Source organism: Vidua chalybeata, chromosome 2 (genome assembly GCF_026979565.1).
Source record: "Vidua chalybeata isolate OUT-0048 chromosome 2, bVidCha1 merged haplotype, whole genome shotgun sequence".
NCBI classification, from domain to species: Eukaryota; Metazoa; Chordata; class Aves; order Passeriformes; family Viduidae; genus Vidua; species Vidua chalybeata.
The window spans coordinates 63,538,372-63,610,460 of record NC_071531.1 but is presented as its reverse complement, the minus strand read 5'-3'; the positions used below and the strand labels follow the sequence as shown (position 1 = coordinate 63,610,460).

Below are 72,089 nucleotides of genomic sequence, written 5' to 3'. Positions count from 1 at the left end.
TTTATAATTCTTTTTCAAGAATGTAAATATTTAGTGATCATTTTAAATTTTCTCTCATGTCATTCATCATAGCTCTCTACTTTTAAATGTGTTTAATCCTTTGTCAGGCACTTCTTATTAAAAATTCCATTGTATTGTTCTTAATTATTTTGCCTGTTGAGATTTCACAGAGTTTTTAAATTACCGTGCATTGCTCACATGACTTAACTGCTTCTCCAATTTTTCCTTTCTTTAAGTATTCATTTCCTCTATATTCTTGCAACTAGGTCTCCTTATCAGTAGGATTTTTTTTTTTTTTACTGCTAATTTTTTCGGGTAGTTTTTCTTTTTTCTTTATATATAAAGTGGTGGAGCATGGAGGTTTCTAGTAGCATATCAGTAATTCCAAGTTTATAGCTCTTGAAGTTTTTTAATGGTTCTGGTAACAACTATTCTAAGCAAGGAAGAAATGGCTTTCAAAGTTTTTCACAGGGTATATATATAGTATGATTGACTGTATATTCTGGATGCACAGTGTAGATATATTTTGACTATGATTTTCTTCCATGGATGAAGACCTGTATTAAATTACAAGTCCTCCAGGCTTCACCCAGGTGCCCAGCCAGTCCAGGGGAAAACCCTCGGATGACCGGTCCGCGGGGAGGATGTGGCGGGAACCCGGATAGCTCCACTGTAAAGACGAGAGGGCTCCGGAGTAGCTGTATTCCTAGAGGCTTTATTTCAGGAGAGTCACAGGAACAGGAGGAGAAGACAAGGGGACACAAGCTCTCTGGAAGGGAGCCAACCCCAGGAGCCGCGAGGGAAGGCAGGGCTGGGTATTAAGGGCAAAGAAGTGGGAGTAGTTAGGGTACAAAACAGCCAATAGGCAACAGGTAAAGGGGGGGAGACAGAGTGGGGTGACATACAGAGAACTAATCGGGGTACAGAGGAGGAGTGGTATTCTAACAGGAGCCAATGGGGATAACAGAATAACTGAACTTTCTGGAACTGGGGAGAGTACCAAGCATTGATGGACAGCTCTTCTGGGGTGGAGGGCAGCAGTTGATTGGCAACCTTTTCTAAACTGTTGCTGCCTCCCAAGGGAGAGTAGGAACCCCTCCCACAAAGACCAATTTTGGTTAATGCTTATTTCCTTTTTGCCCCTTAAGGAGAACTTCAGATTTGAGTCAACTTACATTGAACAAAACAGTTCCCTTTAGTATGAAATTCCTCTATTCCTTTTTTCTTTTCCTTTTTTACAAACACAAATACTGAATTCCTTCTTTTTGAGATGTGCAATACAACCTTTCAGCTTAAAATCAGCTATGATTTCTTCATTCTGCACATTGTAATTGCAAGTTTAAGGAATAGTTCGTTTTCCAGTGTGATTTTTCTCATCTTGGATAAAGCTCATCCATGTTTTAATTTTACTCTAATCAGTTACAAATTTAAACCTCAAATGTTTTAAATTTATTAATCTGATTCAAATCAAACAGATAAGGGTTAAGTATGGTGGGCCCCAGCTTGCAATGTTGCATTGGAAAATAGATATACCATGTGCAAACTTAGTAATATGAATTGTTGGTTTATTTTAAAGTGTGTGGTCTTTGTGGAAACACAGCATCTTAATGATAGTGGTTTCCTTGACATATTTATAAATTGTAATCAGGCTATGAAAAATGCAACAACGAAAGTCATGGTGCCAGGGACAAGGAAAAACAGACAAATTCCAGCTCAGTTCTCTCTCCATTGTAGCGTGAGAAATCAGTATGTCAAGTTTTTGCGTAATCCTCAGACAGGCCTGAGAAACATTTTTGTTTACATAGTCACAGGCTCACCACAACTGGTATTATATTCCCTTAAATTAAATAGCAAGGGGAATTTGCTTGAAAATTATTTTATATGTGTTGATATTCTGGTCATACTCAGATGATGCTAGAGAAAAGGTCCCTTTAGCCTGACCCCAGACTGATTTGGAGGTCTGTATCTCACAGCTGCCTCTGTGGCGCCAGTCTCAGCTGCCTTCAGCATGCCACAGCTCTCTAAGCCTTGGTAGCAGACAGGGGTTAAAGATAGCCTAGTAATTTGTGCTTTCCTGACTTTTTTTTTTTTTAGTTTGTGTGTAACTATTTCAGCATAACCCCTTTGTTTTGCTGAGATTAATTTGTTTTGCATTTTTAAGCGTCTCAAAATGAAGCCTAATAGGCACTAGGGCCCCCTATTTTCTTCAAAACAATAGATTTGAATAAATTAGTGTTCCAAACAAACCCATCAGGGTGTCAGCAGATGAATCTGGGCATCCCAGAAGCTGGAATGTGTTTCCTTGACACGTTTCAAGAGCCAGGGGAAGGCTCGTAGCATGACAAGTCAAAGGTCTGTGGGGGTGAAGTTGCAGAGTTCATTCACTGGCACACAACAGAGCATGGCAACTGCAAAAATAATCTCCTTACTGTGGCAAGCAATTAGAAGTAATCAGGATGCTCTAACAGGTAAAACACCAAGACTCTTCCTTCTCATTGCATGGTATGGGTGAGCTATTCATTTCAATCTTCCCACCATTCCAGCAATTTTTTCTTAAATCTGATCAAATTTTTTCCCTCATATATGAATACTGCTAGCCCCTTTTGTTTACTGTCTGGCCTCAAGCCTATGTGTACATTTGTGTGTATATGTGTGTGTATATATATATATATACATACACACAGTTAAGCATATATATGTACATGCACACACATATTAGAAAAACATGTTCCTTTGTGCTTAAAGTTACTGAATATGTAATATTGTAAGTCTGACATGTTTTGTGTAGCTGGACCAATGCTACTTCCTTTTATTTTAATGAAATTAAACAAATACTTCTAGGTCTAGGCAGCCATATGTCCCTTACAGTCCCTCTAACAGCTGTGCCACCTTACCACCTTCCTAGATTTGTGTCAGTTGTTCTCACATGTTAGATGACTACTTATAAACTATGGCAAAAGTGTGCAAAAATATTGCTTTCCTTCTCATTGCAATCAGATCCCAACAGCCTTCTGAGGATCAAGCTGTATGTGAGTTAATTTTTTCCTGTGTAATGCCAAGGAAGTGAAGCAATTTTCATTTATGCTTTAGGGAAGGGTTTCATTTATGCTTTAGGGAAGTGTCTATCCAAGATTTTTCCACAGTTTGCAGGGTCAGAGATAAGGTTGAAATAAAATCAGAGTATGGATATTCCTTTGTTGCTCTCCCAGTCCTAGAAAAGCTCTTAGGGAGGGAAAATAGTTTTAAAAGAGTCTGTTTCTGAGACCAGATAATGATCTATTGGTTTAAGCTTCTGCTTCTGGAAAAAAAAGAAGCAAACTTTGAGGGTTTAGCAGTTTTACAGATGGTAGCCAAGATCCTGTCCTTGCACCCTCAGTGGCAGACAAGGTCTTGATGTTTGTTTTAGTGTTCATATTGCACCCTGCTCTGGAAGCACAGAGTTCTTTTATTGAAGATGAGAGATACTAACAAATGGTTTTCTGAAAGGGCTGACAACACCTGCTGATGCTAAACTGAATCTCTTCCCTTTTGGACAGTGAGGTTGGAGGTGTGTTAGTAGTGGCAGCTTGATGTTAAAACACAGTTGTATGCCTGTGCAATCACTTTAATGTCCAAGCATGGTTTGGCACAGGCTCCTGCTCATTCTCAGTGCTGAGGAGGCAGTGAATACCAGCAAGGCAAAAAGCAGAACTCTATGCATTTAAATCTGTCCAGCCAGCGTATTTGCCTGGCCCTGCATAGTGGAGCTGCTGGTGCATGGATGGTGAACCGCTTTCCAGAGCTGTTCCTCTTCTCTCATCTACACATGTCCTACGTGTGCACCCACTAAGCCAGGAGATGGAGGAGGTGTTTGATTTCCTTGTGAGAAATTAAAGAATACATTCAGCTGAATCTGATCAGTCCCCACTGAGGAAGTATTTTTTTCACAGAACTGTCAGCAGAAAGCAAGAGTGTTACATTCAGTTTATGAGCAGTGAGCCTGTTGTATCAATTATCCAATGTTTTTGGTGGTGGTGTGCCAAGATTATGCATCTTGGTTTGCATGGGCGTGACCAACCTTCCTGTCTGTGCCACCCTGAGCTTTGGACTCATTTTGCTCTAAAATTTGAGCTTGCTTTAGGCCACCACCACCATGAGCAAGAAAGGTGGCAGGTGCATCAGTGTCTGTCATTAAAATCTGAGAAGCTGAGTAGTGTGTTGATGGCAGCAGGGTTATTTTCTATTTTTCAACAATGTGAAAGAAAAGTCAGATCAATTATGCATATCACTCCTACACTACTAATGGATGGAGAGACAAGGGTTTTTTTCTGCTGACACCTAGTGTGCTAAGAGATTATTCCTCTCAGTTTGATTCCTTCATGTAATGAATGATAAGTAGATTAATCAGTGGGGTAAAATGTGTGACAGAAAACAAATAAGTTACACACTCTAATTTTGCATAGATGCCCTACACATGAAAGTAGGCATGTGCTGGTGTGCAGACTTGCAGTCACTTCTGATTGTGCCTTGATGTTTAAATAAGTTGTGCTTCCAACTGATTTCCCAGATGCTCTTAAAATTTTAGGATCTTTTCAAGGCACAGAAAAACCTTGATAAATCTTCTTGATGAGCCTTAGAACTGAATTTAGTGGTTTGTTGTTTTGGCTTTTTTCCCAACTAATAACATTCTGTTACAAATTGTAATATTTGTAGTTTTCTCCTAAACTCCCAAGCACTGCATTGGCTTGTGGGGAACTAATCTCAGGTCCTCTCAGTCTCACAGAGGACGGGCAGGTGTCATGCCAACCATCCTCTTGATAACTGGCTCTAACAGCAAGACAACAGCAGAGGAAAGGCTTTGCTTCACTTCAAATCAATATTGCACTCATATTAATAAATCACTTGGCTTTTTATTTACACCATGAGTGGTGAGGAGGAAAGGTAATAATTTTAATTATGGACTCTTATGGAGTCCATGAGCCACTGATGCTCTGTGATATGGATTCATAGCCATGGATTATCAAAACTCTATTTAGTTCTTTCTTTGTAAATGGCCCCTTCTCAAAGCATTGGTAGATTGATTCTGACCAGTACAATATCTTTTCTTCCATTTCCTTATTCTCTTAAATTGTTCTCTGATAGGATGGTGAACAACTCTGCTGTTTAGTCCTTCCACTGACTCTCTTTAGGGGTACAAAAGTAACACAAATTTTTTTTTTAATCACTTTATATACAGTATCTATTTTTTTTTTTTTTTTTGCGAATCCAAAAAAGAATAGTTTATAGTCATGGGATGTAATTTTTTTTAAGTCTATGGGTTTCAAAGAATTCTTTAAAAATGTAAATAATGTTTACAAGTAACTGCTGTCTTTAAAAATAAATATTTGTCTGATAGCAAAAAACAGTGCTAAACATTTTCAAATTTCCCATTTGACTGTGCTGTCCAGGTAATCTAAAGCTGACTTCCTGAATTCATAAATTGTAATTTATAACATACATAGCTTCTGGTGTTCACTTTCTATGAATAACTCCTGAAGGATACAAAAAAAATGGCACAGCAAAAATAATACTTGCAGCAAAGGATGGACTTAAATTTAAAATGGAAGTATCTTCCACTGGTAACTTTAATGTTTTGAATTCTGGAAATATTATCAAAGTTGGCTCAAAGCCTTATTTTATCATAACCATGTCATAATGTACTATAAGATATGTGTTATTTTTCATATAGTAAATTGTAGAATGAATGAAATGATGAAATGTATGAAAGGATACTGTGGGGACCCTAGGGGGCATCCCCTAGGTTAGGGAGACACAAGAAGCTTCCCTCAAAGCTGTTTGACCCCATTGGCTCTTTCCCTTGTTCCTATGTCCCTCAGCTACTCCCTCCCTATTCCCTGATTGGCCCTTATCTTTGTACTGCCCGGAGACCAGGTTCACCCCCGGGGCCCCTCGGCAAGGAGAAACCTGGACCCTCCACGTGTGGGTGTGCCTTGGACACTCAACATCTTACCGGGTGGCTGAATAAAACATCTGTGGGTACCATGCAAAGGCCCTTTTTGCTTCTTTATCATGGACTTTACTAGCAGCTATTCAGGCTGCAACAGATACTGTCCATCAAAACAAAATTTATGGGATTGTTATATATTATTCTTTTATTTTCCATTTGTGTTATTTTTGCAAATGTTCACTTGTTTTGAAAGATAAAAATTATAGCAGAAGTTCCTCATGATTGTAGTGAAAGCCTGTTAATGAAGTTTAAGGGAATAATTTTTTATTACTGTTTAATTGAAACAATTAGTAAGAGGAAAAAATAAGTATTTGTTCTTAAAAAAATAAATGAAAATATCTCACAAGCTCTAAGTCCCACCTTTGATATTGGAAAGGATTTTTAGGTCAGATGAATGTTTGCTTTTGTCCCCATTCTAGCAGATAATGTAATTTTCTGCATTTATTTTTATTGTCTCACTTGCTTTCATCATTTTTTTGATCCTGTTAGGTCAGCAAAGAGGGGAATTTGAAGCCTAACATCCAGGTCCTACTGGAAGCGCCAATCCTTTATGCCACTGCTGTCTTTAGAACTGAGAAGTGGGGTGGTACTCTCAATTTGAGAGTGCACACTCCTGTCTTGGGCACTTTGTGCTCAGGTAGCATTTGTTTAGAATAAATTTTGACTTTTTTTCTGTGTCCAAGCAAGGAGGAGACTGACAGAGCCCTTCCCTACATACAGCCTTCCTAGGTTAGATTGAATTTTCTTAACATTGAGTGCTTTTTCGGTTGCCCCCAGGCTTCCAAGACAACCAAAAAATGTGTGATGTGACACATCAGAGATGACCCTTGCTTTCATGAATCAACAGGTGGAACAGCCACAGGGTTTAGACATAGGCCATTAGTGTTTTCCATATTGATTATGCATGATTCCACCACCACATGACAATCCACTTGCTGTTTAGTTGAATAGGGTCTCATCATGTAAATCAGTAAATAAAGCACGACAAATTAAGTAAAATACTTAACTTGGCATGCTTTATTTACTGTATTCTCTTAACCTGCCAACTTCAGAAATATTTATAAAGGAGATGCAGCTGTGGGTTTTTTAGCAACAGTTTTCTAAAGACAGCAGGTAGAACCAGATGTGTGCATGTGCACATGCATCTTTTATTTAAAGATTTGTTTTCAGGCACAACAGCCTTTCTCAGGCATGAAATAAAGTTAGCAGACTTCAAAGCTAAGGACAAAATGAAAGCAATTGCTCAGGTACATACCAAGGAAACCACCCCTGAAAGAAAATCTTGTTAGTATGTGCAGAGTTGATAAGGCAGTTACCTTGCTAAGGGAAAGAAAGAAAAAATAATTTCTAGTCTATAGAACATGGAAAGGTTAGTGGAAGGGAAAGGAAATTATACTATGTCATGAAATCAATATCTCTGTTTAATCCCTGTTTTCTGGTGACTAGAAGTTCAAACTGTTAGTTCTAGGCTCTCCTTTGGAAGGCATTTTGGAGATCTTTAAAGATCAGGACTATGAGATCAAAGGTGGTATGGTTGTGAAAAGTGCTCTTTATATAAAATGAGGGTATTAAATCTGTGTCAAGAGTCTTTACATGGCTGAATCTCAGAAATATTTCATTCAGCACCTCTAGTCCTTTGAGTGTGCCATGCTGAGTCCCAGAGGATGAACTTTTGAGATTGGAAAGGGTCTTTTAGGTCAGATGTATATTTACTTTTGTCTGCACTCTAGCAGATAGTGTAATGTATCTTGTTAAATGGGATTTACTTTGGCTAAGTCTATTGACATCTCCTTTTCATCTGCAAGACAGCTGTACCTAAGTGCTAGTGCTGCTGTGCTCAAATCCTCAAGTCTATACTAAGTTTTTATTGACTCGTTTCTTAAACTCCATGTTGTTCTTAAAACTGAAGTCAATCTCCTTCACTGTGACAGTACATCACAAGTGGGAAGAGGAGTCCTAGAGCACACACTGCTGCCCCAGACATGAGATCTGCCCTGGTGTGCTGTCCCCACTCTGGAAATAATATTTTGATTAGAATAAGGACTTCTCAACCCCCTGGACGGATGCTGCAGTTGCAACCATGCAACCTGGCATTTTCTCATTCTGTGAGGTTCCCTGCTCTTTCTGCATCTCTTTCGCTAATCTTGGTTCCTTAGGCCTGGAGAAATGCCATGGTCAGAAAGATGCTCTGATTGCTGAGGTTGCTCACTAGTTTAGGCTGCTCAGAGCCCCATCCAACCTGGCCTTGAACACTTCCAGGGATGGGGTTGTCCACATCTTCTCTGTGCAAAGAGTCTCACCACCTGTGCCAGAGCCTTACTCATCCTGTGCCAGAACCTCACCACTGTCACAGTAAAGAATCTTTTCCCCACTTGTCCTTTCACAACCTGTCTTAGCAAAATGTCCCTCTCTAGCTCACTTGCAGGCCTCTTTAGGTAGTGGAAGATGCTATAAGGTTTCTTTGGATCCTTCTCTTCTCCAGGCGGAAAAACCCTGTCTCTCTGTCAGTCCTTGTAAGAGAGGTGCTGCACCCTCTGATCATCTTCATGACCCTCATCTGAAGTCACTCCAACAGGTACACTTCTTTCTTATGCTGGGAATCCCAGACCTGGATGCACCAGTCCAGATGGGTTCTCACAGGAGTAGAGGAGATGAATCATTTCCCTTAGCCCTGCTGGCCACACTGCTTTGGATGCACCCCAGGATACATTGGCTTTGCTGGGTCATGTAGAGCTTCTTGTCAAGCAGCACCTCCAGATTCTTCTCAGTGGGAATGCTCTCAACCCATTCTCCTCCAGCCTGTATCAGAGCTTGATGGGACCTTCTTGTTGCTCAGCTGAGTCCTGAGCTCTTCTCCCTTCCAGAAGCGCCATGGCAGATCTGTTGTCACTACACCTTTCCTGGCTCCATACATGTAATGAATACTGAGGGAAACAGCCATAGCATCTGTGCCACCAGATAAATGATTTTAGTTTGTCATTACAATTGCCAGTTAGTGGAAGATCTGGATACCTTTTATTCACCAACACTCATTCAGGAGTTAGCTGTCAGGAAGGTGGGATGACAATTCATTTATTTCTTATTTCCATCTCCTTAAGAATCTTCCTGGTCTGTGCCATTATTCAAGGTGTGCTCACCTTTAACACCTTCTCTTTGACAGCAGCCACTGTGGGGTGTTTCAGAGGGATGCATGGAGCTCCAAGGGTTGATATCTCAGTGCAGTTCTGTCACTGCCCTGTGGGACAAGTGTTTTACTGAGACACAACACCCAAGGGGCTGTGTCAGGCTGTTTCTCCAAGCAGTGGTGAAATGAGACTACTGAAGTAATCAAGAAGTTGTTTTAGCACTCAGGCGATCCCTAGAGAATCTACTGCAATTTTCACATTAAATAAAGCACTGTTAGATCTGACATATTGTCTTTCTTCAGAATTCCTATCTGAGATGGTGACAGGGAACAAATTAATCCCAGTTTCATCCAGTTTAATTAAACCATCTCAAAGGCGTTGCATTGGCTTGGATGTTCTGATCTTGTTATTATTTTTATTTATTGCAACAATAAATAAAGGTAGACCTTGGTCTACCTTTTGCTAGAAATACAGTAATTTAGTTAAACTTTATATTCATAAGTAAGAGTCTGGGATACATTAATTGAATACTATTACTGAGCATAGATGGTAACAGAGACTGATAGAGATATTTCCAATATAGGTTTGCAAACATTTTCAATCGGGCTCTTACTGTTCTGTTCCTTGGAAAACTATGATTGTGATAAAAATGTCACACCTGGAGCATTTCTTGTTCCTTTTTTCCAGATTTTTTGAGCATACCTGATTATTCTTTCATTACTGCATAACTGCTGTCATTGCCTATTCTTTAATGAGTTTGATTGAAAGTACAAAATTATTTTACTGAAATATTTTATTACAGTTTTGGAAAGATGGAAACCTTAATAATGAACTAATCACTTTGGCACAGTTATGCAGGTTAATAATTCAACAGTGCATTAGTTATACCCATGTTAAAATAATTCCTTTTATTTAGCAGAAAAGGTCTACTCCGGCCAACTTGGTAGCTTTATATTTATTCACATGGTTATTATAGAGCCTGTTGTTATTATAGTGCCTGAAGAGGTTATTATAGTGCCTTTGAGTGCCTTGAAATCAATACTGCATATTTATTTCAATAAAACTCAATTGGTTTTATTTCCATTCTATAGACAGAAAAGTGAAAAATGTCAAACCTGTAATTCTGAGGTGGCCCAGCCTCTGTCCACGGGTTTTTACCAATCTTTATCTGTGACTTTGGATCACTCTTGATGATACAGGATAGAGAAGTTGAAACAGCTTTTTGTTTTGTTTTAATCCTACTTACATGTTGGACAGTGCACAGCAAGAGTGCTCCCTGTGTATCGGTAAGTTACCCACTTGCCATTGGAGCCAGGGGTGGAACTCAGTCATCTCTGAAGACACTGGTTCCTTTAGCATGCTAAAGAAGGTGCAGGGAGAAAAGCTAACACCAAGGGTTATCCCTGTACCTCAGTTCTGGACAGGTAGAGAAGAGGTTTCCTTAATCCAGCTTGTAGAGTTTTTCCAGGGGCTGCTGGAACTCTGTAGTCTGCCTTTGCTCCCTCAGAGCAATGCAAGAGCTATGACTCATTCCAGTTAGACCTATTACAGTTATTTTAAATCACTGTATTTCACAGCTAAATTTGGGTTCCAAGGCTGAATTAATAAATCAAGTCCAAATATATTGTTTTACTAGAAACCAAGTATTCTCTATAGTAAAATTCTACAGTTAATATTATTTATCCTATTTTTTAATATTATTTGTCCTCAGCCACTAAACTGAAAAATCTGATTTCTAAACACAAAATTGCCAATCATAACATTTGATTCAAAACAATAATTTTTAAATGAACATTTTTATTTAAGTTGGGGGTTTTTGCCCCCAGTTATTTTGTTTCAAAAATATTCCTTGGAATTTAGTTAATCTCAGGCAATGTTTTGGTCTGCTTAAAAGTGCATGTTTCAAAAGACTTTATTTACCAGAAGAACTTCACTCAGCTCAAATTATTTGAGTTATCTTCTTCTTTGGCCCAGTCTGAACCCAATAAGTGAATTATTTTGCCTCTTTTGGTACCAGTGATGTAAAAAGTGAAACAATAGATACCTCTATGGTGGGAGGGCAATGGCTAATTTCTATAGCCAGTGTACCACCTTCTGCTGAAACTGTCATCTGCAGGCAAGTGATTTCTAGATCCATCTGTGCTATCTGTTTCAAGCTGTTCAGTAGCTTCTTCACAGTCCTGTGCTGGCTTTTTTATGGTACTGTCACAGTAACCTAATCCTCTCTGCCTGCACAAAATCAGAGGTTGCTTGAGTTTTAGATGTTGCAACCGACTTACATGTTTTCTCATAGCTTTCAATTTTTTTTTTTTTTTTTTTGCTTTTCTGAATTTGACAGATTTTCAGCTCCAGTAGGAGGTAAGTATTCACTGAGAGCTCTATCTTCATAGCTCTATCTCCATTTTTCTGCACTTTCCTACTTCTCATCCTCTGTTCTGTTCTGATTTTCTGTTTCAAAAATCAAGTCACTTTTGCAATTTCTTTGTAATGAATTCTGTGCAACCCTTGTTCTCCAGCATTTTTAGGAATTCATGTTGCCTTCGTAATTGACTTGTCATTTATGGACTGTATCTGTAATTCTTGGGCGATACTTGGTAACCACTCAGAATTCTGATGAACAAAGCAGAAAATTTAAAATCTGCAATACTTTGGAGACAATGAGCTGTCTGCAGGAAGATGCAATTATTATTATTCAGACTGGTTACTGAACTGTCCTTGCTCATCAACCATGCACACATAACTATGTATTTTGAGTGTGAGTTTGATTTGGTCAGCTCAATCTATTAATCAATGCTAGAGTTAAATTAATCTTTTGACATAGACAACTGCAATTTGAGATAAACTGCAACTGTGTTAGTGAAAGGCAAAATACTAGTATAAAATCCTGGCTTGCCTCATTGCTTAGTTTTATAAATATGTATTTTTACAAAATTGAGACAATGGTTTTGAAGATCTTAGTTCTTTTTTGCTCTATGAAGTTGTAATTCAAGCTTATCTCTCTTTTCCTTCCTTTTTCTCATGAAGAAGGTTTATAAGCAGATCATTCTAAGTGACTGGACTTTAAAACCAGATATGTAGGTAGGAGTAATTGCTTCTCAGAAGCTAAGATGATTTACTAAAACACGTGTTTTAGTTTGCTTTTTTTACTATGTGTGTTCTTGACATGAGCCATTTCTGTTTGATACACAACTGTGGTTAGTCTTCTGCCAAACTTTGTATCTTAATGTTGCCTATAGCATCCATAGTTATAGTATACCTTGCCTGACTGAAGTTTTTAAGAGTAAATAGGGCTGAAAGAGTTAACATGTTAGGTTACAGGCCCAGTTATATTACTAAAACCAAAACTGCATGAAGAATCAACACTTCCCTGACATTCCTTCTCCTTAGTCACTGCACATGATCTGTTAATAATAGCCCTTGCTAGAGCAATCTCTAGCAGAATTCTCATTATTTGTCCTTCTTTCTGGCCTTAAAAAGAATATAGTAATATCTGTGCAAAGAACAGCCTGTAGAAGGTTATGGGAGGCACAGTTAGATCTCCCTTGGAAGCTCTCAAGAAAGGGTTTTCTTGCTAGTGTTCAGATATTCCCATTTAAAATATCATCACAATGCTACAAGGTGTCTTGCTGTTAAACAAAACCCCAGGAACTGTCCTTAAGCCAGATCAAGTCCAGATGAATGAGTTTTTTTACAATGTTCAGAATAGAGGGCATAATTTAAAATACTGACAAAAGATGCATATGTAGTAAAAAGGAAGCTGTTCTGTTAATCTGTCAACCAAAAAGAAAACATCCTTGTTGGGGAAGATGAAATAAGAAGGCCCTATAAATATGATGGCCTGGCAAAAGAATCAGAGAATACAGATATCGAGATGAAAACAAGGTTTGAAATACCAAACCTTCATTACTGAGCATCCCAAAAACAATAATACAGCCAAGCTGAAAGCAATCCCCCCTTCTGATAGATCCAAAGGTCAAATGGAATGTTCTGTATCACCCCCCAGTGTATGGTTCATCCCATACCTGTAACCCTCCCCTGAAGTATCAGGTATCTGCAACCCCATTGGCCCAAGTCCTGTCCCAGCCCACCTTGAAGCCCCCTGATAAGGTGTGGCCGAGGGACCGGACGCTCTCTCTTGGACCCTCCTGCTGGGACGCCCACCTGGCTCTCTCTCTCTCTCTCTCTCTCTCCCCCCCGCTCTCCCCGGGCCTGCCACGAGTTGCAGCTAGCAACTCTAAGCAGGGCCCTTCATCCTTTACAATAAACCATATGCTCTAAAGACCGGGCCTCAGAGATCCTTCGTTACCACCATCCAAACCGTCCTGGAGCCCAGCAGTCCCCGCAGACTGGCGCCCAACGAGGAAGACCGACCCCCACAGACCGGCAACCCCAGGTGTCTGAAGACCTCTTCAGCTTTTCTACCTGTGGGAGACTTCTCCATGGACGGTAACTAAATAACCAGTTGTAGCCTCCTAATCGGTGTCGTGAGCACGGCGTATCGTTGCTGGGCAGCATGAAAGCCGGAGCTCTATAATTTGGCCGAGGCAATCCTCGAGCAAGAGAATTCGTTACAAGGTAGCGAGTACCTGCAGCTCTCAGAGGAATTCGCCTGGCAATCCTCGAGCTTTGGCGGCCGCTGCTGCGCGGCAGCTACCTAGAGCTCTCTGAGGAACCTCGCCGTGGCACCCCGCCACGTGCACCGAGCACAGGCGAGCACTGCTCTGCACTGCCCGCACTGCAGCTCTGAGTGGAGTCTGGAGGCCCCGAGCATGGAAAGATGTTCCTGAGCGATGCCTGAAACTGGAGCTCTGAGGGGGACCTCAAGCAGAGTCCTGAGCACCGACTGGAGTGCCTGGCCAGCCCCCCATGTCGGAGTTCTGAGTGAGGACCCTGCCCCTGTGATATCGAGGCGAGCTACACTGGTGTAAAAATGGGACAATCCCACTCTGCCCCTGATCGGGATCTCTATAAGGAACTTAAGCATTCTTTACGCTGCAGTAACAGTACTTTACCTAAGCAAGAGCTAAAAAACCTTTTAGAATGGACTCTAGTCAATTTCCCTAATGCGGACCGTTCAGCCGTCTTTACCAGAGACTTTTGAGACTCAGTTGGAAATAGACTCTTTAATGATATTTCATGCCGGGATTTGACTGGCGTTCACCTCCTCCCGGCGTGCAGAGCCTTGGTTGAGCTGTTTGCTGCACAGCAGAAGCCCGCGGCAGCCGCTCAGCCTGGCCATGCTGTCCCTGCGAGTCCGCAGCGGGGCACGCCCCCCGCCTCCCCCCCCCGCCACGCGGCTGCGGCACCCGCGGCCCCTCCCCCCACCCTCATGATTGGGGCGTCCGTTGCCCCAGCCCCCCCACCAGACCCCGCGGCCCCTCCCTCCATCCTCGCACCCCCCACTCCATTCACCCCTGCTGTTCCAGTTGCCGCGATTCGCCCCCCCTGCTCCAGAGCCGTCGTGTCGGGCCCCTCCCCCGCCTCCGCCCCAGCGAGCCCGCCTAGTAATGTAATCACGGTAACACCTCCCGCTGCTGGTGCTGCACCGGCCCCGCCCCCCACTTCCCCCACGGCCCCGGCCATGCCCCCCCTCCCCACCGTGAGTCCTGCTGCTCCCCCAGCCATGTGCTGTGCGTCTGTGGCTGCCGCCATCGCCGGCCTCCTGCAGAGTCACGCGGCCATGTTTCTGCAAGCAGCGCAGGTTCCCCTCACTGCCGCGGCGCTGGCGCTGCCTAACATCCCGCAGGCATCCGCCGCTTCTTTGCCGCCGGTGCCTTTTGCCAATTCCGGATCTACCGTGCTGACCACGACAGCGTCCTTTGTGCCGCGGGACGGAGCGGTCCCGCCCACCAAGCCGCTCCGTGCCTCCTGCGCTGTGGCTCCCCCACCGTTGTCACCGCCCCCCTCAGACATGCCCACTGCTGTGGTCCCGTGCCTCCCCGACCGCCCGGTCCCTGCCCCAGCCCAGCTTGCGAGCTGCCAGCGGCTGAGCTCCGCGGCACAGACACCGCCTGGCCCTCCGCGCCCTGTCCCCGCTCCGCGGCGATCCCTAGCCAGCCCTCCCGTTCCTGCCACTGCTGCAGCTACACCGGGGACCATGGCCACCACCGGAATCGCGGTAGCGGCCCAGCCCTCTGCCCCTGCATCCCCCAGTGCACCCCTGTCTGCGGCGCCGCTGCCGGCTCGGAGCACCGCGGCACTGCCGTGGCCCGACCCACCCCCATCGCGCAGTGCCGCTCCAGGGCTTCACGCCGCGGCGCTGCCACCCCCTGCGGGCGGCCCTGGCGTTCCCTTCTGTGGCCACAGACGCGGTCCCTGCTGCGCTCCCCGAGGCGGCCGCCATGATGCCTCACCATGCGGACCCCGTGACACGCCCCCCGCATGCGCAGTCCCTGAGACCCTCGGAAGTCCTGCCTCACACTGCGACACCGCCGCCCCCCCATGCATCCTCCACCACACCTTTGATCCAGCCTCCCAGTTCCCACACGCTCCATGCTGCAGTCTACCCCCAGCCAACATCACTGCGCCCTCCCACGCCAGCACCACCGCTCCCAATTCCAGCCGCAGGACACCAGCCCGCGCCGCCAGAACTTCCGGGATCACCGCATCTACAAGTGTCTCCGCCCACACCACCAGCCCAGCCGGAGTCTGCTACAGCCTCATCACAAGTAGCCCCCACTGCAGCGCGCCTCACACAGCCTCTGGAAACCCCAACACTGCAGCCATCAGCAGCTCCTGCGCAGCCACAGCCTCCAGCCGCCCTTCACCTGCCTCCATCGCCACTGGGTACCATGCCTCCTCCCCCTGCGTCCCTGCCACTGCCACCGCATCCTGCACCTGACCCAAGCAGGACTGGACTACAACCAAGCACACAAACCATGCAACGAGAAGGGGGAGGGTTGAATGTGACAGCCACTTTGACAAATACAGGACAGACAGAGAACTGTATTGCATTTCCAAATGCCAACCCTCTTAATGCTAAAAAGTCACCAGCATCAATCACAAATTCAGAAAATCCCCAGAAAAGTTTTGATAATCTTCAACTGACAGACTGGCATCAAATCACACGTGACATTTGCAAAGAGGAAAGCCTAAACCCTATAGCACTGCCTGTGATATTCAGCCAGCAAGCCGGTGGTCCCAGAACTTGGACAGCTATCCCATCTCATGAGGTGAAAGAATTGTGAAAAGCAATAAAGGACAATGGTATCTCCTCTCCATATTTTAGACAACTGCTGAAAAGTACCCTGGAAGGACATACACTCACACCAAATGACTGTAAAAATCTTGCTGGTATAATTCTTACAGACTCACAGTATATACTATGGGAACTTAAATGGAAGAGACTGCTTACAGGGGTACTAAACACTTATAGACAATGTACTGATGCAGACCTTCGTGCCCTCACCCTGTCTAAGCTAATAGGTGACCCACCGGATGACCAGAATGAAAATCAAGTGAATTTACCCAGAATGGTGTTAGATGACATCAAAAAGATGGCTCGCAAAGCTTTTTTGCAAGTTCAGCCTGCAGGAACTTTTGAAAAAGCCTACAATCTAATTAGTCAAGAGTCATCTGAACCATTCATCTCATTTGTGCACCGGGTGATCCAAGCAGCAGAAAGACAATGCGGTGATGATATAGCCCGTTCAATAGTGGTACGGGACATCATTGAAAATAATGCAAACATGGAATGCAAGAGAGTCATCAAAGCCCTGGGAAAAGAAAGACCTACAGTGCCTGAAATGATTGATGCCTGCAGCAAAATTGGGAGCCCACAGCATGTAGCAACAGTTCGAGTAAATGAACTTGGAGAAACTCTAGGAGAGAAAATTGAAAGGGTTCTTACAGCACAGGTAGCGCAAGCAAAAGCACAGGCAGCACGAGCAGAAGCATGAGACCAAAAAATTACTGAAATCCTAACTGCCTTGCATCTAAGGTCCCAGCAAAGAACGTGAAGCCTGCTGACACCCTCACATCAGCCAGTACTTCCACAAGTACAAACCAAGAAGCAAGCACCCAGACCTGAGCTGCGCAGAATCATCAGGAGAAAGTGATCTGCCAGGAACAGCTCAAGAAAAGAATGAAGTTTTATCGTTTGCGCGCGTGCATGTTGCTTTTGTTCTTTTGTTTTAGTTCTTGTAGTGAAGCTTTACCTGTAAGTCAACCAAAGACGAATGTCTGGGTTGCTTTAGCCAAGTCTTCAGGCTCTGATACCATCTGTCTATCCATCCTGGTTAGACAATTTGTTTGATGGTCGGAGCTTTGCACCCTGGCTAAAGGAACTCTGTAAAGTAGGTTTGATTATTCTAATAGTGATAATTGTAGTTTTAGTAGCAGTACCCTGTATACTTCAGTGTGTGCAGAACATAATGAGTAAGACAGTATCTAACATCTTAGTTGTTCATCAGAACGGGGGAGATGTTGGGGAAGATGAAATAGCAAGGCCCTATAAATATGATGGCCTGGCAAAAGAATCAGAGAATACAGATATCGAGATGAAAACAAGGTTTGAAATACCAAACCTTCATTACTGAGCATCCCAAAAACAATAATACAGCCAAGCTGAAAGCAATCCCCCCCTTCTGATAGATCCTAAGGTCAAATGGAATGTTCTGTATCACCCCCCAATGTATGGTTCATCCCATACCTGTAACCCTCCCCTGAAGTATCAGGTATCTGCAACCCCATTGGCCCAGCCCACCTTGAAGCCCCCTGATAAGGTGTGGCCGAGGGACCGGACGCTCTCTCTTGGACCCTCCTGCTGGGACACCCACCTGGCACTCTCTCTCTCTCTCTCTCCCTCTCTCTCTCTCTCTCCACCCCGCTCTCCCCGGGCCTGCCACGAGTTGCAGCTAGCAACTCTAAGCAGGGCCCTTCATCCTTTACAATAAACCATATGCTCTAAAGACCGGGCTTCAGAGATCCTTCGTTACCACCCATCCAAACCGTCCTGGAGTCCAGCAGTCCCCGCACATCCTCTTCTCTATTAGCCAACCTGTTCACATTGGGAGATTTTTGGCTCAAGTTCTCAGGAAGGCATTATTTCCCCATGTGCTTATGAGTATCACTAGATGCAGAATGTTCCAAGTCAATTCCATTAGACTTTGAACCAATTTCCTTGGAGTCTCTATGTATATTCAAATCTTGATTTCCACATATATTCAGATCTGCCTCTCCTTTCCTTCCCCATTAAATCTACACTAATGCAATAAAGAAAGAATGTAGCCCTTTTTCCAGGAAACTATTACTGAACATTTACCCCCTTTAGAAAGACTAAAGCAACTTCTGACAGATCAGGTGCTATCTTCTGAACATTACTGCCTATATTAAACTTATTAAGAGCAAAATACCTTTCCCTGGCTCCCCAGCTCTCACAGCCTCCCAGCAAGCACATTTCACTGTGAAATGCCTCAGTCACTTTATTGTCAAGTACTAAATGGACAGATATACTCCAGGCAAATTATACCCATTAAATGAGCACATGCCTTCCATTACTGGTTGTTTATTTAGAACAGATACTCTGTAAATCAGCTACTTTGGAATGATACTCAGCGGGTTTCAGGCAAGCAGTCTTACAGCTGAGGGAAGCTATAGCTGAGGCTTTGGGGCAGGAAGAGTTATAGCGCCAAAAGAGAGCTATTGAGAGAACTTTGGTGCACTTAAATTGCTCTGTCTTCCCTTAATTTGGAGATTGATCAACATACAGAATTGGAGCATAGCAGCAAACAATTCATATTTATGCATTGCAGAGGCTCTAAGTGCAACACCCTATTTGATGGTTGAGGCAGAAATGCCTGTGACTTTAGTTCCCCTTCACTCCACAAAAGTGAAATCATATTAATTCACAGAACAAAAACAAAAGGATCATTCCAGCAAGTCAAACTCTTGAAAAGGTCAACAAAATTAAATAAGTCTCGTCTTCATGCTAAACCCTGAAAGATTTCCAGGTTCTCCTGTCTGTGAATTGAAGTCTTGCTTCTGTCTGTGACTCTGCATTTGTAGACAAATGCTTCTAACAGATGATTTCACTGTAATTCCTAAATCAAAACAAACTGGAAAATCCATTGCTGTTTGTGTCAATATCTAACACTACACAGCATGTGTGAGTGTATAACATTACTTTGCATGCTGGCACGAGCAATGGATCAGACTACAAAACAATTACCTTTACTCTAAAATTGTTCCTTCTATTATAGTGTCTTCAGTTTCAATGAAGATCAACTGTGACAAAGCTACGTGGAGTAATGGAAGTACCAGATTGAAATTGCTTTTTGAAAACAAAAAGCTATTTTAAAAGTCACAAAAGGACTGGGGGAGTCATGAGTGAATTTTCTTCCCTAACATTTTGGCATTACTCTGTGGAACTTTGTGCTATCAGCAAGGAATGAAAAATTGCAGTTGACATCTACACCTGGCATTTGTCTCCATTAACAATTAATGTAGGGACTCTGTTCTCTTGGCTTAGTCTTCACCTGTCAGGTACTCTTTAGGAGAAAAGAGAGCAGGGGAAAACCAAATAGATTTAGGCTTCCTTATTTTTAACCAGATTTTCCAGTGAAATATATATACTCACATTCTTAAGGAAACAATTTCATTGTGGCCCTGCCTGTTTCCTCTCCTTCAGAGCTGCTGTTTCATTCACTCATCTACTGTGGGAATTTTCTGCCTCTCTTTTCATATCAGGAGCTCTAAATCAGTTGTTATACTTGGCCCATCTTTCAAAGATGATGGAAAGCCTACGGCATGGCTGTGTTTTGATAGAGAGAGCCCACTTCTGTGTCTCTGACACAGGAGGTAAAACGCTGCTGGAAGACAGAGCCTGAGGAGTCCTTCTATCTGCTATGGGAACAGCAGCTCCTTGGTGATTCAGTGAAGCAGGAAAGCTGGAAGGTGGTTCCTCTGCATGTCTCAAACAAACATCCCACAAACTGCCAGGAGTGATCCTGGTATGGTTGTAAATGGTTCCAGATTCCCCATCTCCTCCTAACTCAGAGGATAATGTCCAAGAGCTTTGTACTGAAAGCTGGCTGGTTTTTTTTTTGCATTGAGCAGGAATGGCTGCAACTTAAGAAGGCAAAGCAGAAGTATTACACCCCTAGCTTTTAAACACATTGATTTTAGAGGTTATCTTTATTTTTCTGGCATGTTAGGTGCACAGACTTGATGTCTGCTTGTTGTAGCTCCCAGGAGCACTCCTCAACTCCTAGGATTGGAGGCACACTACAGCAGTAACCCAGCTCTGTAGTATTTTTGGGCAATTATCCCCACAATGTAAACCTGGGCCAAATTTTTCCAAGTGTGCTGGGGCATGCTATGTTCTATTCCATGGCTGAGTTATAATAGTCCAATGAAAGGTGATAGTTTGCTATTTCACCATGGTCATTGGAAATATCTTTGAAAGACAGCATAGAATGCAATAAAAGAAATAACAAGACTTAAGTCAGGGTCATCGTTATTGCTGAATAGAAAACCTGGAGTTGTTATAGCAACAGATGAAAGAGATTTTTTTTTTAACAAATTCATGTACCTGAACCTTAAAAACTGCAAGAGTTGGATAGTGGGTGCTGCTGCCTATTATCTGTTCCCAATAAAGCTCTCCTGTAGAAAAGCAGGTTAGGTTATCATTCAGGCAATGCAGTCAGAACCACACACAACACTCACCACAGCTGGCTCAATGAGAGAGGCAGAAGGATCCTTCTGCAGGATTTTATTTCAGCAAATTATATCACATGTGAATGTGATGTGGTGGCTGAAGGGAACCCAGGCAAGAAAAAGGGCAACCAGGTGCTGCAGACAGCTTAAAAAGGGGAAGGGGTAGGGGAGAGAGCTAAGGCCAGGGCAAAGGTGACTGGTCTTGAGGTGAGAGGGCGCAGCCACCTGGGGTATCCAACCAAAGAGGGAAAGGAGAATCCAGCGTATGTTGCAAAATACAGGGATCAGTGAGACAGAAGTCCATGGGCGATGGGGCAGGTCTTGTCTTTTCCCCCAGGAGGAATGAAATCTATGGTCGGTCTTTCCAGGGCAATGTGCTTGGGAATTGGCTGAGGAGAGAGAGTTCATGGGATGCTACAAACCTTAGAACCCTAACATAGTTGTAACTGTAAGTCTAAATGGCACCTCTTAGTCTTATGTGTGTTTGCTGTACTTGCACTTCAGGCTGACCAAAGCTGAGTGCCTGTACTGCTGCCATCGTAAGCCCAAGCTTTCAAGACTCAAGGATCCAAGTCTTGGATATATTAGCCCAGCCCATCATCTGCTGTAATCGGGACATGGGTTTTGGAACACAGTCATTTGCACTGGAGTCCACGTGGACCAGGCTTCCATCTGCCCATGAAGTAATGTGCAGGCACAGTCTAGCTGAGTTTGCCTTGTTTTGTTGTCAGCAGCAGCATTCTGAAGATCACAGAGATTTAAAGCAGAGTGGCAGCTGCTGTGCTATCTCTCACCTGGCACAGGGCAGGTATAATCCACTCACTAATAATCAAATGTCAGCTGCACGAGCCTGGATTTGAACAAGCATTCCTGTCCCTTGTAATGCTAAAATAGTAGCTACTACAAGAGTAGGAGTTTTCCTCACACACAAAAGTAGGAGAAGGGATTAGAAACAGCCACAAACAAGGCGTAGATGAATACATGTTCCACTAGGAGCCAACCAGATATTTGACCTCAGGTTCATATTTCTGTAAACATGTATCTTGTCAACATATGATTCAGTTTCTCAATATGATGCAATAAAAGCCATTTCTCATTCATCTCGGCTGTCTTGTTACAAATGATTACTGTTAATTCTGTGTTTAATTGTGCTTAACATTATTTATTTGCTATCCAGTGATTTTAACTGTTGGACATAGCAAAATATGTTTGTTTTCTCTTCTGCTTCCTTCTGATTCTCATTTGTGGATGCTGAAAGCAGCTGGACCTGTTCCATGTGAATGGAAATAATTATGGGCATGTACAACAAATTCATTAATCTCAAGAAGGTATCTCATGTTCTATGCTTGGTGTATTCTTCATGAATTGTCTTCATCTTTCCTTTCCTTACAAAATTCCTTTCTTTTAGTTTTCCATCCCAAACCTATTCTCTGAGAATCTACTCCTTCCTCTTGCTAATGGGGTTTGCAAACAAAATGCGTTTCAGCTAAAATTGGCAATGATGACATGTTTCCTAAACCAAAACTCCTGTCCCAGATATTCTGAGAAGGGAATATTCCCTTCCAGATATTCTGGAAAGGGAAGCCTTGAATCTTTGAAATGCAATTGGAGCAGTAGGACTATTTTGTACAATGTGAGCCCAAAAGAGAGCAATTTTGCTCAATGTCATTATACCTTACTTGTTAAATATATTTTTCCTGTGTTCCAAATACAGAACACTCAGGACACAAATACTTTATTCTGTAAAATTTAATACTCTGAAAATAATCCATGTGTTTTCTCTTAGACTCACTTTTATTTTCCTCTTGGTTTTGCTTTTTTAATCCTCGTGTGCCATTTGTCAGTCTTTTATCAGACTAGGAGTAAACCTTGTTCCATTGGTGCCTAGAGGTTCTGCTTGCCCTTGAAGCCACTGCTGGATGACTCTGTTCAAATCTTACCCTCCAAGGCTCCCAAAGTGCTTGAGTAGGAATCCACATGAAAAACCAAGCACAAGTCAGGATGCTGAAGTGAGGTAGCAACTATGAAGTGCACCATGATGACTTTCAAAGAGGGTAAGAGCTGTGCATCCAGCACAGCAGCAGATGTGCTCGTGTTTCAGTACATACACATTAGTGTATGTATTTCCATGCCCTTTCAAGTCTGAGCACAGGGACTTGTGTGCATAACCCTGTGGTACAGCTAATGAACTTCCTGAGGTATGCAGATGGAAGTTGCTCCTCCATCTCAAAATCAAATCTGATAATGCCCTCATCATTGCCTTTTAAATATACTGGGTTTGATCATATCAGGGAATGATATGATCCATATTCAATTTATGTTACTTTTCTTTCTTATTTACCAAAAATACATTCCTCTATGAAAAAATGAAATCAGCACTTAATGGAAGGAAGCTTTTGAGGATGTCTTAGCTATTGTTCACTGTCAAAACAGAATAATGACAAAATAGAAGGGAGTGCACACATTGCATCTAATGTGATTAGTCTTCTGATGCAGAGGATGTAGGGAAGAGCACTGTCAGCAGGTAAAATGGACCCCTGGGTAAATATTTAAAGAGTGCAAGGCTACTCTGAAATACAAAAAAACATACAAAATTAGCAATTTTTTTTCACTGTAGATTCTGGTTTTATGTATATATAGTACTTAATTACCTTGAAGAGAAACTGTGGTGAGACTGCATGGAGATGGAGTGTTGGGAGAAGCAACATGCATTTAGTATGGTAGATTATGATTAAATCCTTACACCAATTAGATTTTGCAGAGGTGCACTGCAGGCAGCAATCAGAATTATGCCAGGTGAATGGCAGTAGAAACTCAAGAATCTATTTATCTTATAATGCAATGTAAACCTCTCTGCACAATTGTTGTGGTTCAAATCCAGCCGGAAATTAAGCACTACACAGCTGCTCTGGTTGGCAAAAAAATACAGCCACAACAAAAGTGATCTCAGTTAAGAATTGAGTTGTATCTTCTACCCAGTGATGAAGGAGGGTCTAGTATTTTATCTGATTTCTGAGCTCTTTCCCACTTTTCTATGAAGGGTTTGATGATGGGACAGAGCTTTCTGTTTGCTTTTGTGAATGAGCCTCCAATCTATGCACTGAACCTCATTAGATGGATAGTGCTTTCACAGGCATGCCTGGGTATGGCTTCGTTGGCCCCACGTTGGGCTTCTCCCTGGGTGCTTCCCTGATGGGGGAAGCCCTACTGGAGCGGTTCTGTGTCAGGAACGAGAGACACATTGGACTTTTTCGATCTTCAGCTTCTTGTTTATTGTTATCTTATCAAAACTTCAGCACGCCGTCTGCACCAGACTCTGCATGCAGGAAAAACAGCACAAAAATGGCCCCAGATGTACAGTTTCAAGGTCTTTTAGGCTGAACTAAAACTAAACTACCCAATTAAGAAATGACACCTAGATTATTTTCCCTTTTAACCCAATAACTGATCCCTCATGTCCTGCAACGTGGACTTTTCTATCCAAGTGCAAGATACCACCCAAACCCATGAAGAAGGAAGAAGAAGGTAAAAAAGAACAACTTGCTTCTGCCCTAAGACCTCCATCTTGCTTCATATTTATTTCTACATTCTAAAACCCCAAACTCTAAGTTTTCCACCCTGTGATATTACACACTTCTAACCAGCTACATACCCAGTAATCCCATTACTGTAAATCAATTTTTAAAGTCTTCTCCACAGCCTCAGGTCAAATGCAGTGTTCTCTTGTGAGTTAGTGCCTTTCAGCACAGAAAGTCTAAAATTCTCAGCATCCAGGATTCCAACATCTCCCCCTCTTGTTCGAAGCATGAACACTGCATTGGCAACCTTGTCAATCATCTGTTGGACACACATTTGACCAAACACCATGTTTCACTTAAGTTATCATCTAACAAAAATTCTACAACACCACTGATTCCCACACCCATGAAGAAACCCAAAGTCCACAATCTTCTGTGGGTGAAGCACAAGGGTTGGATTCTTTTGCAGTCCGCATCTGTGTGTCTTCTTCTCTGCTTGTGGACAGGTCAGCGCTTTCTTGCATTGGGTAGAGTTTCACATTCTTCACTGAAATCCACCTGGACTTTGCACCTGCTAAAACACAAACAAATTCACATCCCCACAGGGACTGAAGGATCTTCTCAAAATCCTGAAAGTGAAGAATGGGCCCTGATGTGAAAATAAAACTGATCAGTTTTGCTTTGCAAAATCGCATACAGAAATGTAAGATAATGACATAAGTTGCTATTGCTAACATTCTTTGGTTATGAACATGAGAAAACATCAAGAGCAAAACAATGCATGTAGTAAAGAAGAAACTAACAGCAATTAGGAATCAATCAGATAATACACATAATCAATATCACATATGAAATCACACAATTACCAAGCACTACAACACTGAATTGTCATTCCAGAGTCTGTGGCAGCTGATAAACCTTAAAACAACAGAGAATTGGAGAAATCATGTCCGGATTCATGTTTCTCCAAAGTCCCCTTGAAAATAGGCGCAGCTGTCATATATGGTCAAATTGCCAAGCCAAATGGACTCGAATACTTTTTGATGCAGAAAACATCTGGGTTGATTGTGAATCACTCCATTCAAGTAGAGCTAGAGCTTGGCCAGAGCCCGAACTCTAATTGGTGGATGTCACTTAACGCATTTTAAAACAAAGCTCTTAAAAATAGCAGTTATGAATAAGAAACTTTAGGGTTAAAAAACAATCAAACCATCAAGTAATTGAATCCCTCTGAAGGAGTATAGACATTCTTCAAGAAGAGCAAACCTCTTCTTCAGAGATCTGAAAGTGGTCACAGTCAGGATTGGGAACCTTGATCTGGAAACTGAGTGTGAAGGTGGAGGAAATGCAGTTGAATGAGAGACTGATTACTTAGTACAAAACTGAAACCCAAAAAAAAGGTTTATGTTACAGCTGAACTCTCTGCTGCAGTACTTCTGTAATAATAATTGAAGAAAGCCATGAGACTAGCAGTCTGGATAAAGAAAAAAATATGTGTAGTTAAAAACAAAAAGGAAGGATCCTGAAGAGCCACATGTCTTGTAGGTGATCACAGAAAAAGATAGCAAAATACATGAAAGCCGGCTGTAAACACTACAAGAATACCTTAATAATAATTCTTATCACAAAAATTAGAGAATTCACATTATATAATCATTTTATCAACAGAGAGTGTTTGAAGGGATTAAGACAACCTTTTTTAAGCATTCATATAACATTAACAACAATCACTATTTATCAGTATTATCTGTAGAAAACAAAAATAACAAAGGTTACAAACTCAATACCAACAATCCCTAAAACTCTGAACCATTGTGGAATCAGCTGATGACCCTGCAGATAGGATCTGATTGACATTTCCCAAATGCTCTGTTGTCAGAGACATTTTGGGTAGTTAAATCATTACTAATACTTTTATCTTTGCACGGTGGTTTCCCTCCCTGGGAAGCATTTTTCACAGGAAAAGATTTCCATCTATATCATATTTGGAAGAACACTGATTTACATAGTGTTCCCCTTTTCTGCATCTTGGGCAACACTGCATTTTCTGTGGAGTTGCCCTGTTGAAAATTTGAAAAAAGCGCTATGAGAGTTTTTGAGAAATCTTCGCTCTGCTCTTGAAAAAATTTCCCAACCTGTTCCGTCCAAACATCTGCTTGAATTGCTGTGATGTGCTGAGGCGTGCCCACCTTGCTGCATGCCTCTATCATCTCACATTCATGGTTGGTTGACCAGGCAGAGCACTGATGATACCTTTGCATTCTGCATTGGCGTTTGCAAATACGAGGCTTCAAAGCAAATGTGGCTTTGCTGCTTCATCACTCACTTGTCAGTCCACTGCCTGTATGAGACGATCAATGAATGAAGTGAAAGTCTCAGAGAGACCTTGCTTTACTTCTGTAAACACCTTCTGGAGCTCCAATTGGCTGAATTTGCAAAATTGCCTTTTGGGCTGCCTCTCTGATGTCTGCAGTCACATCTTGAGGCAATTCCACTGATTGGTTTTCTGGCCTTTTGTGAGGCTCATCTCCTGCCAACTGAGCCAATGTGAGACCTGCATGTGGCCCTCCTGCATGTCTGTTTCTCAGCTGAGTGAGAGCCCTTCGCCATCTCGCATCCCACAGCAATTGTGAGTCTGTAAAAATTGTCAAGGCAATGTATCTACAGTTGAAAGGCACCAAGTCGTAACCTCTCAAAAGCTGTTTGAAATATGGTGAACCAAGTCCTTCTTTTATTGCAGCTTCTAATAAGTTTTTCAAGACTTGATGATCCAAAGGTTCCCATCTGGGGTTTTAATTTCTTCTTCCGTACCTCACTGGCATTGCAATGCTGTCTGTATCTAGTATATCATAATCTATGTCTTGCAATGCTGTCCAATTCGTCAATGAGGCATCTCTTGGGATATTTCTGGGAAGTGGAACCTAATTCACACCTGTATCTGGTAGGATTGTAATTCGCCTGGATGTACCTTCTGGCCTGAAGGGTGCATGCATCCCAGGTACCCCTCCTCCTTCTGTTTGGATTTTATGATCCAGAAGGTCCATCTGAGGTCTATAAAAGCAAAAAAACCCAAACCCTAATCTGCTATTTTCATATGCAGATTTATCTTCCTATCTTCTGTTTCCCAGAGGATATTTCTTGTATTTTCGCTATAAATATTTCTTATATGGTCACTATAATTAGGGCTGGTCAGAATAATCTCAATTTTTAAATTGTTATAAATTGCTGATTAGAGTTGTTTTTAAAACATCCCCTAATTTTTTTTTTTTGTGAAATACTCCAGTAGTAGTGCTATCGATAATTATCAGCCCATAGTGGAATTTTCACTTGAAAGAGAGACAGGCAAAATATTAGATGTAGCCTGGAAAATCAGCAGAATTGAAGTGTGGTGGAAAAGGACCTTACACTGTATGCTATGTATTGCTAGCGATTGGCCCAGGTACCTGAATGCAGACTATTTTGAGCTGTGGGTACACATAATCTCTATTCCTCTTAGTGGCCCCTATCAAACTGAAAAGCTGTACAAAGTCTTAGGCTCATATGAATTAAAAACTGTCCCCAGCTTACAAACATTTGACAATGTAAAAATTCTTGTTTGATAACAAATTTCAGCTGCCCTTTCCTGATCTGTAATCCTACCACTGCTTACATGTCAGTGCAAAGTTATTTTGATTTGAAAAACTTGTTTAGGAATTGAGGAGTTTTTTTGGTGTCACAGTTCCAAATCTGGGGTATATTAAAGGAGTGTGTCAAAACCACATGGATAAAATTTCATAGTTGCGTTCTCAACATTTTGAACTATTTTGGTGTCTTTTGTGAGTGGAGCTCACTAGAAGGTCATAAATAAATTTCATAGAAACATTTGAGTTCTTTTCAGCTTAATCCAAAGAAGAGATTTGATTCACAGAGAAGAGAGTGGTGTTGGCATTAATTTCTAAATTAAACCTGAGGATGGCAAACTTTGTGTGTGTGCATAGATTCACAGTAGGAACTGGGGTAATAGACTACTCTGTAAATGGTCCCTGGTTAAACAAAATTTTCTTTAAAATGTCCCATTTTCTCCATAACCGGTATCATTGGATAGATAATATTTTCCAAGCAAGGAAAAAAATCAGCTGTTTCAGTAGGGACATACATTAATTTAATTGCTGTTATTGCATATTTCCATATCAGCAAAATACAATCTGCATTATTTTTCTAGTGTCATAATATTCTTTACAGTTCAATAGCATTCTTCAAAGTGAAAATTTCAGCTGTTTTCTGTCAGTCTTCCACCTAGGAGGAAGATTTAAAATCAGATGTATCAGCAGCTTGTTCTTGTTGGCATTGAAATTATATTTTCTTCCCCCTCCCTAAGTATCTTAATGCCTTTTTCTGTTCCCTGCCACAGCTCCACTCATGAACTAGCCACGCAAAATTAAAGATTCAAGGCTTTCTTGCAACAGGAGTGTCCTAGAAGAAGAAGATTGGGTATCCAAACAGCTGTGTGTTAGCAACAAAAAATATTCCACTCTGATTATGGAAATCTTTGCACAAATTTGGTTATGGCAGGATTTTGCACTAACTGACATGGAGTGAAAAAGTTGTATGGGGACAAAAAAGAGTAAGTAATTGTTGATGTGAATGTAGCAGACTTTGTTCAATTTCTTCACTGACTTCAGGACTTGAGAGCATAGAACTTCATACTGTCCTAATTAGGATGCCAGGAGAAAGAAACTATTTAGATCTCTGTTTAGTATTCTGTAGAAGTGGTAAGTCCTACAAGAGTGTCAGATCCATGGACCTCTCCAGGGAAGGAGGAGAGCTAGGGAAGCATGATGACTATTTAATGCATACAAATGCAGGATAAGAATAGTTATATGTAATGAAAATGCTGTGGAGATGATATCCACTGTTTTCATTTGTCTCCAGCTGCAGATGATATGTCCTGTATTTTTCCTCTTTGTGCGTGTCTTCTTTGGAGTTGTAAATGTACAATTAATGCAGCATAGAAATGTGCACTATCCATATTATTGAAAGTTATCATGGCATTAATTTTCAAAAATGAGTAGCAACTTGAAGCTGTATTAAAGACTTTCCTGTGAGGAACTCCATCATACAAAGCATTGAAATTTATTTTAATATTATTTTATTAGAGCTTTTTAATTACTATGGAGAGATAAGCAGGTCTGTCCATTATCTTTGCAGAATATTTGTGTTAATAATGTCACTCAATTTCCAATGATTGCCACAGAATATTCTGTCCCTTTTAGAAGCTTAGTTTAAGCTTATATGCAAAAACCAATCTTCTACAGGGCCCATTCTCTTCCACTAGGTTCCCAAGTCACAGCTGTTTTGCTCAGCTGGCTGACAGCCCTCCCTTAAGCAATACAGCCAAAGGAAACAGAAAAAAATCCCTCCTGGGGCACATCCGTAATAGCAAGTTCTGAATGAACACATGGCAGACAGAACATTAGTCACCTTGTTTGTTTTAAGTTAATCCTGCTGTTTATAAAATTTGAGACAAGGTCCTTTTGTAATGCAAAACAGTACTTTTGATTATTTAACAGTACTTTTGTGGGTTAGTTTTTTGTTGAGTTTTTTTTTTAAGATCCATTACACGAAGCCCAGCAATTTATTTCAAAGTATAACTTTGCTTCTAAGTGGGATATTTATAGCTATGATAAGGGACGAAAGAAGATATATTCTAGTTTACCCGTCAACTCCTAAAAAATTAAGTATCAAGTTCTAACACTGAATTTGAAGTAGCAACAGTTTCTTGTAATGTACAGAACTCACCGAAACCTGACGTGTAATGTTCCTGCTTTGGAGTGATACCCAGCTTTATATATTTCAAGCAGGAGTGATATTTTTAGTGGATAAGCTAAGCAAAAAATTTATGCTACACTGTTCTGAGTTTTACCTGTGGGAGAGCCCATCTCTGTATTCAGAACACACATAATGAAACAATGAAGAATTTCGGGATTTGCTGTAGTACCACAAGAAATACCCATTTCAGCTCATAATGGTATTTTTAAAGCACTACTGAGAATATTTCAAATATCTATATTGGCTGCAAACAAGTTTTTGTCCTTGAATTATCTTGACTTCATTTAATTCAGGACAGTTCAGTGTTTGTATTATACCTCCACAGCTCTCAGAGTCTTACATTTTTCTGTGTAAGATCCATTGCACTCCCTTTTCTTTGCAGGTCAAGACAGTATTGTTCCTTAAATTGCATTTTTCTGGCATTTGCCTGGCCTTGGTAAAGCTTTGTTAGGCTGATTTTAAGAAAGGACAGCTACAGGAAATGAGCCACACAGAAAGAAGATGAGAAGGCTTCCAGTTTTGGAAACTGATAAAATTGGGTTGTGGTATTCATGCCAAAATGTGGCAGGAGAGTCTTGAAAAGTGCACTGGGGATGACTCCTGCTGATAAGTGTAGAATTGCAACTAAGGATGTCCACTTGTGGCTTCAGGGCATGAAAACACAAGTACTTTATGAAAATCAAGTTTATGACCTTAAGGTTCTGCAGCAGTGCACTGTGAGGAATGAAAAACCTTTTAGGATGCTGGTACAAAAGTGAGAGAATACTAGATTGAACTCTTAGAAGCATCTGTTCAGGTTTTTTCTCTTGAACTCTGAGTCTTAGATACTATTCATACAGTTGAAAAAAATGCAAGATATTATTCTAATTTTAAAAGTAGCACAGATTTTAGGTTTTACATGGAAACTTGTAAGATTTAGTTTTTGTCTGCTGACTAAAAGGAAGTGCTTTATCTGAGGAAAAAGTTAGGAATTGCACAGCCAACAGTAGAATGGTGGAAAATTTGATTTATGCAACTGAAGATACCTTTACTTTCTAATTCTAGTGCAATTATTAACAAAATATTAAAAATGAAGATAATTTAGAATTTACCAGAAATAACTAATATGATACGTGTTCTGCTCAAATATCTGTTTTTAAAAGCTTTTCTACAGCTTTTTCTGGCTGCAGTCTGTGGTCTTATAAATAGGTTGCAGTTCAATGTTAACATTACACAACTGTTAAAAATAAAGAGGTAACAAATGTAAGAGTTTATGTAAGTGACATTAGATGGTTTACCATTATATATGACTCAAACAGATTGGATAGTTGCTGGTAAGACTGTCTTTACCTAAAATTCCCTTCTTTCAGTATGTTTTTTTTAATTATCATAATTTTAAATTTTATGAGCTAGTTTTGAAATATTAGCCATACTCTCCATGCTGCCCTCAAACTTTTAAAGCCACAGCTCCTTCACTGAAATGTTAACTATTGTCATCTTTCATGTGAGCCTTTTATTTTACATCCTGTCTCATCCTGTCTTTAAAAACTTTTTCTCCTAGATTTATACATCCTTTGTCTTCATCTTCTGTGTAAATCAAGTGCCCCTCTAGATCTTCATGGTCAACTTTTAGTTCTTTGATAAGCACTAGGAATGGGAAAAACACCTAAAATACCTTATGGCATGTGAGGTAGTGTTTCTCAAAATGAGCAGGGCTGTTCATGGTTGAGAGCTCCAGTCTCCCCAGAAAACCCCAAGGAACGCTCTCCACAGCTTGGCATCTGAAGCAGTTACAGACAGTGGGTTCCTCATGCTGAGGTAACTGTCTTTATGCTTACACACAGCATATGTGAAGTAGTGTCACTTACTTTGAGTTTCTGTCATCTGGAGAATCCTGGATGCATGTTTGCCGAGTTCTTTGTTTTGCCTTTTTTCTCGACAGAGGGATTGGCTTCTGAGAACAGCATTCACACCAGTCTGTTAGCACAGCACAACATTCCATATGGCCACACATTCCTCCTCACTGTTTACAAAAGGGTGCTACAAATGACTTGATATGCTCATCCACCTACTCTGAAACACTGGGAAAAGAAGCCCTCACTAAGGTAGGATAGGCAGGAGATACAGCTCCATGATGTGCAGCTTCTGGGAAATGGGTTGGAATAGGGGCTAAGAGTGAAATGAGAACTTGAAATAGAGATATTGTCACAAATCCAAACCTCAGCACTGTATAGGCTGCTAGGAAGGAAATTAACTCTATCCCAGCTAGACAGAGTACACACACCAGGAATGTTCAGTTCACAAAGAAAATAAATACCTCATTCCCCAGACCTTGAGGCTATCTGCAGCCAGCTCCACAAACATCCCTGTGAGATCCCAAACCAACTCGTTAGTGTTCTCCAGCATGTAGGGTTGGACATTTTCTACAGGACAAATTCTTCCCTAATTGATGATGCCTATACAAACTCACTTGACATGGGGTTTGGGTGGGACTGATTTCCTCCTGATGTTCACTTAGGTCATGAATGAGCAAACAGCAATAGCATCTTTCCTTTTGTAGTGTGGTCTCAGTTAATTGGCAAGCTAGGAAAAAAATAGGGAGAAATTTCTAGTCATGGCAGTCTGCTACTATGATGGTTAACAGTGTATGGATCTGTACAGTAAAAAGAAAGATCTTGAAGCAGCTCTTCAGAGAGGCAATCTACTTGGAATGTTTTTTTCTCTGTCTACACCAGATGCCTTATGTGAAGAAGCACAAAAATACTAAACACATGTAAGCTTGTGAACTGGAATTTGCTGGCTGCAGTTAGACATAGAAGTCAGACTTGAAAATAAACCATTTAAAAAATAATCCTGTGCAGAAGACAAAAAAAAAAAAAAAAAGTAGAGTGACCTCTATCAGAGCCAATAATTTTCCTATTGTTCATATACCTGAACACCTGCTATATCCTGTGAGTTTCCTGGGTTTCCATCAGGCCTGCCTTCCATGTGGGCTTTCTCTCCAATAGACTTCAATGTAAGGGACCAGAAACAGGGGCTGCTTAACATGAGTGCTGCTGGCTGTGTGTAGAAGGGTGCTCTGTATTTTTTCTTCCCCATTATTTGAGAGAGAGCAAGCACTAGCTAGATTCTGGAGCTCTTCCTTCAATTAATTACTACTCATTTTAATAAAAGAACATCCTTGAGCAGAAAAGAGAACAGGGTTGTGAAAACCCCATTTTTTCCAGTAATTTACAATGAGCTTTTTTTCCTTCTTGTTTTGATTTTTGAAGTTATCAATACCGCACCAGTAGCTTCATTATATCTCAATTCCAAGCTGCTCTCAATTCCACTGTTTTCTCTAACTATTGAGGTGATGTTTGTACAGGGCAGGATGAAGATGTTAGTCATATGGTTAATTCTCTTTTTGCATGCTTCAGTGTGTCCACTGCAGAGGAATCAGGCAAGGCTGGAAGGACTGCAAACCAAAACCAAGTGCTGATTGATCTCTGTTGACTCTTCTGCTTTTGTCTCATGCTCTACAGGTATTCAGTTGTGTCTCAGCATCTCCTTAACTTCTCCAAAGCCAAAGGTAAGCCTGCATCAAGCATAGTATTGCTTTACTTTCCTCACCTGTAGCTGTATTACACAGGTCTGTCTAAATACATTCTGTTGAAGTAATAGCCCTGATATCACAGAATCACAGAATAATGAGGTTGGAAGAGACCTCTAAGATCATCAAGTCCAACCTATGCCCTAACACCTCAATTAGACTATAGCACCAAGTGCCATGTCCAGTCTTTTTTTAAACACATCCAGAGATGGTGATTCTACCACCTCCCTGGGAAGACAATTCCAGTACTTTATTATTCTTTTGGTGAAAAATTTCTTCCTAATACCCAACCTGTACCTTCCCTGACGTAGCTTGAGACTGTGTCCTCTTGTTCTGTCAGTTACTGCCCGGTGGAAGAGACTGACCTCCACCTGTCTACAACCTCCCTTCAGGAAGCTGTTGAGAGCAATAAGGTCACCTTTAAGTCTCCTCCAGGCTAAACAACCCCAGCTCCTTCAGACGTTCCTTATAGGGCTTGTGTTCCAAGCCCCTCACCAACCTTGTTGCCCTCCACTGGACACGCTCAAGCATTTCAATGTCCTTCCTAAACTGAGGGCCCCAGAACTGGACACAGTACTCAAGATGTGGTCTCACCAGCGCCAAGTAAAGGGGAAGGTACCCTTCGTAAACCCATGCTGACTGGGTCTGATACCCTGGCCATCCTGTAAGTGTTGTGTGATAGCACTCAGTATGAACTGTTCCATTATCTTACCTGGTACTGAGGTCAGGCTAACTGGCCTGTAATTACCAGGATCCTCCTTCCTACCTTTTTTGTAAATGGGTGTCACATTGGCCGGTTTCCAATCATCTGGGACTTCACCAGTGAGCCATGAGCTCACTGAGCCAGTGAGCCATATGTTATGGTTTAGGGAAATTCCTCCTCCAGCTGGCAGTGGACTTGTGTCTATTGCTGCAAAGATCCTCAGAGCTGGGAAAAAAAATGTAAGGGCTGGATGGGAGTTCAAAGGTGATTTGACTTTTCAGAAGAAGCAGAATACTATCATTACAGTCTGGAAAGCGAATAATTTGAGGTTAGTTCTCTGTATATTCTTCTTATGGTGCTTGAGACCATCTTTGAGGAGGTGCGAAGAACAATTGCAGTTTCTCTGGGATGGAAATATGGTTTATTGAGGGAATTACATGTCAGAAGTTTCCATTGTAACAGCACCAATATAGGGTGGAGTGAAGAGGTTCTTTGACTTTAGTGGGGGTTTTGTTTTCCTTTTGATCCCTTCAAAACAGTATGGGATGATTTATTTGTCCAAACTGATATCAGTGATATTCTATTTATCTACAGAAAAAGTGCAGCTGAAGCTGGCACAGGTATAAAATAAGTATTACTATTTTAAGCACCTGTCCATCTTATGTCTTACCATAAATTCATTTCAACTAAGTGACACCTTTTCATCAGTATCAAATTAGATTTAGACAAAAGACATTGACATAAAACTCAGTGACTTTGCCGTCACTTGTGAAGCACAGACCTTTACTATCTCTGCACATAATTTAAGACCACAGTTATGGTCTGAAATAGAAAATATTTTGCTTTTATAAAAAAATCATCTGAAGGTTGGGATGTCAGCTGCTCTTCTGTCTGTGAGAAATCTGCTTATGACCTGGAGGAGATAGTTAAAATTGCTCTTGCAGAATGCTGGTACTGATCTATGGTGTTTTTTACAAGTGCTTTTTAAAAAGGCTGGTAAGCCTGACTAGTCTATTGATGAGCAATTAGTACTGTGGATTCTTTCTTCACCTCAGACAGGTTTTTTGACAAAATTAGGATGGGACTGTACATAATAACACTTGAACTACAGAAGAAACTATAATTTCCTAAATAGAACATGGGGATTACAAATGGCAGTCCAGAATAATGAGCAAGGATTAACTAATTAGATTTTACCTGTGCACGCTACATTCTGTCTCTTGTTCCTGCTTTAGTTAGAAGACTCAGACATGGGTGAGTTGCTTTAGATTAAAACAAAAACTATAGTTCTCTCATCTTCAAACTCAATTAAAACTAATTACCATTTTTTGAAAACTTTTTCAAGGCAGGGAATTGCAGGATTACACTTTTGCATGTTCTCACAAGTTCCTTTCTCTTGGCATGCAAGTAAGTTGCCAGTCATTGTAGAAAATGTTTTGGCAGTACCTTCCTGACACTTCTGTGTGGGAGGTGTAAGAAGAAATAGGGAATTCACTCTTTGCTGCAACCTTTCTTTCAAGAAGTGAGATTTTTGAGCTGGAATTGCTTCCTAAGAGCTAAGCAATGGGGGTTGTCAACGATTTCCAAAGAGAGAATAGCAAGAGTTATAAAATGACCTTTAAAAATAATATTTGTTTAAAACTTTTACTACATGAGCAATAGCCTGTTGTGAACAAACTTATGTGCTGTGTATGATCCCTCTTCCACCCAACTCCAGCCTCCTATAATCCAAATTCTGTGCCTCAGATGCTTTCAGGGAGGCTTTCCTGACTTATGCTTAGAGCCCTTTGGGTGGGGGACATCAGAGAAGCCAGGAGCAGAAAGGAGGAGACAGCCCCAATCACAGCTGTCTCCTCCTCAATGGCATCTACAAGCCTTGGTAAAACAGGTTTCTTTGGACTCTGCACAAATTCTGCAAGGTCAAATGAAGAGTGGATGGTCTCCACTTCCTCTGACCTTGTGGGGCCTCTCAGCTGTGTCTGAACTGCCTCTCCAGAGCCCCATCTGGCTCCATCCTCTCCTGTCCAGGCCAGTGGTGACATACACCAGGTGATCACAAACACACTGCCCCTTGTTTAAAAAACGCAACCCCCAATTTGACCCTACCCCAGTCTCCTCTGTCCAAGCTGGTGTGATGCCTGTTTCTGCTCCATGTCAGGCCTGCAAATAAGCAAAACCTCACAGCCCTTTTCCATATATATGATGGTTCCACCATCAAGTACAGCTTGGGATTATGCCACTTCCCATTTTTGGAGTTATTCTTTGCAGGGCCAGAAGCTGGACTTGATTATCTTTGTGGATACCTTCCAGATCAGGATATCCTGTGATTCTATGATTTCTTCTTGCTTCTTCCTGCCAGGAAGGGAGATATTTACAGTAATGGCCACGGCCATGTGTTTAATCCCAGAGCACGACCTGAGACCTTTTTGGATAAAAGCTGGAGTCTCCCATGTGGTCTCTTTTCAGCAGGCTTGCCACCTTACATTAACCTTAGCTAAGGAAGGAAGCAGCACAGTGACACACTGTTATCATGGCTTGTGTAATGGTAAATACTCTGCTGTGTGACTAAATCACTTGGTCTTCCCCATGATAGCCTTAAGCCAAAAAAAAACAAGTCTCATGAGGGAGGAGAAAAGATGTCTTTTAGAGGAACAGTATACAAAACTTAACTTATTTCTGGAGAAAAATGTTCTGTGTACAAGATCTTTAAACTGTGAAGGTTTTAAAGGCACAGGGATAAAAAAGGTAGTAATCCAAAATCCAGACACTTTATTTTTTGAAAGAAAAATATTTCCAGTCTTTTTCATTCATTAATTTTTTTCCTACTTAGTTTCTTCTGTGTCTTGAGGCCACATAAGTTTCCAATTCCCAGACAACAGGATCAGACTCACAGTGTTTTCTGTGACCTCCATTCCTCTCCACCTGTACATGGCACATTTCATCTTTTCTCCTTGCTGCCCTCCTGCCCACTGCACTTTTTTGCATGAGCTGCCTGGACACTTGGCTGTTATCTCACAATCACTTGCCCCACAAACCACTGAATGAAAGGGTTCACAGGCAGCATCCAAAAACAGAAACGTTGGCACAAATATTCATAAAAGTCAGTTCCAAGGAAATGCAAGGAAATTACTGCAGTTCTGTTGAAACTAAATCTAAAAGATCACCCTGTGCTTCCACTTCACTATTTCCAGCTGCCTCATGCAGACACTTCCCCTCTTTGCCTGTTCTGTGCTTCTTTGTGCCCCAGCTCCAGGCTGCATCTGCCAGACGTGAGCTCTTCCCAGCCAAACTCACTCACTCCTATGAATGCTCTGCTCTCCTGGAAGGAGGCAAGCTTATTTTTCGATTCAGTTTTTACTTTCCCAAGCCAAATTTCTTTCCAATGTGTTCAGGATGATGTGTTTCCACTAAATAAAGATTTGCTCTCCTTTTTGGAGGAGAAGCTCAGGGAATATTTTTGTTGCAAATTATGATCCATATTTGGGGTTTAACTATGTTATTTAACTGTTTCTACACTTACCAAGGAGTTACACCCTCATTTTCCTCTGTTCTTCTCCCAGACATATCAACATTAACTTCTTAATGTGAAAGGTGTTTATCTGCCAAATTTTCTAGTGGATACCAGCTCAAAAATTGACTAAAACACTTATCCGAACTGCTAAATCAGAAAAGTACATGCAGTTCATTACTAGGTCACTAGGCATGATGGTAATCAACTGATTTAGGCTGATTATTGGCTGATTTGAGAGGCGTTTTGGGCTTTACAGAAGGTGTTAATATTGACACCTGAGCTTTATTCGATGATGTGTTGAATGACTTCCAGGACTGATCATCTTGCATGTCATCTTGCAAGAAGAAATTCTTGAGTCATCCCATGTAGTTCTAAAAATTTGAGGCTCTTTTTGGAAGAATCTCTTTCTTTCATCATTATGATAGTAATATGCAGAGGAAGAAAAAGTCAGTGAATTTAATTCAAACAATCTGGAGCTTTATGGGACAAAATGAAACTCTGTCCAGAAGCTGTAACCTATAGAATCACTGGTAGTAGCTATAGTTTCAATAAGCCATTTTGCAGATTTAAATTAATTTCTTATCCTTTTGACTGACCAGATCTCCTTTGAATGTGCTTAAAGAAAGTATGTCCTCTGTAAGTGTGCCAAGGCCACAAGGCTGAAGGTTAGTGCTAAAAATCATCTCTACTAGAACATGGAAGGGAATTCAGGTAGTTCAGATGGCTATCTATGCACAAGTAAATAAAAATACAAGTAGCCTCTCTTCCTTCAATTTTCAGCTGGAGTTCAAGTGACATGTATATCCATGCATGAATATTTGTGGGCTGAAGATTTTGTTTTAATTCTTTATTATTAATTGCTGGTCAATAAGGTGCGTGCCCAGTAGGACCTGTGCTCATTCCTCCTAAAAGCAAAGAAAAGACAACACGATCTGCTGTAAAAATTGCAGCTTGTTATTCAAGATAAAATAAGATTTTGTAATTTCTAAAAAACGTAATATTAAAAAATGTATAAAATGTGTAAAATTAAAATAAATACATAAATCCAACTGAAAAAAATCACAACTCTTATTTTCTTGAAATTACTCAAACATTCTTCAGTGACATTGAGCCCAGGTAAGAGATGAAACTGAAAAACTGAACTTCACTCTCAAAGGAGACATTGCTAGTTTATTATTGTATCTGTCTATAGTAGCAATTGTTCTATTCTACCTCTGCAATCTTTGCATGGATTCATCATCCTCCAATGCTTCTGCTGATGAAGTACCTGTACAACTGCTATCATTAATTATTTCTGGAGGCACAGTCTGGCACTGCCATACCAAATTAGCAGGACATCCATGCATGCTGGAAAAGCCTCAGGCCTCATTATCACCTTGTAATTCAATGGCACTTTCCAACCTTTTTTGGAAATCCATGTTCTTACTGTGAACTGTTATGCCATCTTAAGAGCCAACTTTTCTGGGTTTGAAAAAAATCTCTGGTATATATTGACTTGTATTAATGCAAGCTTGGAGATTGAAGTCCACAGTTCAGCAATCTCTTATTGGTCCATTCCATCTAGCTTGCTATGCAATCTAGGCAGTGGGGAAAAGAAGAAAATGAATCAGGCATATATATGTGTGTGTGTGTGTGTGTGTGTGTGTGTGTGTGTGTGTGTATATATATGTATGTATATAGCCTGTCCTTGAGGAGACTTTCTACAAAACTGTTGTTTAGTCACAAGTTAATAACAATCCTGTCACAAGATAATGAGACAGAAACACAATCCATTATTTGCATTGGACATAATGATTGGTAGGGCTGTTGCACACTGAGTGATCTTGTACTAGAAAGGTAATGAATTAACTTCTGTCCTCTTCAGTGCTGTGAGCCATTTTCTGTGATCCTGAAACATACGTTTCAGGATTTCCAATTTTAGGGGATGGTAAGATCAACTCTAAATTGATTGATTCCTGATGCTGCAGGACTTGTACAAGAAGATATATCACTTGTACCAGGTCAAATGCAAAGGACAGATCCAGTCTTTGCCAGCAATTTATTGACACAGATGAGCTACTTTCAATCCTTGCTCAGACCCAGAACTGACAATTTCAAAACATTTCTCTGAGTTCCCATTCTGGACTAATATTAATAGCAGTCTCAAGCTAGCAGATTTCAGGACAGATTAGTTCAATTTGAAAAAGATTCAGAGAAAACTTGGCTTGCCCAGGCTGTTTAGTGGGCTTCTGAGACAAATACAGTTATCTGTTCCTGGTTCTCCTGAGACTCATTTCTTCTAATCAGCTGGCTACAATGCAGGTGATGCAGTCTTCTTCCATGTTAATCTCTACTAACTCATTAGTAGCTCTTTCAGAAGCTGATTTTAGGAGGGTGTGAATAAATTTTCAACATGCATTGGTAACTGCCCCTCCATTTCCTGCATTCGATTTTACATGTTAGTTAAGAACTGAAAAGGAAGATTCTGTCAAATAAGATCCTGTCCTCAGTTGTCACTGCTCCCACTAATAACATAACTTCAAAGCTTTCACTGTGGGAAAGAGGGATCCATCTGATGAGCAATTCTCTCAAAATCCTTCAGCTTCCTTTTCTGGTTTCAAACTAGCATGACTGAATTACAAAATCTATAATTTCAAGAGAAGAGACTTTTTTGTAATTCTCTAATTTTGTAATTGCTGCTGCACATGCTATTCCTGATACAGTTGACTTGACAGATCAAGGTAGCCTGGACATTTTAGTGAGGCACAGAGTAATCTTTGGTTGCTATAAACAATACCTGTAGTTGTACTTGGGCTAGATGTAATCCTCTGGCAATTATTAAGAGAATGAAAATAAACTTTAGCTTGGGGCAGAGAGGATGAGAAAGGAGTAGGAAACTGTGTAATCCTAAATAATGAAAAGGAAGGTTATTTTCTTTTTTGTAGAAAAATTATTTCTGTTATCCACAAAGTATAGTATTGAATTGTTTGTACACTTAGCAAAAGGTAATTGTTTCAAACTATTTATGAGTAAAAGCATGGGTTTTGTTTTTTTTTTTTTTCTTTTGTTCCTCTTAAGTTCACTATTTAAATGTTTTAAATAAGCTCTTCCTCATTACTGCAAGTCCTCTAAATTAAAAACCAAAAGTCAGCACATGTAACTTTACTATAATGGAGTTGCTTTATGAGGTACCACAGGAAAATTCAGACTGCATCCTGCCCACAGTTTAATGTGGGGATGTATAGGTCCCAGGCCATCAGGAAGCTTGTGGTAGATTTTTCGTCAGTAAGCCTCCTGCCTGAACTTCACAGCAAGGGTAGCACCATAAATATTTCAACCCCAAGAGGAAGCAGCACTTTATAGTTCTCAGTGCTGTGTTCAACTAAAACTGTTTGAAGCAGTTTGAAGTTACAAATAAGATCTTTTAAATAGTTCTTCTAAATAACTATGAAATCAGTTGTTTTTCAGTGCTAAGCAGCCACCACCACCATTCATGGTTTTCTTTGTAGTCACTTTCTTTCTGTGGTTGTTTTCTTGCCCTTAGATGGTCCTACCTTCATTTTTAAGTAGTCACAATAGCTGCTTCCTCATTGCACCTTGCACAGTCCAGCCTTGGATTTATGATAATAGTATTGACAGCAGTTGTAAGGATGTTTTTTTAAGCCTTCCTTGAGCGAGCTCCCCGCTGCACAGCAGCTTTCAATCACAAGCAGGACATAGTTGAATTCAGATAGGATTGCACTTATTTGGTTCTGCCACGGAGGCAGTGACTGGCATGAAATCACCTTAGCAGTGGCTACTATGACCAGGAATAAGGAGCTGAATAGGAAGTGTCACTCCAAGCTGACTATCCTGTAACGCCTCATACAGAAAGAAGCTTTTAGCAGTTGACCCCAGAGGGCTGAAATTCATCTGTCTGTCCCTTCTTCCCTCCCTATCCCTATCTGGATTGACATTGGCACAGGGAAAGCTTGCTCCCCTTGGGAAGTGGTGGTTAAATTTGCATTACGAGTCTCAGTGACTACTTGTTCTATCTCTAAGGCAGTCAGCTGCAGCTCCCAGCCTGCCTATTGCTGCAGTGGGATGTGGCTTGGGCTCAAAGGGAACAGATGTTTGCTGTGTTGCTTTATCTTGATCACCTTTACAGATATCCAGCTTGATACCACTCATCTCTCATAGAAGGAATTGCTCCTCTTTTTAGCAGCTGGTAGAAAGTAGGCTCTGCAGGTTTGATATAATATTGTTTGAAATTCATATCTCTTCAACAGCCTTTGAGGCAGAATAGTAATTATTGATGTTTGTTTACTTAACATAATAGTCACATACAAAGACTGCTTCTTTCCTGGCTGAACTTTTTGGGTTTTGGATAACTTTCTATGTTTACATTTTAACTACTGAGCTCATGTTTTCCTATGGATGGTGCAAAACACTAACAATTTATTTCACACTCTACATGAAGTGGTTATGGCAATGCACCTGCCTCAGGTGGGTGGTTTATATACTTAATCAGCCAACTTAAATTGCTTTGAATGCAGCTTGCTCTTGCTGGCAGCCAGCAGCAGGTGTAGATTAGATGAGCATTTTGTCTCAGCTGTTCTGGTTTAAATTAAGACAACAGAAGAGCAAATGTAAAGCAAGGCATAACATTAGTGTGATGCAAGTTCAAAAGGTTTATGCATTAACATTTTCTGGGACCAGCTTCAACCACATGAACTACAGTAGCGATGAAGTAGTGTGTAAAACTTTCATTGAATACCAGTTGCCACTGTTCTGTTTGAAGAAACCATTGCAGGTCATAAAATAAGTGGTTCTTTCTCATTACCTCTGTATACTCACCTGCTGAGTTTATAGAAAACTGTACTTATCCCATACTCAACATTTGTAAAGTAGGTTATGTATAGGTTATTTGGATTCTACAGCTTTCTTTATTCGCTGTGTTCAGAATGACTTGCTTTTCTCATTAAAAGAAAACCATGGAGTATTAATCTTTTTCTTCAATTATTACTGAAATGACAGATTTTCTTACTTCTCCCGTCATGTCTGACTACAGTGATTCCCTTCTCTGTTTCCCTAACAAAGCAAGGCTCCTATAACCATGCTGTCTCCATAGGTATGTGATTTTCCCTTATGTCTAGCCACAGTCATTTCATAACTTGTGGGCTGTTTTCAATTCAACTTGTCAGAGCAGGAGAGATTGCAAAGGCAGTTTGATTCTTCTTAGACTGGGATAATTAGGGATACAAGAAGCTGGGGAAATAGGCAAGTGCTCAGAGGAAGGATTTGCAGCAGGACTTGCCACTCCCATGGGAGGGATACCTTATAAGGACCTTGCCTGGCAAAAAGCTACTGCTGGAGATAGATATCAACCATGACATACCTGGAAATTCTGATTTCTGTTGATTTTAGTCACCATGCTCACATAAGTCAGAAAGAGTTGGAAAATCAGGCTGCTTGGTGGATGTTCTGCATCCATCCAGTTAACATCTACACAGAGACAAACCTGACTCTAGCTTCCTGTGACTCCTCTTCCTCTCTGCCTGTTCCCCCTCTCTCAGAGGAACTCTGTTCTCTCTAGCCTCAGGGAGCTCTGGTATTTGTGTGTCTTAGGGGTTTTTTTCCCTCAAAAAACTTGCAATACTCAGAAAATAGTAATAAATACTGCTCTCCATTGCACCAGAAGCAAAATGCCCTGACACCTGTAATTCCACTCCCATGACCAGCACAGATATATTTGAAATTCTCTTTAGTTTAACATTATTCTTTGGTTTTGTCATTGCTAAGGTATTGCATGTGTATCTGTGTTGTGTAGAAAAAGCAAGGAGATAAAACTTGTAGGTGGAAACATAAAGATGTGTTGGAGAAGTCAGCAAGAAAGGGTCCAGCTTTACTTGCATTAAAGTGCTGAAACAATATGTGAAGGTAAACTGGGGGAGCAAATTCACAGGGTAAATATTTTCCCCAGTTATTAATAAATGCAGATGAAGGTGCTTAATATTCAAATACTGTGAAAGCCATTTGCTCACTGTCATGAGTGGCATGTATTTGATAACACAAAATAAGTACCTCATCCTCCACCACTACTCATGCATGCACAATTCTTCCCATTTAATTCAGCAAGACTAATTATCTGAATTATTGACATTGTCTTGAAGCTATGGATTTGCAGATTGAGTGTCTGGCTTTCAGAACAACTCCTTTAAAGGAATTAGTCATGTCTAAGTACAATAGATCTGTCAAATTGCATCCCCTGGCATTGTCTGACGTTTTGGTTGAAAGCTAGCCTTATGCTAGACAGTCCTCATGGCAGGACAGTGGTTATCCTAATTTTATGGCTCTTACAACCCTAAAATATCTCATAACAGTTGGGCAGCTACCTCACTAGTTGATAGTAGATGGTAGCTGATAGCACTTCACTTTGCCTTCCACCTCACTGATGGCCTTTGTCATCCCCACTCCAGGGATATCTACTGTCTATCTGCAAACCAACTTCTGAACTACCCGCATTTTTGTTTAACTTGACATGCAGGCATGAAAACTGCAGGTAATGCACAGATAGTCACAAACCCCTGCCTTGAAAGAAACTACATCAATTAGAGAGATGGGCAGAAGAGACCAGTACTTCAGGAACAAGTGCTGTGGGCATCAATGCCTGCAGAGTTGCAACTTCTCTGGGACCAGCAAGATGCTCAGCTGGGGCAGGTGCATCCTTGGAGTTTTAATGCATATCCACTTGAAATAAAAGGTGATGCTTATCCTTACAGTCCTGCATTTTGCTATAAATTGAAGAGTTTCAGTAACTCTGCCATGTCTGTGCTGCTATTGAGGAAAATACTGGAAATACTGGAATTTTTAGGGTCTGTAGCCCTAGCTTATCCAAGGCTGACCAGTGCAGAGAAAGCAGGCAGCAGGGACTGTGTTTAACCAGTGAGGTCTTTAGTCTATACATCACTTGTCACCCTTATCTTTGAATGAACTGTTCATAATTAAGTAGCGTGACTAAAGATGTCAAATCCTACATGGCAAATACTGAACTTGCACCTCATTTATCTCTTTCAAGTGTTTAACAAATTTTCAGCTTCAGCTAATGAATAATGGCAATTTCAGGCCCATTGTCCTATGCAAGGAAATGAGTAATGGCCTAAGGATTGTTTCATACCTAGAAGCATGGTAGAGATTGCCAAAAAGCCAGAATGTGGATTTCTTTCTAGAAGATCCAACATTATCTTCAAATTTGTTCCAGTTAGTGTACAGTCCATATTCACAAAGAATTCTGAAAGCACAACATGCAGAAACTGCTCTTTGAGGATAAAAAGCAAGCAAAAATTTCCTTCCTTCACCTACCCTGCCATTAGGTTGCAATACATTTTGTTTTCCTCAACAGGTCATCTTTATTCATGCAGAAATTTTGACCAAGTTTGAAAAAGCTTTTAATTGTTAGCATTATATTAATAACATATAAAAGTAACATGGAAGCCTCATCCTCTCTTCAAAGATGTTCTGAAATAAGGTACATTAATTAATAGGGACCAGGAAACTTCCAAGCTCAAGAACATAAAGTACATTTGTCAGCACTATTTTCTTTATGGAAAAGGAGCCATGAAAGTTTCTACCATTTCCTATTTCTGTGGAGTAAGAAAAAACAACTCACAGTAGTAGCTGTGAGTTCACTTGGTTTTGGCATTCAAGACCAGGTACAGAAGATTAAATGAGGAAAGAGAAGCACTGACATGAATGGATGTACTGTAACACCTACTACTAGTACTTGAAAAAATGTAAATGCACTTGAACTACAGAGGTATACCTGAAGCAAATGTGCTGTACTTCTCTCACCCATCCAAAGTGACTGATTTTCATTTCTTATTCGCCTCTCAAAAATGTTTAATGTTTAAGGAAAATCCTGAGAAATAACAATGTGGTTTCCAGTCACAGAAGCAGGAATGTATGTCTTCAAACAATTGTTTAGTCAAAAGAATATTTTACCTGAAAACACTAGGCATTTTTAAACCCAGCCTGCTAAAAGTTCATTGTTGGTTTTCTTCAACTTCTTATTCAATTTACCATGACCTACATCTCAGTTCTACTTACAAATATAAAATATGCAGTATTTATGCAGAGAAATAGTGTGTTAATTTTGGGTTTAGACCCAAGTGGGGGATGAGATAAAGTCATCTTATCAAATACATAATGGCAAATACATCTGGCCATATCTTAGCACGGCCAGATACAAGATGTGTAGGATTTAATAGCTTGTTGTTGGAGGTGAGTCCCAGACTGCTGTAGTAGCTCCATGTAGGATCTGATGTTGTCACTAGAAAAGATGGAATAAATTGCTTTTAGGAAAAAAATCACAGAATTAATTTAAAGCTCCTGTCAATAGCTGTAGTCTTCAGATTTGCCAGCTTTTGCAAATGTTTTCTCCTGGAAGTACAGCCCCAGAACCAGATTCCTGCATAGGCTGTATAGGCTTTCCATTTCAGAATGATCACTGATCAAGAAAAATAAGGTTGAAAAGAATTGTTCTACTTTTACATAATGGTCTTTGTAACTTCTAGCTTGATGCTTCTTTACTACTATATGGCTTCTCAAAAACACTGGATATCAATTCCTCTCACATTAGCATTGGGTGTTTATTTCAGTCTGTGAGTTAACTAGCCTTGCATTGAAATCATAACCATATTTCAGTGGGAGTACCTGCAAATGTGTTTATGTAAGTGGCTTTAATCCTGTCATATGATAATCATTAGGATTATCTTTCTGGAGGCATAACTCATCCTGGAGTCTGCCTGGCATCTGCTACAATCACAGCCATCAGGCACATGGATGCACAACCAGTAATTAGACAAAGGGCTTTTCTCTGTGAGGAATTTTTCTGATGGGGAAGGCAGTGGGTTTGTTTCAGAAAACTAGGTAAAGTGTAAATTTGTGAATTTCAGGTAAACTTGTCATAAGGCAGAAGTAACTGCTGCTATCTGCCCATATCAGTACTAGAAACTGTGAATAAATAACCTGGTGCTTCCTTCCAGCTGCCCAAGGGCATCAGCTGAAGCCTCAGCAGGAGGGAAGGTAAATTATAGCTTTTAGCTATTCTCTCCTACTTTGCTTCTGCTCAGATAAGTGAAACTGGTGTCACCTTTCAGGTGGAACAGTCCTGGAAAGCTCACTCTGAGAGTCTCCAAGTCAAATTCATATCTTATAAAAAATAAAAGATCATTCCAAAAGCTGCATTTCAAAATGAAAAACTCATTTTCAAAAAGAAATGTACTTTTAAGTCAATAAAATTCAAAGCATATTCAAATCAAAGTACTTTAGAAGTTTACCCATTTTCCAATTAGTGGTTTCAGTCAGACTGACAGATTGCTGTCTTAGTAACTATTTTAAGCACTGAAACTGTAGAGTTTAGTTCTACCTGCTCCTGTCCATTTTTAAGGACTGCAGTATCTTCAGAGGAAAAGTGTTCCACAGGAATAATGTGTGTACTGTGCTTATCCAACTGAATAATTTAGTAATTGTTCCCTAAATTTGAAAAATATTTGTCCAAAAATGTGTACAATTTTAGCACAATCCTTAACAATTTTTCTGAGACAGTTTGCAACACTTCATTTCACATACCCCTGTGCCAATCTATAAATACTGCTTTTACCAACTGCTGTGTCTCATTCTCTGTTTGTTCTGCTAAGGTTTTATTCCACACTGAATACAGTTTTGTTGCTGAAAGAGATGGGGGTTTTAACTTTTTTTTTTCTCCTCAGGAGTTGCTTTCTGTCTGTGTTTTAAATCAACTCTATAGGAAGCAGTTTAGCTTCTGTGGACTTTGAAAAGGATATATATTCTTTAAGCTCTTAATGAGTTTTTCCAAAACATACTTAAAAAAGAATCTGCCACAAAAAAATGACCACATTTAAATAACTGTTAAACTTGGACAGTAGAAACAAATCTTCTTTAATTTTTCAAGATGGAATTGGGTTTTTCACTGTGCCAGGTTATGATACTATAAACCAATGTCAGCAGTTTTGTAGGGGTCAGTTTTACTTACTTAGGTACACACAGGCTCCAAGTCTATGAAATGCTCGGTTGAGAAACCCCATCGAACACAGCTGTTGAAGGATTGAAGGAAAAATGGTCCAAGTCCATGTAGTATTGTCCTGTTTCCCTCAAAGCTGCCCATGATTCACTAATCTGAAGTAGATCAAGACATAAAGGAATATTCTGAGCTTTGATGCTGACTAAATACTCTTTGTGACTACTGAGCAGCCTTACCCATGTTGATAAATCAGAAAAATTTCCTCCCTTGACCAAAAGGATTTATGTTACACATTAATTCCAGACCCGTGCTTTCTTTTTCTCAAAAGGTGCTGCACGAGGAAGGAAGAAGATACCTGTTCAGCCACGGTGTATGCCCACGTGTTCTGGCGGCTGCTTGAGTCCCAGTAGCTCAGAGAATATGGTATGTGTCGTTTGAGCCGCATGAATTGATTCGCTGATTCTTCTGCCAGAAAGGGTGCTCCAAGAACACTCAAAACAGAAGCTGATAAATATTTGTTATATCAGAAAAATATGTTAGAATGTGCACTTCAATAATACGCTTATATCCACAGAACATGGTTTTGAATCTGTAGTTTATTTAATAAAAATCAAAGGTGGTCCTACCTTAGATTCACAGAAAGGAACTTTCTTTTTATACTTGAAGTTAATAAAACAAATGCTTTAAATCATTATTTTGCTGTTGAATCTGAAGTAAATAAAGTTACAACCTAAATAAGGTACTAATTTATTTTCAATGCAAAATTTTGTTACAAAAATCCTCTTAGGCTGTAATTGCACCAGTCTCAGGTGTGCCGAGAGCCTAAAGTTTTTTAAAATAACACAAACCCTACCTATGAATTTATCTATGGTTTCTGAATCTCCTGGCTTATATGTGATTAGTATCAACATAGAAATTGCATGCTTGGAAATTACTTTCTGAACAGAAGATATTGCACTTCTAATCTTGTTATTGCATTGCTTCAGATAGCTTCTGAGGTCACCATAGATGCAGGAGTCCTTACATATCTTGAAAAAAATATTCTTCACAAGAAAAAGGGCAGAATTCCTCTTTTGCTTCATATGAAAGGCCCTGGTACAGAAAAACTTTTTAGTCGCAAGTGTTTGAGACATAAATTAATTGTGAGACATAAATCAATTTGGGGCTAAAAGAGTCCAAAATAGCATGTCACTCCAAATCACACAATTTTTAATGAACCACTGATTAAGATGGAGCTCAGATCCATCAGCCGAGCTGAGGCCAGTGTCTGTGAACAGCTGTGCTCCAATTTAGTCAAGTGGGTTTAAATGGATACCTGAGGGTGACCTGCACATACTTGGAACAGATGGGCCAAGAACCTGAACCCTTTTCTAATATGTCGTAGAGTAGGAGCTCAGCAGGGCAAGCTATCACCTCACTCACAGCTCTCCAATGCCCTGATTCCTGAATTTCTAGGGGGAAAATTTAACTGGGAGTATCAAATGTTTGCTTTCATACACAATGTTCAGCTGAATCAAGCTGTAATTCATTTGTAATTATTGCTGATCATATTCCTGATCATCAGATATTTCCTGATCATCAAATATTTCCTGATCATCCACAATATTGTTGCTTTTTAATTTTTTAAATAGAAGAAAATGTTTGCTGAATTCATACAGGTAGAAGATACGTGAGTGAGAGTGTTTGTTGCTCCCTTTCTTTCACTTTGTTTCTTTTCAGTGCTAAAAATGCGTAAAAAGAAGATGAGAAAATATTTGGTTATACAGTAATGAACAAAAAAATAGGGTGGTTGTAATCTTTGGTCTTAATATAGACATCAAATAGTACTTTCGAAAACCTACTTAGCGAGCAACTACAGTCCCAGTAGTTCCTTGCTACTTCAGTTTTTCATATTCCACGTTACTATAATCATAGGTAGAAGTTTTAGGGTGGGGAGTTTTCAAGGAATAATATCTTCAAAAATGTTACCAACTCCATGAAAGAAAGTAAGTTCAGACATTTGGTGGAAGGCTGGCAAAGAAGAAAATATATTTCATGCATATGTCTATTAAGCTGCTATATTTGTATTCTAGAGCTGCACAAGAGAAAACTAAGTTTGTGACAAATTTCAACATTTCTCTGGGAATTTACTATTTTCCAATAGAAAAATCTATGAGCTGTAAATTTCTCTTTCATGAATTTAGGGATTTTTTTTTTAATTACATATTTTGTAAGCTCATGATTACATTTCTGGACAGAAATAACTGAACTGGGATCAGAAATTGACTCTTTAATTTAAAAAGGCTTCCGTTTTCTTTAAATGTACATATAGTTAGTAGGGGCCATTAAACATTACATTTTGTTACCAATATGTGCTCTGGCCCTCCAAATTTGAAATAAGCTGCAAAAAAAAAAAAAAAAAAAAAAAGAGAAGATCATTAAGCAGCCCTGCTTCTTGTGGTTTTTTTTCTTGCTGCCAGCATCTTTAAAAATGAGCTTGTCATTCCACTGGTGGGACAGTGAGGTGTTATCTTGGCTACTGTGGTGCAGAGAGCTGCATCTTCAGGGTATTACATGTCAATTTTTAATATAAATCCTTCTCTGGCTGCATCTGTAGCCAATGAGCAATGCCACCTCTAACTATGCTAAATATTCACTTTGATTGAAGTGCACTTGCCTGCTCTGAGGAGAGGCAGGTATGCCAGCTCTGCTCTTGGCTTTTCTTGTCAATGCTGACACCCAGTTCTTTTTCTTTTCTAGCTGCTATTTCATTTCCTGGGAGCTGTCTCTGCAGAACTAGTCCCCAGCTGCTGGGGCACTCCAAAAATGCAGAAGTACCAAGAGAAAATCAGGTAAGTGCCTCTATATATCGCCTAATCCTTCAGGCTTATCTCATTCTCTCTTTGTCTTGCTGTAAAGACCACGATAAATCTCTGAACATGGCAAACTTCATTCACCTCTGGAAAAACTCCAGTGAGATCATTTCCAGCATAACCAGAATTAGCCCTGTTGGTCTTTCACTGTAGCTGCACATTTGCTTGTGCTCTGGCAGAGCTCAGAGAAAGCAAGGTCTTCACTTAGCTCTAATGTAGACCTGGGGTCATCAGACCAGGTGTCTCCATCTGAGTAACCCCTCTGAATACAGTGTAGAGTTTTCATCAAATGAACTATGTCTTGCCCCAAGTTAAGTTTCTTGGACTGGGTGTAATTTTCTCCCTCCTTTTGAACAGCTTAGCAAAATATTGTGGAAGAGTTTGCTTTATAAACACAGAGTATTCCTGAAGGAGTACATCTTCTAGAAGATTAGCATACAAACCAGGAGATTGGAATTTCAGAGCAACTCATGTAAGACTAGAGGGAGTTAGGAGCAGATGATGTTAATAAAATGGCTCATAGTGTGTAAAGCTGAGCTGCAAAAAGATGAAGAATTTCAAGTTGTACTAAAACAGTTAACTCACCATTAAAAGCAACCAGACATGTTGTATGTTTTTTGGGGTTTTGGGGTTTCTTTTTAATTCAATACTGTTTTCCCCTCTTAGATAAATATGTAATTTGAAAAGCACTTTAAATATGAATGTCCCAGGGGGAAAACAGAAGGAATGCATGTGGAGGGTGAGCTATTGCCAAGGTTGTATCAGCTGTTACCAGTTAGAAGGTTTCCTTTCATCATCTCCTGAAGATTCACTCAGTGTTCTCACATGAGAAGCAAATTATAGAAAAAAATTGGCTGGTTTTAGCAAGAAGATGCTTAGCTTATATAATTATTGCCTTCAGCAGATAGTTTTGTCTATCCTGTGCACCTCAAAACATTGTCCAGAGGGAAAGCTGTTAGTAGTCATTATAGCTACCATGCCTTCTGAGCATCTAATTTTGGATTACTATGATCTAAGACTAAACTTGAGGAGAGATGGTGATACAACCTTGTCATCTTTGTCAAAAAAGCAAATGTGCACTTAATCCAGCATTGAGTATATAAAAAAAAAAACCCAAACCAAAGACAGAAGTCTGATTATGAAAAGGCATATAAAATATCCTAGAATGACAAAGTAATAATAAAAAATATCACAGTATGTCAAGCAAACTGCACTCAAAATAGAAAATCATCCTGGATGCATCTTAAATTACTGTGCTTTAAAATATCTTCATCCTAGACTTGAATGGAAGCGTATTTCTCTTTACAAGGATAGATTTCTAGAAAGCAACATACTCATCTGGGTGCAGCCACAAAATCTTCCCAGGAAAACATCTTTTTCTATCAGCTGAATGTGCAGTGATCCAGTTCACACAATCAAAAAGGTGAGGATGGGATTAAGTTTCGACACATTTGCCTGCTAAGGGACCTATTTAATTGATATACATTTTCTTTTGTAAAAGTTAAGTAGCAAGAGCCATTGTGTGCTTAGTAGTCTGGGGAGAGCAGGCAGGCCACAATTTGCACTTCTAATGGCAGAGTTTAATGATAAGAAGGCAAATCTTCAAATTTGCCTTAGTATAGGATATGCTTTTTCTTGCACTCTACCCCAAAGTCTCTTTTTATCTAGATCAGCGCTATTGTATAAGTGGTAAGGAGCAATCTCTAGGCTTAGGACCAAAATTTATCCCTATTGTGCATCTACCACAGGGAAAAGTGCTTTATCTCTGATTTGTTGTGATATTTACAAAAAAAACTGTCAATTATTTAGTAGCACTTCAAATCTGTGCACACTACTGTTTCTCTCTAGTTTCTGAAGACTTGCAAGTTTTTGACAACTTGAAAACATATTGCTTAAGTTAATATCAATGTAATTTAAATGTCAAAAGTTGACAATTGCTCTGGCTCCTTTCCTTTAGGTCTAATAACTCTTCTTATTATTGGCTATGGTGACTCTCTGGTCAAAATCTCAGCTCGTGAGGTAAGGCTGCCAGTCTTTATCAGCTCTTCAGGACATAACTTGGACAGAGGCTAAACTTGGACAGAGCTAAACTTCAACCTTGCTGATGTGGCAGGTGCTGACGTGTTAGGAACTTTGAAAAAGTAAATCAAGTCTGCAGCTCAGTTGTGTTTCCTAAGACTAGAAATGAGCCAGAATGTACCACCTCCCCACCATGTTTCAGCTGTCTGACTTTCTTAATCTAAGTTCACAAAGTCAGACCACAGGACTGAGTCTGAGGACTCAGAATACCACAGTGCAAATGCTGAAAAAAAATGTGACAGCAGCTGCTTCTCTCTTCACTCAAGTATTTCTCTAGATTATGTGGCATTCCATGGAAACCAAGATGTGGTTATCTGTCAGTACACTGCATAAAGTAGCTGGATTGCAGCAAAGACAGACTTGTGGATTCTGCGGGCCACCTCTAGCCCAGATATCACCTTTTTTTCAGTTCAAAAGTGTAATTATATTAATGTCTAACACCTGCACATTGATTTTTTTTAAATTATTTATTAAAATGTTTGTATGTACATAGGCTTTGTATCCTGGAGTATTTGAATGGTAACATAGAATTAGTTCAGTCAGATTTGCTACTACCTGTTGACAACAAGATTTAAAGTCACTGATTAAGTGCTTCAACTCTTTCCATATCACCCAGTCTTTGAAATTTTGGCCTTATCTGTTTCTTTTTCAAGCTTGGAGAAAAATAGATTTTATTCTTTGACAATTCTTAATTTTACATCACAGGACACAAAGAGCTCTCTGGTTCAAGAGATGTCATTAACAATCCTTAGAGCTACAGCATCAGCCTCATTCCCTCATCAGCAAAGGCAGAGAAGTTACAGACACTTAATGCAGAATTAGCTATTGAACATATTCAATATGTGTGATGATGTCAGGGGTCAGGACAGTTTTCAGGCATGGGTAAATAGCAAGGCAATTTGGCAAAAATCCTAGATAATCCTAGGAACGGAGCTACTTCCACTGCAGCAAAGTATTAGAAAAAGAACCAGTCAATTGGTCCACTCAGTGGGTCCTGTTGAGATTTCCTTTCTGCATCCATACGTGGCAAAACACCCCCATCAGACACCTGAGAGACTTCAGCAATTATCTCAGTGCCAATGCATGGCACTCCTACCTCATCCCTTACTGCTGCACGCTCCAGAGGCTAAAGCAAAAGATCCAGAGAGTCTGTTCCCTGCACTGTGACTATGGTTTCCTATGAGGAGTGATTTGTAGCAGCTGAATTGAGGGCATGAAGAAAAATAAGGTTCTAATGAGAGTCTTATAGTTTCTATTTTATTTTACCACCACCTTCACTGTTGCTGAAAGGATTTACAATTAATGAAAAACTGAACTGATTGTGATCAATGAAGTTTTTAACAGCTCATTAAAAAGCAGTAATAAGTAGTTCTTAATGTATTTTGAAGAATAGAAACTTGAAAAGAGTTTTGAAAACAAGACAAGAGACATAAAGGAGATGAAAGTAAAGTCTTCCAAAAGGAGGGGCTGCAAGCTGCTGTGCTCACAACTTGGCCTCAGGTGACACTGTTTGTGCTATAAATGGCCTTCAGTGGAAAGGAGGTGAAGTTCAAGAAGATAGGCATGTACCCAGGAATTGTACCAATTCAACTGCAGATCAGAAAGGACAAATAAGGGGAAAAGGTTTATAGCTGAGCTCAAACTTGCAGAAGAGACAAAGTCCCTTTCCATCTCCTTATTTCCCTGCAGAGAAATTCAGGTTCATAGGGCATGGAAGTGAATTCAACCCATGAGAGAGATTATATCTGACTGTGATCCCAATTTACAAAACATTTTTCAATAATCCACAATTAATCATTGTCTCCCTCATTCTGCCTTAGCTACTCATATCATGTATTTACTGCATGTGTATTGGAGCACTCAAATCTAAGAAATACTTTTAACACATGCATGTGGAGAGACCATCTTGTCAAGATGCAGGCAATCACTTGGGAAGTCAGCTGTCACTGCCTGCCTGGTTTGTTCTAATTTTGTGAGAAACAAATTAATCCTGCAGCATGTGCATCACTGATCATTCACTCTACCAGCATGTGCTGCTTTGGGAAGAGCATGTGGTAGCCCTGCCCCATCCATTTTCTCTCTGGTCCAAGTTTTACAGGTTGAGTCTTGATTGTAGATGCTCTGGTTACAAAGTGGTGTGAAGGATCAGCATCCAGACAGCCTGAGTGCTTTAAAACAGTCTCCTTAAGAAATTCATGTCAGGCATTCCAGAAATCACTTGTGAAATAGATTACTTTGAGTCCTTATAAATGCATGTGAAATTGTTTCCTACAAACAATAAATGTTGAGATAAGAATAATATTTAAAGAAAATTTCATAGAAACAGCATCAAGCTCTATTTACAATTTAAAACTTCAGGATTTTTAATTCTTTTTACAATTTTAGCAGTTCATTTTAACATCCTGTAAGAATGCCTTTTAGTCAGAAATGTATCCTTCCTCCTCATACATGAGCAGTAAAAGGCTCAAAAGCAGTCACAAGGAGCAGAATCAAACTATATTTCACAGAATTTGCCATGCAATCTTGTGCTCACCCACTCTCCTGTATGTCCCTGTTGCAGTGATTTCCAGTTAATTGGTGTTGTTCTGGTGGTAACACAGGGGTTTTTGCCAGCTGACTATTTAACAAGCAGGAAGTGAATGACATGAGATAGGATACCAAGCACTTACCTGTAAACAACAGAGCAGACACCAAAATTTGAAACATTTTCAGAGACATGGCAAATTATTCAGAAAGGGTTTCCTTTGTAAAGTGAAGAGAGTGATACAGTTTTATACTTTGTTATCTTTAGGTTTATAAATCATTTACCAGATATGTGTAAGGGGTTGGTTCAGGCAGAGGGCAGGGTACAGTGCTTAGTTCAGATTTGTCTTATATGCCTCTGTTTGTACACTTTGGACCTTGCAAGCTGAGCCTCTAAGGAGCCATAATGACTCATTGTGTGGATGCATTTAATTCTTCATAAGTTTTATAAGAAAATAGCACATTGGGCTTGTTCTAGGAGCATTTAACAGGTAAGCCTCAGTCAAGTAGTCTTTTGCATGACTATTTTCCCCCTCATCCTGTTGATAGGCACAAGCAATTTATAGTTTGGTGTGAATACAAATGGTGTTTGAGTCTACCTGAGAGCAGTGCCAGAGTATGCCATATATTTCAGCTGCATACTGCTTAGGTTAAGGAAATTAACCTATAATAAAACTGACTGAAAAAGCACTAAGCATGGAAGGGGGGAAGAAATTTGGTTTCTGACCTGAGCCTGGCAGAGGTCCCAAGGTGTCTTGTAACCTCCTGCTGGTGTAAGAACTCTGTAATGTGGGACACTATGAGTTCTTGCTGGCTTACCTTTCCCACCTATCCAGTTAGCTGTTGCCTTTTTATATACAACTCACCTGTTGGCAGCAGCAGTTGTACTGCAGAGCATTTTATCTTCATAAGCTCACCTACACCAACGATAATAGAGCAGAGCAAAGCTGAGCTCTGTCACACGTTGGCGCGCTTTGATCCTCAGTCCATCAGCACAGGCAGGCGTGTACTGTGAGGTCTTTACGTCAGGCAATCAGACCCTGCTGATGTTACAGGTCAGGGACCAGGCTCCCTCCTGATGGGCAGTAGTACTTCATCCTCATAGCCACCATCCAGTCTAGAGAGTGCATGGAGTAAAGGTTTGTTGGGAAGCAAAAGAACGTCAAATTATGTAGTTACAAAGCCTAATAGTTTTTCATTACACACAGGTGGGTAGGAGGGGACACTATTGAACAGCAGGTCTAACAGTGCAATCCTTAACTTTGCTGTAGGTCATGTCACAAATTTAGTATTATTTTAGCATTGTCCTAAAAAAAAAAAAAGAAAATCAATCCATCCACCCCAGGTAGCAAATTATATATGGAGGCAGGTGTTCTGCATTCTGGTGTCATATTAACAACAAATATTAATTATCCAAACTTATGACCAGTTTCCCCACCTCTGAGCTACTGTATTAAATGTTAGATGTCAGCTTTTTTGTGGACTAGAAAAAAAGGTGTAATGACTAGGATATTTGCTAATAGGTGACACAGAACTCTCAAGTAGATCCCTCAGAAATAAGTTTCAGAGAAGCATACAAGTTATCCTTTCACCTCACAAACTTTGTGGGCCGTTGACTCTAGCCTTCCACACTTTTCTCTTAAACAGGCCTGCATTTCTATTGCAGCCTTCCTCTCACAGGTTTTTCCTCACAGTTCCTGATATAATGACTGGAAGAACATGTTGGTGTGTTTATATATAAATATATATATATATATATATATAAATACATATTTATTGCAGTTATGTCTTCTTTAGTGTGTAGCCTTCTCAGAGAGGTGGTCTCTGCTATGATATGGCACAGGTGGAGAGAGAAGAGCAGCCAGCAACAGATCACAGGGAGGAATGTTTGATTGGCAACAAAGACCCAAGTCACCTACTCCTCTTATTTCATCTTAGGAAGCAAGAGGAAGAGATGAAGTTTTTTCAGGAACAGGAGTCAAAAAAGTGGTAAAACAAAGGTCATAGATCCCAGCTGATCCTGAGTAACCTAAGTCCAGGCTCCCAGAACCTAAAAACAGCCTTGCTCCCATGATTTCCAAGTAAAACCTGGAGAATATGGCTTGTCTATATCCTTTACTGATGAAGCCTTGAGTCTGTTACAGGAAAAGTCCTCTCTGAGAGGCACAAACTATCTTCTGGTAGGGTCACAAAACATGATTGGTATGTTGCAATGCCTGGATTTGGCTCAGAGTTCAGAACACAAGGCTTTCTCTGCTGTAGAGTGGAACAGTGGTCATCCAGATTAGCCTTTGATACAAGATCTGGGAAGCAGCTAAATTACAGATAACATGTCTCCTAAGACATAGAGATCCATGACACCTGAACACTCCTCCAGTTTTCCTTTGTTTCATCCTCTATCCTGCCATGTTTGCTTCTTGTCTGATTCAGGCCTTGCTCTTGGCCCACACTCTGTCTCGGATAGGCTGCCCAGCTCTGCATTCTTCCACTAAGACATGTCTTCCCACTTGTGTGTTTTGCAATTTCACATAAAAAGACATTATGCCTGAAAAACCCAACATCTTTAGATTGAAGAATTTATGGGTCTCTATGAGGAGAGTGGCTTTCCAGTGTGATTTCCCTTTCCTCTTTCCTTTGGTGTCCTGTTTCCCATATCCATTGGGGGTGTTCAGCTCTGAGGTTCACTCCCTCCCTACCTCCTACCCCAGTACTGCTGTTGCCAAGTCTCACTTCTGCTCACAATAGCCAGTGTTTTTCCTGAAGCCCTGTAATGTATATGTACTTTGGGGCTTGCATACGCCCTACTGGCTCGCATATAAAAATTTTTCAGAAGACAGATGAGTTCTTAACAGTTCTTTGAGGGCATTATATAGGCAATCTGGATATCACTAAAAACCCATGAAAAGTATGAATTTTTTCATTGAATGTAAAATTTCAGCTGTTAGTCACTAACAGATATGCAGGCTGTAATTTTTTGGAAGATTTGTAACTTGGCCCAAAGGCTCAAATTTTCATATGGAGGAATCAATCATTGTATCATTCTCTTATGATGCCCTCCCTCTCCTGTCAGACTTATATTCCCTACTTTAAAACACAGAAAGCTTAGTCAAAGGAGTTGTCATCAGAATATTCACTGCAAATTAAACTTCACCACACGCATCCTTATCTCATTTGCAGAAATTATCAAGATATTGACTAAAGGGGTTCCAAAAATTTCAGCTTGATGCAGATACCTTACATAGTAAAAAAAAAAAAAAAACCTAAAAAAACTCAGACCAAGTTATAAAAGTTTAAATGAGTTATAGGTGAGTGAAAGTAGGATTATCAGAAGGGACATTTTAGGCAATCTACAATGCTACCAGACTTACCAAGAAGGTGTAAGGTAGGCTTCAAACAGCAGAACTCTGTTAGGGAAAGATCAGTCTATTTTTCCTTTTACATTGCATAACCTTAGGCAATAAATCACCATTTCAGAGGAAAGATCTGTGTTCTTCCCCTAATAGCATCAATTATTTTTCTTTAAGGAAAAAGAGTAAAACCTCAAACCTTAGCTGATTATAAATGAAACCATTTTTAGCAAGAAAAGGACTAAAAGAGGTAAGACTCATCTTAAAAAACATTCTGAGGAAGTTGATGGTGACTGGCTATACAATGAGGTCTCCAGCTTCTTGAATTATTATTTTATGTATTTTTCACAGGTGGAGTGGTAGTAAAATATTTGAGAGGGTTGCTGAATATCCTTAAGATTATTTGTTGCTTCAATTTGATTGAAAGCAGGTAACACAGAAAGTTATTGGGAAGCAGAAGGCAGGTAGGAAATCTTAGTTGGATTGGGAACAAAAAGCTGAACTTGAGCTGGAAAATCCATATTCTTTCTCTTCTTTGGCACCAGCTTCTCATCTGCCTAGGAAGCTTGATTCTTTTGGTTCAATTTCACCAGCTAAGTATAATGCTAATCCATAAAATTTTGTAAACCACTGTGTAACTGTTGAAAAATGTAATCTTCTGATGTAATTAATATGAAGTCCCTCATTTGTTTTAGCTTGTCTAACATTTAGCAGTTCTCTTTGTTCATGTCTAAGATATCTTTGATTTAAGTAGATATGCCAACACCAGTGTTTAACTTCAGGTTTTGTGTATCTGAAAATGCCTGTTGTGTTGCTGTGGTATCTTTTCAGAGTAGAGATGAAACAAGTTCTAGGTAATATTTAAAGGAACATGAAACATATAGAAAAACCTCTCTGAAGAAAAAGGACTAGGGAGAGGGAAAATAAAATAATCACCATTGCTGTTGTGACCAGTACCCCATGACCTGTACAACCACCATGTTGAAGCTCATGACTTGAAATCAGAGGCAGTAGCTTAGTGTTTAGTGTTTCTTGACTGATTCTCAACACCTTAGTTTTGTAACCACTTCTAATATCCATAGATGAACAAGTTGTACCACTGAACCCTGTCCTTTATCATTACTTGGGTAACATTTCTTCTGTTACTTTTGTCTTGTGGGAAGAGCCTGGCATAATTATACATCCTATTTCTTGTTTGGAAGAAGGGCAGGAAGGCTACAGTTTGACCTGTTTTCAGTGTGGGTGCTGCTGCAGTTCAGTAGAAAAGATGATCCTTGGCAGGAATTTTAAGAATGTACCCCTTGACTTTCAGGATTTTAGGTCAGTCACTGATTCCAGTGAACGTTTTCTATATTCTGTCCCAAAGCCTCTGAGCAGCGCAAGTCTGGAAAGACACCTGCAATCAGCCTGGCTCTGAAGGCATGTATCCGCACAGGAACTTGGGGCAGCACATTGGTTCCAGCCATGGCAAGTAGTGCAGGAGAGGATACCTCTCTGGAGTCATTACTGCTGACTGACCTACTTTTAGAAAATATTCCCCCCTTACAGAAATTCATTATTTCCTATTTTTCCAAGGTGATGGTGTAAAGGCAGATTGTATAAATCTCTTTGCAGTGGAATTGAGCTGAGACCCAAAGGGAGATCTAATTGTGAGGAAGTTAACGGATCTTTTATTAACCACTACTTCAAATATCTGTCATGTTTTGAAGTAAGCCTACTAGCACAAGGTGAGGAATTTAGCGCAGCAGGCCTGTGCATTTTACACCTTCTGACTTGGACATGTGCTTTAGTTCAGTTTTTTCTTCCAAACAGCTACAGCTCCACCAGTCCCATCCTGCTGGTCTTGTGCTTCAGCACTTTTGTTCCTCTTATATTTATGACTCCCAAGGCTCAAGTAACTCTCTCTTCATGGTGGGAGAAGGCATAAATGCTTTATCTCAACTTGTCTTCCCAGAATTACACTCTGTAAAACTCTTACCTTTCAATGGCATGTATCCTCAGTTTACCGGTTCCAGGAGCAGATTGTGCCCTGGTATTAGTGTAGCACTATTACGGCTTGGGGGTCCCTGGGGGTCCGTCTGGCCCCCGGGTCAGCAGCCGCCGTAGGTGTCCCAGATAGCACTGTGCTGATGAGGCGCAGCCTGTCTGGGCCCCCTGGCTAGCTCCGAGCCGCTGGCTACTTTAGCGAGCACTTGTGGAGTGATTTCAGCTCTAGTGATTTCAGCTCTTAGTGATTTCAGCTCTGTGCTTGCAAAGTGCCTCGGCAGATGCAGGGATGGAGAGAGGTGAAGGCTGTGTGGAGTTCTGCGGAGATGTCTTTATTGGCAGCTTCTGCAAAGGGTTCCAGCTCTTCCATCTGAACTGGGCAATGGTATGGGTTTATATAGGCTGTTGAAGGATCAGGATTTGACCTATCACTGGGGTCAAGGAGAATACGACCTATAGCCTTACAGAGAGATAACAGGGGTCTGATGTGTAGAAGAGGGGTAGCTCTGGTCCACTCATCATGACTCTGCATTTCTTATCTTAGGCTAGTGACCACCATGGAGGCCTTGCAGGGCCTCTGACTGCTACATAGCACGGCCATGTCTGAGGCAGAATTCCCACACTGATCTGCACTCCCTCTGGCTTTCTGAGTGTAGATAATAGTTTACAGCCTTGTTCTTTCCATGACCACAGGCATTTCAAGCCTCTTACAAGTATCACCCACCGGCTCAAATATCGTAGTCCTTTTCTTAACATGAGTTACCAGCACGCACAGCTACTGATTGTGGTTTCCTTCCTCTAATTGGTGCAAAGTTTAAGAAAGGATGCCAACATCCAGATAAGTGGACTAGAAAGCTAATCACTGCTTTAAATGGTCATCTGGTTCCCAAAGTCATGACCTTCATACCTGACTGTAATGCCTAAGAAGTACATTTCTTGTTGCTGAGATTGTGATGACTGAACTTCTAACATGCTTTGCAGAACATTGTACATATGGTACAACCAGTATTTTTCTAGAATTTCAGCAGCTCCATTATGCTTTACAATATTTGGTAAAGCTGATTTGGTACCTGTTGAGTGCCTTATTTTCATGGGATAATGGGTGTCTTCAATGCAGAGTGAAATTAGAGAAGAAACAAGTACGTGGATTGCCTAGATTTTTTTTTTAACCACTGAACTCAAGTACAGGTCCCAAGGTGTAACCAAGTGACCTGCTTAGTCACCCTCACTGATAACTGAGACACTGGCCTTGTTCTCAGTTCACCTGAATGCAGCTGTTCCAATGTAACAAGAAACTACAGTGGCATCAGAGTGCCCAAGAAAGGAGAGTAGTGTGCAAAATCTCCAGGAGGCTGTCAGTGCTTTATCATCTGAATGCTTTCTTACTATTCTGCAGAAGATTATGCAGTCCGGGTGCTTTTTCCTATTTAAACTTCAGGTTTCTACTTTAAAACCTCTCATGGAAGCATGACCTGCAGTTCTCATGGCAGCATCCAGAAATTGTCACAGCATTCCAAAGAGGTTGCTACTGTCTGATCTTGCTGTAGTGTAGATATTAGCTGACAGCTCTTGCAGCCATTCTAATCCATCATTCCTGATCCACGAAGGAAAAATTCTGACTTGCAAATACAAAACACACATCCCATGCTCCTCTTGATGTAGCTTAAAGCCACATCCAGAATCTTCTGTATTTTTCCTTGCCCTTCTGCCAGCAGTGATGTAGGAATTGTGGTAGCTGTAAATTGAAATAATTTCAAATACAGAATTTTATAAGTCCCCCACCCCTTTCTGGAAATTAATACAGATTGCTTCCCCTGAACAGATTTGGGATGGTGTTTATGAAGTCAAGATGATCTAGGCAGGGAGGACCTGATGAATCTGCTCCCTCTAACATGATCCCTTGAAGGCAGAGCATGTGGATACCATTTCTCAGCTAAAACAATAAAGCTGTTGGGAGTGTCTTGTGCTGTCACCCTTTTTACTTACGTAGTGCAGCAATTTCTAACAGCTATAAACAAACAAATGTTTTAGCTTGTCATAGAGTCAATTTTTATTACTTCTTAAAAGCTGAATAACATGCAGCCAGAAGAATTGACTTTGATGTATAGGACTGAACATCAAACCGTAGCCTGCATTCTCATAGTCCTGTCATACAACTGGAAAATTAGTGTCCCAATGAGAAATAAGAAAAATTCTATAGCTAGAGCAATATAAGGAGCATTTTAGCTCTGTCACAAACTACAGTAGGAATTAACTGCTACTAGTGTGACTTATGCCACAGGTGTATTTAACACAGTCAAGCTAAATCCTTGTTCTGTGAAGTCCGCCTGTTAATCTGGCTTTGATCCTCCTGTCACCTACTGTTGCTGAAGGTGGGATGAACTGATCCGTATGTGCACTTGGAAGATAAGACTTGGGTTTAAATGTCATTATGCTGGTAAAACATGGATAGAAGCCCTGAGAATGGAGCTACACAGGTATGAAATGCGGTTAGATCTCACTAAGTACAATAACACGAGTCTGCATAGCTCCAGTTCTTCATAGATCATTCTGTCACACTATCACAAAAGGAAGGGGGGGTTGTACTAGATCCAAAAAATATATATTAGCCTTACAACTCAGTAGAGATCAGCCCTGGTAATTGCAGCACCATTTAAAGGGTTATTAATGGATGTACAGAGCGCAATATAGAAAAGCCAGGTTAAAATGTAGTTTGATATAGGCGATTAGATGCCTTGGTCTGCATTTTGCTGTTCAGAAATTCTTAACAGAACCCTTTGAATTATGTGTTGGAATCACCACAAAAAGCAGTACCTGACTCAGTATATCTAAAACTGAGGATATTGCTCCTGTTCATTAACATGGCACAGTTATTTAGTAATTACTAATTACTGCTAATTACTTCTAATTCTTAAAAATGTTCAAATCTATTTATTTTATCTCTACTCATTGCTTCCATAGTGACTGCAGATATGTTAAAATATTAGCCATTATTATGTTTTTAAGGATGATATATTTTTCATATTTGTGGGATCTGAAGTGACCATCATAGTGAGGAAAATATTAACTGTCAGCTGGTTGGTAAAAGCTTTGACAAAATCAACCATGCCTTACAAAAGTGGTACAGGAAATGGTAATGATGTCAATGAAGTAATATAATTCAAATGTTTTGGGTTTCAGGTCTGGGGCTTTTTTCATTGTTTCCTAATGAGAAAAAGGATTTTATTGGGTCACAACCTCTATGATTGTGTTTCCTTTGCTATTTCAGCAATGACTGGTGTCTGTGGCTACTCAATCTCAAGAAAATACCAAAGTCTGCATTTTATAGGAAAAGTAACTGTTGCAACTTTATTATTATTTATCTGATTGGTGAAAACTACAGTAATTATTAGTGCTAAATCTGGGAAGGTATAATCTACTTTGGCATGGTGGAGACACAGGTTGAAGTCTCTGAGCGTCATATCTTAATTTCCTACACATACACAACAAACAGGAACACAGAAATCAAGGTTTATCTATAATCTCTTGTGATTGTTTCAGTAAGAAGTGTCCACCAGTCATTTCAACTCACGTACAGGAGACACCATTGTTAGTTGCTGGTTCATGTTGACTTGCCCTTTTAGCACAGTTCCTCAAAGGAGCAGTTCTGTCTAACGTGTTTCCTGACTCCAATAACCAAACAGCATTCATCTCTAAAACTCCTTTATTGTGCGTGCCCATTTATTGTTTTCCATTTTGTTATTATGAGAGATTAATTATTTAACATATCTACCAAGAATACATGAGAAATTGCACAAAGTGCAAGTTACTAGCTGAAGTTACTTCATAACATGAGAGCACAATAGCTTGGTAGCAGTACATGGGGAAATAGTAACTTTAAAATTATTTTTAATATAAGTTAAAAAACAACATAAATAGTTTCCAGATTATATCCATTTTATTTTTAATAAAAAACAAGTAATCTTCTTTGAGAAGTAAAACAATATTTTTAAGTCATAAGATCTAGAAATTTACTCTTTATATTTCATATATTTATATTTTATATTTTGAAAGTGCCTGGATGCAAGACTGAAATATCATGTCAAGATAAAGTAGTGAGTATTATTTAACTTTCACAGTAGAGGATCTGTATTTAAACAGGAGGTGGGAGAGAAATTTCTTATAACTGAGTAGTTTGAGAAAGTAATTAAGTAAATGTGCCATGAAAACATGGTAAACAGAAACAGTGTTTTGACAAGGTGTTAATTCATCAGTGTGCTCCATGAGCACAAAGACTGAAAAAAATTGTCCAAGCTTCTTAATGACTTCCTGGTATTCTGGAGTCAGGGGAGGGAAACAAAGTTCATTTGAGATGTACTTGTGAAATAAAGGACAATATAAATAATGTTATACTTAAATACCTCTCTGCTTTATAAAAAGCTAGTGTTCTTCAAGTTGTCTATTGTCAGGCTGTGTCTTGAAGTTCATAAGTGAGATTATTGAATGAAGCAATTGGAGAGCATGTCCTGCTATGCCTTGCCTCTTGTCACTGACAAATTATAGAAAACACTGGGCTTATCTCTGCCTTGTCCCTTTCCTAAGAAATAAATGTAATACCTTGTAAAATTCTTCTACTGTCCACTTTTTCCCCTAGACTACATGCTCTTGATGGTGGTGAGACATAAGGGAGATCTGTTAAAATATGTCATTAGTGGATGAGATAGGAAAAGGTAACTGTGATGAATCCATCTTTGTGAAATCTCTTCCCATTTGGATCTGACCAGACTCTCGCAGTTGGAAATGTGAAACTCTACCCACATCAGCAGCATTCAGGTGTTAATGAAATATGATCAACAAAATGACAAAGTATCAGCGCTCAAAGGCACCCTCAAATGTCACATCATTCCTGTGATGCTGTAGACAAATCCCTGCAAATTCCCTTGGCAAGTGCTGGATGTTGCTGATGCACATTTAGTGAAGCACTTGCCTTGGTATGAAAATCAGATTGAAATATCAGGGTCCTAAAAGCTGCATAGCAACATCTGGAAGGCCTAAGGGCTATTTTATTATTTCTTATGTGTCCCTGAGTTGTTTAAGCTTTCTGACCTTCCCCTTGCATCAGTGGCATTCTCTCCTTCATTTCTTGTGAAATATTCACAAGCTTTGCCTTCTAAAGCTTTCCACCTCTTAATCCTCTCATTGTCTTTCTTGATATCAACCTTAGCTGCTGATGTGACAGCTTTTCTAATATATATGTGAACTAAATGGTTTGGATAAAAGCCAAGGGATATCTTGCCCCTTGGAGAATTGTAGTAAATAGATATTGCATTAAGACCTTGCTACTCAGAGTCTAAAAAAAAAAAAAATCCTAGCAAACTACTGCCTGAACAACAGCTTACTTCTACAAATTGGGTGAAGGACACACAGAGTACTCACAGCTCTTGGTCAGTCCCACTTACTTAGAAGTGATCAGCATCCCTGAGCTTCCCACACATGGGTAGTAATGGCTTTAAAGTTTAAATTACATTTATTCCTTGGAGTGGCTTTATTCCATTCCTGTCCTTTCAGTTTATCTCTGCATGTTGGGGTCCTCTGGCAGAAGAGGTAAAGTGAAAATCTAGCCAAAACCCCCAGGTGTGTAAGAATTAAGTTTGGGAATCTCATGCTCTCTTAGAGATGTAGCCACAGTGAGAAATCAAAAGAGCACTTGAGAGCGCTCTTTGCTCTGAATTCTTCAACACTCGTGCTGTACAGCTATTGCCATGGAAAGCTGACCTGCAGCAGTGCAGTTGGAGCATCAAAAAAAAATTGTATATGACTTTTTGCTTTGAAGTTAGTGAGGGAAGAAGCTTGCAAGGGATTCTCATTTACTTTCTGAGCATCAATAAATGTGCTTACTTGTTACTGAGGTGTAGCTGGCACCTGAATTCCAGTCCTTGTATTTTGCTTAAACCAGGTAAAGTGTAACCATTGAAGTTCAGTTATCTGGATAAGGTTATATATGATCTAAATCCAATATGTTAAAGGAAACTGCCATCAACACCATCTCTGTGCAAGGAAAGAGTCAAGACAAACTTGCATCACTGCATATTATGGTTTCTTGAAGTTCTTTATAACAAGTGGCTGTAATGGTGGTAACTTTCATTGATTTGGAGGCTCTGTGGTAAAATTTTGTGCACAATTTTGCCATTGTGTTTTGCAAGCTCACATTAAAGTGTTCTGGTAGGACAGTGCTCTCATTTGCAGGTCGCTTCTCCCTGGGGTAAAAGCTACGCGCTGTTGTAGTAGGGAGTCCTTAGCTGTCTTAAAAGTATTTTCTGTATTTCTCTTGCTCGCTCTTTATTTATATGTCTCTTTCTTAGACAACATTTGCCCTTTTTCTAGTAGCCAAATAGTGTTGTAATCAAAAAAGTGGCTTTGTTATTTGGTATCTCTACCACTGTCAAGTAAACAATGCAAAATCTGTCTTCTGGTATTTAAATTTGACACAGGCCACAAATAAGCTGTTCCTAACATGGTGTTGCCAGGTATTCTTGCAGGCCAGCTCCTTGTATTTAAGCCTGTAAAAGACATCAAGTATGTGGATTTTCCTAAGAAACATAGCTCTTTGTTAGCTTCAGCAGGTACCAGTACCTCCCAGAGCTCCTGAATCTGCATGTTTGTGTTCCCTTGCCATGGTACAGCAAATCAGGCTGGTCTCTGTGAGGCCACTCATATCTCTGATCTCAAGTATAAGACGCTTGCTGTTAACAGTGTTCTTCTTATGCTAGAAATGAGAATACTTGCCTCCTCTGAAGATGGAAGAACAATATACTCATGCTCCTGAAGTATCCAGAGCATTGTATCAAATATAATGCAAATATTCGCTAACTTGTATTTAAATATTATATATATTATGTTATATTATATTATATTATATTATATTATATTATATTATATTATATTATATTACATCATATCATATTATTAATATAATATAATATAATATAATATAATATAATATAATATAAATATATTTATGGTTTTATATTAGTAGAGAGTGGATCCAGCCATTGGAATTTGGCCTCTTGTCTCTGAAATTCTTCTCTGGTTTCTGTTGGTGACTTGGGAAAGGTGGAAGGGTGCACATGTTGGCTGTACTGTGCTGAGCAGGAGGAAGATGTGTTAGATTCCCACCAAACTCAACAGATAATATACACTTGAGTTCTGATAACTGCTTTGTTTTGAAACATTGTGAGTGATAATAGCACTAAGAAAATTACTCTATGTTTTTGAAATTCTGTATTGCAAATAAAATTTGAGCTATTATCTGATGAATGCCTCATAGGCACAACTCAGTAAATGAAAAGCCTGTTTGCATCTCAGACAAAGCAAATTATTTCACTTATGCTGGAAAGCTTTCTAAATGGACTTGAGGCTCCAAGATTATTAGCTACAATTGTCTCCAATCTTAAAAAGCTGTTCATTTAGTGACAAATTCCGAAAATCAGGCAGAATGAAGTATATGACTGCGAGTAGTCAAAAACTAATGAGTTATCTAACCCAGTGCTTAGATTACAGTTGTGTCTAATAATGCAGATGAAGCTCTGGAGTACTCATTTTCTGGTTATCTCTAAGGAATCTTTCAGAAATGTATTTTTTCTAATCATCCTGCTTCCCATTTTCTTACAAGTGTTGAGAAGAATGATGTCAACTGTTATTCATATTCTCACTTTGTATGGATGGAATTTCTAACTGATCTTGGTACACAAATTCTGCAGGGCAGCCTGGGATTGAAATGGTTGTTCCCTTCTCCAGAAATGTTGGTTATGCTTGAGTTATAAGGAACAAAACAACAGTAGTACTGCAAATTTAACCTTGACATATCAGAGTAAGAGCATCAGATGTAAAACTATTTTAAAATAGAGTAGCATCTTGATAACAAGCTTTTGAGAGTAATCAGCTCTTTATTAATTTTATTGCATGTGAATATTATTCTCTGAAAAAGAAGAGACAATGACATAAATACTACCCTTAACTGTTTTCTCAGAAGGCAGATCTTAGTAAGGCAAATTGCTTTTCCTTATTTGCCCATAAGCAGTTTGGGTGAAGCTTTCAGTTAACTGTCTCTTCAATCTGATCAAACTCAAGGGTATTTAATTAAGTTACGTTTCTGAATCAACAGTTTATATAGTTTTGAAAAGTGTTCTCACTAATAACCCTTATTGCTCACAGGCTTGCTCACTGTCTGCTGTTTGAGGAGGGAAAATCAAATGGATATAACGGGCTGTGTCTGACCTCTGTGCAACAGAAAAGAGAGAGAAAGGTAGTAGAGATAGAGTAATATAAAGTCTTACACTTTCACAAGAATTTATTTATGTTTGTCCCAGATTGAAAAGCAAGATGTATTCTATTTGCCATCTGTATGGCAATTGTCTTGTGTTAAGTGGACAGTTTTTCCTTATCTCTTCCACAAGCAATCCTCCCTCCAGGGAGACATCTGCTGATAATGGGCTATGGAATGTCACTGCATGACTGATAAGAACTATAACATCCCCTTGTGAGATGCTCTGCCTAGAGGGAGGAGCCAAGCATTCCTACCTGCATATAGTCTTGAGATTCTGGCCTCTTCCACAGCCTCTTCAAAGGAAGACTACACCCTTTTTTCTACAGGATCGCTGCTCCAACAGAACCACACCTGACACTCCAGGAGGACTACAGCCACAATTCCAATTGGACTGCTACCAACACCCTGTCCAACAGGGTGTCAGGTTGTATTCTGATTCTGTCAGTGTTGTTTTGGTTCACTGCATTGTTTATTTTATCTTTTTCTTCCCTGATAAAGAACTGTTATTCCTGCTCCCATATTTTTGCCTGAGAGCCCCCCTTAATTTCAAATTTATAACAATTCAGAGGGAAGGGGTCTACATTTTTCCATTTCAGGGGAGGCTCCTGCCTTCCTTAGCAGACACCTGTCTTTCCAAACCTAGGCAATGTTTCTGGCTAAGGCAAGAGAGTAGGTCTGTGTTCCTGTGAAAATTCCTGGGGAGCAGAAGCCTGAAACATAATTCAATCTCTCCATAGATGAGACTCAACATCCTGGCAGTTCATATGCTGGTGTGTTTAAATGCCTGTGAATAAGTACTGGCCACCAACAACAGCTGTTGGATATTTTCTCATACAGTCGAGGCCTCAAGTAAGAAACCCAAGAAATTTTCAGCAAGTGCTTTCCATCTGTAAATACAGATTTGCATCTGCTGAGGAGAGATGTGATGCCAGCACAACAATAAAAAAGAAGGGCAAATATCTTCATACTATTGAAATAGATATTTTTGGAATTCACTTAACAAAATTAATTAAGCATTTATATTTTAGCTTGTAGGGTTATGTGTTGAATTTTAACCTTTTACTTAAGAAACCTCTGCCATGGTTCAAAGAGCATAAGAAAATGCAAATTTCTGAAGCTTCTTGCATAAAGAACAATACCAGAGGAGGCAAAGAACCCAGATAAAGAAGCTTCTCTGTCTCCAAGCCTATCAAGACTGACAGAGGTACTCAGATAAGCACCAAAGGACCAAAAGTGCATGCCCAGAGGGGAAAATTTCAAAAGTTCAGTCATGAGGAAGACCACAATCTTCAGCCTCAGGATCACTGAGAGACCCCCATATGACCACCACAGCAAACCACTTGTGCCCAGAAGGGCGTGGACCTATTTAGCATGAGAGGCGAAGACAGGCGGGGCCAGGGGTTGAATATGCATGGTAGGGTTGTGTAATATATTGCATATGGAACACCTTTGGGAATAAAGGTGTGGGTCAGACCGAGGCTCGGGGCACAAGTTTTGGAGAGCTATCTCACTTGTGCCAGGTGCTGACATACATACCCACTTCATAACTACTCCAGGTTGTGGAGTCTATATATTTATTCCGTGTATCACTTCACTATTAAAAAAAAAAAACTCAAAAGCATTTTAGATGTGTTAGGGGAAAAAATTATAAGCCAGAAGCCCCAAAATCATACTTCTGTAAAACAGTTACCAAGGGTAGGAAACTGTGACTGCAAAAGAACAATTTCTTATTAGATGTTCTTTTTCTGCCCTGCTTCATGTCACATGTTGCAATACACAAAGCATGGATCTAAGTTTCAGATGTGCTTTATATGTGTTTTGTGTTGCCTTTGGTTACTTTCACACTCCAAATATATAACTCAGTAAAAAGGGTGTTGATAAACCCTCATGAGAAAGGAAATAGCAGAAAATGTGATCTGGGGTGTTCCATAAAATTTTGTTTCATTAATATTTATCATAACAGTTCATGACGACAGCACTAAGAGCCAAAAAAGATAAGGAATGTTGTACGAGTTCCATTTGGGGTTAATCTTTTCCTGGAAGCATGCCATAGTTGTCTTCCTTGGTTTTGGTTTTGTTGTTTCAATTTTGGTTTGGTTTGGGATTTTTTTTTTTTTTGTATGAGAAAAAGGTTTCTTTTCTTGGAAAAATAAATTGTGTCTCTCAGTTGTTTAGTCATTTCTCCTTGAGGTAATGAAGTAGTGCAGCTGCTTCGAGCATTCCAGATATCCTTATCTTATTTAATATTTTACAGATTTTGAGAATTTGGCAGTGAAGGCCAAATAGCAGTTAGTATCAAAAATTTTAGAAGAACCTTCCAAGACAGCACCCCTGTGAGAAGGACAGTGCTTTGAGCTGATCTCTAGTCATGCACTTGATTTCTTATTTGCAGTCATTCAATGAATGTTTGGATAGAACGGATCTGAACCCAGTTCTTTAGGCTGCAAAGTTACAACAACAAAGTAGTTCAGGCATTCCTCTGTAGGTTTGTCACTGATATCCATTGTTGGTGTCTGGGTGATCAGCCAATTTTGCTACCTTTTTCAGGGGTAGTTTTTGAAAAGATCTCCACAGAAATAGTAGTTGGTAGCATATATTTCAGAACTATTAATCATATGTCTTGAAAATTAAATGAAAACTATTAGCAGATTTCTCTATGTTTTTATTTTCCTGAGCTAAAACTCTTTACAAATGCCACTCTTCTCATCCTTTCTTTTGTGAGGGTAAATATCTTGAAAGAATAATTCTTTCTTTTGTAATTTCTCAAAGAAATTAAATGTTCAAGAGTAAGAGTGTTTCTTTTCTATTCATGAAAAACTAGTGCATGGAGTATACTTTTAATTATTTTAGATAGTTGTCCTAATGCTTTTAGAGTGACCAAGTACCAAAGAACCAATCAGAGATTATGTTTCTTCATGTTGTGGAGATGCCACTCACTTTTAACTAACCTTTTAAATACTGAGGCTGAATTGATGTAATGGTTTGGTGCCTTCTGTGGTGTAAAGAGTAAGTACACTTAGCTCCCATTTTAATGGTGATAGCTTTATGATGATCTTAGAATATCATTTATGTGCAGACATTTTAATGTGCAGTAACAATGAAGTATCATTTATGATGCCA

At 40.0% G+C, this 72,089-nt stretch overlaps 1 protein-coding gene across 2 annotated transcripts; it reads right to left on the bottom strand.

The window, feature by feature from the left end:
• Nucleotides 1-38,735: 38,735 nt before the first annotated feature.
• Nucleotides 38,736-55,565, bottom strand: C2H3orf85 (chromosome 2 C3orf85 homolog). Of its 2 annotated transcripts, none has more exons than XM_053935289.1 (4): nucleotides 55,478-55,565; nucleotides 48,233-48,381; nucleotides 47,890-47,950; nucleotides 38,736-38,782 (listed from the first exon to the last, which is right to left on the bottom strand). In XM_053935289.1, the coding sequence occupies exons 1-4, from the start codon at nucleotides 55,524-55,526 to the stop codon at nucleotides 38,742-38,744; spliced, it is 300 nt and encodes a 99-aa protein (XP_053791264.1). In that variant the 5' UTR covers nucleotides 55,527-55,565; the 3' UTR covers nucleotides 38,736-38,741. The 2 variants fall into 2 exon arrangements, with proteins under 2 accessions (XP_053791264.1, XP_053791263.1); XM_053935288.1 differs by lacking the exon at nucleotides 38,736-38,782 and adding an exon at nucleotides 45,273-46,164.
• Nucleotides 55,566-72,089: the final 16,524 nt, after the last annotated feature.

Bases quoted from the DNA above. Each gene is read 5' to 3' on its own strand.
- C2H3orf85 (XM_053935288.1), bottom strand. From the start codon at position 55,526: ATGTCTCTGAAAATGTTTCAAATTTTGGTGTCTGCTCTGTTGTTTACA. The intron at 48,382-55,477 runs GTAAGTGCTTGG...AATATTTATCAG, and splicing joins GTCTGCTCTGTTGTTTACAG to CTTCTGTTTTGAGTGTTCTT. The intron at 46,165-47,889 runs GTAAGTAAAACT...CATCTTTTCTAG, and splicing joins TGGAGCCTGTGTGTACCTAA to TGACAACATCAGATCCTACA.